Source organism: Dermochelys coriacea, chromosome 13 (assembly GCF_009764565.3).
Source record: "Dermochelys coriacea isolate rDerCor1 chromosome 13, rDerCor1.pri.v4, whole genome shotgun sequence".
Classification (NCBI taxonomy): Eukaryota; Metazoa; Chordata; order Testudines; family Dermochelyidae; genus Dermochelys; species Dermochelys coriacea.
Genome location: NC_050080.1, coordinates 2,729,963 through 2,787,081, shown reverse-complemented (window position 1 = coordinate 2,787,081; position 57,119 = coordinate 2,729,963). Strand labels below are relative to the sequence as shown.

At 52.5% G+C, this 57,119-nt stretch overlaps 2 protein-coding genes across 2 annotated transcripts; both read left to right on the top strand.

The window, feature by feature from the left end:
* Positions 1–17,185: 17,185 nt before the first annotated feature.
* C13H20orf96 (chromosome 13 C20orf96 homolog) lies at positions 17,186–32,551 on the top strand. The gene is made up of 12 exons (XM_038370282.2): positions 17,186–17,263; positions 20,689–21,028; positions 22,159–22,232; positions 22,628–22,769; positions 23,175–23,305; positions 23,929–24,087; positions 24,733–24,832; positions 26,102–26,259; positions 26,387–26,488; positions 27,634–27,720; positions 28,068–28,186; positions 31,499–32,551. Exons 1-12 carry the CDS (start codon positions 17,186–17,188, stop codon positions 31,557–31,559), a joined length of 1,551 nt encoding a protein of 516 aa, XP_038226210.2. The 3' UTR covers positions 31,560–32,551.
* A 4,823-nt stretch (positions 32,552–37,374) lies between these two features.
* Positions 37,375–53,375, top strand: REM1 (RRAD and GEM like GTPase 1). The gene is made up of 5 exons (XM_038370283.2): positions 37,375–37,530; positions 38,687–39,029; positions 39,928–40,010; positions 51,310–51,520; positions 52,033–53,375. The coding sequence occupies exons 2-5, from the start codon at positions 38,690–38,692 to the stop codon at positions 52,308–52,310; spliced, it is 912 nt and encodes a 303-aa protein (XP_038226211.1). The 5' UTR covers positions 37,375–37,530; positions 38,687–38,689; the 3' UTR covers positions 52,311–53,375.
* The last annotated feature ends 3,744 nt before the right edge of the window (positions 53,376–57,119 follow it).

Sequence of the window (57,119 nt, the reverse complement as noted above, 5' to 3'; positions counted from 1 at the left end):
GGGAGAAGGGTGAAAGGGGAACGTTGAGAGGGCAGGGCTGGGGTCGGGCTTCCTGAGCACAATGTCTGCCACTGCCGATGGCGGCAGACGCAGCAACAGACGCCAACCAGCATCCAGAGCTCCTGGGAGCTGCTGAGCCATTTCAATGAGGAGGCAAGCGATGCATGGGTGGGGGATGGGTAGGGGGGCAGAGAGGGGAGTGTGGCTCTTAAAGGCACAGGAGTCTGCTTCTGGTGGTTACTGCAGGGGGGAACTAGACAGAGGACAGGAGGGAGGCTGTGACCTTGACCTTGTCCCAGCCTGGCCAGTGCCTGCCTGGGAGGGTCCTCAGCACTAACTGTCCAGCCGTGGGAATTCACTGCGTGAAGGGAAGGAAATGCGGTGGATGGAGGGTGCATGAATGTTAGTCATGTAATCCAGACTATGATACCCCAACCGGACCCCAATCTCTGCTGTATTTGGGATAGTCTGGCGTCGCTCCACTGATTTCCAAAGCAACTCCAGATTTAAACCCAGGAAACTAGAGTGGAATCTGTTTGGTACGGACACATTTCTATGGTGTGTTCTCAAGCCAATGTGTCTCCATCACTTTGCATGTTCACTAGGCATTGGCAGAAGCAGGCATTTACACACATACACATACACCCATTTGCACATGCAGGATTATAGGCCTCGTTTTACAGGCTACATTTGGAAGCTTAGCCTGTGGTGCTCAAAGGGATGCTGGAAACGTAATCAGTTTTTAAAAATGCCCTGACTCTTCTTGCTAGTGTTTGGAACTTTACAATCACATGGCTGGCTTTTAATAAATACCCTGCACTCTGATGCTGTGTGAATTAAAAACCCCACACCACACAAACACCAGGAGAGCCTGCCTCCTGGAAGCAGTGAAAGTGTGCCCAAAGTGCTGTCAAATGCACAAAGTAAACACAGCGAGGGGAAAAACAGAGCAAAAAAGATATTTGTCACTACTCTCTTTCAGTTATAGCAATCTCAGGTGTCTCTTATAGCAATAGAAGGTAAACAATTTTCAGAAGGAAATGTGATTTATGAATTGACTGTGTCCCTTTAATATTTCATAAACTAACAATAGAGCTTCTGTGTGGGAAACGGAGAGCTTCTAGTGTATGGGCCTCATCCAAAGCTGACTGAAATCGATGGAAACCTTGTTGACTTTAGTCAGCCTTGGGATCAGGCCCTGAGGTTGGAAAACAGAGCAATCTGTTAAACACACACGATCAGGATGTGGTTCAGAGAATGCAGACCCAAAATAAAACTGTAATCCCAGCCTTTGAGGATCTTTTTATACTCTCTTGGTAACCTGGAATCCTTTTCCCTGTGCTTTGTAACCGCTCTGAGTACCAGAGCACTGGTGTTATATCAAAATCAAATAGAATTTTATAGTGTGACGTGTGACACTAACATTGGAACATGTAAACCCCAAAGCTCTTTGAAATGTACAAACACCTTCGAGGATGCCAGGAATATGGTAATAAGATTCCTCTAACTAGTTTAAAATTCTCATGAAAAGATACCATATATTGACAATTGCTTCTTTACCTGTAAAATTGATTTCCCAGGGCCAGTGATGGTAAAATGTTATTTTAACCATTTTTTTATTATGTATTTTATTAAACTTAGAACATATAGTGCTTTTCATCAAGGGATGTCAAACTCAAGCACTTTGGAGGAAGGATGGGCTAGGGGCTACACTCAAGACTCCTGGGCTCTATTCCCTGGCTCTGCCACGTAACACATGACCTTGAGCAAGTATGTGCCTCAGTTTCCCTATCTGAAAAATAGGGCTAACTGTACCAGCTGCCTCACGGGTGTGTTGTGAGGCTTAAATCAGCCATATCTGTAAAGCCTCTTGCAATTCTTGAACTGGAAGTGCCATAGAAGCGCTAAGCATTACTGCTCGCAAACCAAATCAAACACAGGCTACTGGAGACCGTTACGCCAGCCAGAGTGACCACAGTTGGTGGCATTGCACCAGGCATCGTGTAGTGAAGTTCCCAGATCTAGCTCAATCTTGCGAATCCACAAATCTTAGGGGCAACCGCCCAGGCGGGGTCAGGTTGTGCACCCCTTTGTCCATTGGTGGTGAGTTCGAGAGCATGGTGTTCTGGGGTCTTCAAAGGGAAGCCAATGGTGTGTTTGTTGCTGTCCCCTTTCACAAATGCAGAAACAGTCTCACAGGGAGAAACAGGTGACTCACTGATATGCAGAGCTGTGTGTAGAAGCCAGAGACCTGACTCCCAGTCCTCTGCTGTGACCGCTTGGTCCACATGACCCCCATGTAATGAGTGTACCTGTTCTCAAGCACTTAGCACCAAGCAAAAGGCCAAGGGGTCACTTCAGACAATGCTCAAGCTGGGGAATTGCCCACCCATCTGACTGACCTAACTTTACTCTTCCAATTTATTTTCAACAAATGAAGAGGGGTCAGGTAGCCTCTGTGTGCAGTGGATGCTGCGGGAGAGGGCACAGCACCCTCAGGAGGAGAGCTGGCAACCTTGCTGGGGGTGGCGAGATAATGGTGTGCTCCAGGGGAAAGGACATTGGCCTGTCATGTGGAAGATGGCAGTGTGGTTAAAGGGCATGGTGTGAACGGTCACAGAACCAGGGTATGCTGGATGTCTACCCCCACACAAAGACTGGGAAGGTTAAAAAGGGCCAATTAACCTTATAGGCTGCAACTGGAGGAGACCCAGGGCCTGTTAAAGTCTAACTGAAGATAAAGTCCAGCTGGGCAGGTACAGGTACAGGTACAGGTGGAGGTGGGGCTTATACAAAGCCAGGATGTTGAAAGCCAGAGGGGGTTGCAGGAGGAGCTCTGCAGCCATTCTCTAGAGAGAAAGGGAGGTGGCTAGGAACAAGGAGGAATTCTAGGTGGCAACCCCTGGGATCCTGCCCTGGGCTGTAGAGTCTGGCAAGAAGCTGAGAGAGGGGGAGTAGCCATTGGAGTGGGAGGAAGCTTGGGCTGGAGACCCAGAGGTGGGCCTGCAGATAGGGAAGTGAGGTAGGAGGGAGCCCAAGGAAACAGCAATAGGGTCTGAGACTGAGCCGAGTGTGGTTGCTGCACTCAGGGTCCCTGGGCTGGAAGCTGGGATAGCGGGCAGGCTGAGGTCCCCTACCAACCACTGGGAAAGTGAACCTGGACCTGGACCGGCTGAGTGCCTGGCGCAGCATACTGGCAGCTTGTCAGGGGGAACTTTGGCACCCCAGAAAGGGATGACTGAATAGTGACCTGGCCAGAGGGCTGAGTCCCAAGGAGGGAGCACCTGAGTCCCAGAAAGAGAGAGAGAGAGAGACACCATGGTGCCAGGAAGGGTTATGGCAGCCTGCGTGAGGAGGGCATGCCATGGAGGGGAAGGGAGTTGCCACCGGTATTGGGGCACGGGGAGCAGGAGGATGGATGTGTCTCCAAAGGTCTGTCACAAGGGGAGGTGCATTACAAAAATGTGACCCAACTCTTTTCTCAGTGACCCCTCTGAAACGGAGACCCTTTGCCTTCTCAGGCCTGCCCGGCCTGCCCTGCGCTGACCCCGTAGAGACCTGGGGTGAGGTGGAAATATTCAGGCATTTTTCAGGGAGAGAAAAAGTTCAGTATAAAGAATGAGGTGGACTTTGCCAAGAGACGTCGTGCTCCAAAGGAAGGGCACGGTCCTGCCCCCATTTCAGTACGGTCTGTGAAGGGGAAACTTCCCTGCGGTACGCTTCGCTCTTTGCCTGGCTCCTGGGGCAGTTGGGTTCAGTGCCCTGGCCTGGCGTTTGAGGGCATGCTGTCCTGGGGGCACAGGCACTACCGTTCTGCCTAGGGAGTATTTCTCTGTGGGTCCTGGGCCCTGCATCCCTCTAACAAGCGTCTTCCACGCTGGGGCCCAGGCTCTTAGCCCCAGGCCAGTCCCTACCCAGGATAGCTCAGCAGGCAGGGGGTGGGAAGGGTTAACGGAGCCCCAAGGCACGGAAACAGGGCAGCTTTTTTGAACCCAGTTCCTTCCCTGCGCGGCTTTGGGCACGCGTTTGGCAGGGAGACGCCAGCAGGGGCTTAGGGTGGCACGCAGACAGGGCCGCCAGATGTCCGCACTAATCACCCCCACATCCGAGAGCTCCCCTTTGGTGCCCTGGGTGCAGGACGTGCCCACGGGTTGCCTCAGTGACTGAGGGCTTCCCCGGGCAGGTGCCATGCCCATTGGCTGCCCGAGCGCCTGAGAGGATCTGGGAGCGCAGCCGATGCCCATTGGCTGCCACGGTGACTGACGGGTTATCAGAGCATCGAAGCCCAGGCTGCTAGTTGCCGTAGCAACAACAGTTGTAAAGGGAAACACGGGGCCTGGTGCCCTCCCTGCACGGGTGGCTGCAGACCTGCCAACAGTCCCGGGTTCCATGGGGTTGTCCCGCTCTGCCCCCCGAGTGCCCTGTCCTGGTTGAAGTGACCATTTCCCCCATTCAGGGCTGCCCGGGGGTAGGGGGTGGGGAGCAGTTTGCCCCATTTGAGAGGGCCCCCGAACTGGATGGCATGGTGCACAGGGTCGCAGCACCAGTCAGGTTAGACCAGGCCACCCTGTTGTCTCCATCCACGGAGGGGACGGGACAAAGCTGCGTGATGCTGTGTCCTTAGCCCGTGGGAATGCTGGGAGATCAGGGGGGTGGGGTGGGCTGCGAGTTCTTGGTGGCTTTGCCCTGCTCGGGGCTGGGGAGCCCCAGACGCCTGCTCTCGCAGGGCGTGGAGCGTACAGCAGCCCAGAGCAGCTGGTGCCATGGGCTCCCAAGCAGCATGTGGTGTGGTCTTGTCCCCCAGACTCAGAGGCAGAAAGACCCAGGTGCAGGTGACGGTTAGATAAGCCAGGTGGTGCGAGATGAGGGCATCACACGGTATGAGAGAGACACCGCCTGGAAGTGGGGGAAGGAGCAGAGCCAGAGGGGGGTACAGGCTGGGTCCTGGAAATCTGGGGTGTCTGCTGCTGTTCTCAGTGCCAGCTCTCTAAAGCTCATCCTGCACAGACAGATTAGGCCAGAGCGCGAGCCACCTCTACCCTGCTAGCACAGCCCTCTCCAAGGCCATGTGATAGGGCTAACTGATATGCAAATATATTCAGCATTACTTTAATTAACATGCTAATTCGCATTTTCTAAACCTTGCACACAGGACTGGGTGCAAAGTTGTCCCTTGTAACAGTAAATAACCCAGCACGTGGACAGCGCCAGGGAGCCCTGTGCCCCAGGTTTACAGCTGGGCTTTATGGAGTGATGGCTCCGAGCAGGTGCCTCACAGACTGCCCCCAGCTGGCATTCTGGAGTAAGCGGTGTAAACGCAAGCTCTCCCCTGGCACCTGCTTGATTCCCACCAGGGCAACGTCCAGTTTTAAAAATAAGAGGGCTTCTGATGGAGATGGCAGCAGGTCACTGCTACCTGGTTCCTCCTGCAGACTGCAGGCAACAAGAGAGTTACAGAGATGGAGCTGTCACCCAGAGCAAACTGGCAAGCCCTGCTCATGGGACTGCAGAACTGGAGCCATTATTCTGGGTTGTGTGGGAGTCCTGCTCGCTGGACTGGGGGGAACCGGAGCTGGTGCCGGCATGCTGGCGCACACTAGGGAAATGAACCTCATTCCTTGGGGAGCAGGAGCAATATCGAGATGGTGCTGTTTGGCCAGAGCTTTTGGGGGATCTTTCACTCAGTTGCATGGTGCTGCGTGCCAAGGACAATGCTGTCATGCTCTGGGATTCTTGCTCTCCAAACTTGCAACATGCAGGAGCATTTCAGTGAAGCTGAAGGGGCTCGGTCCTGCGATTTGGTTGTGTAGACGCCTACCTGCTAAGAACCAGATCAGGGACCTACAACTCAAACAGCCTTCAGGTAACTGTCAGCTGCTCCTGACCTACAGTGGAGTTGAACAGGTGGCCTGGTGATGAAATACCATCCCTCATTAACAGCCCCTGGGCCCTTCCGTTCATTTACAATCCCCTTTTACCTCCCCAGAAAGCCAGCCCGCAGAGAGCTGCTCTGCCACTGGACTAGCACCATTGCTGTTCAGAGCCAGCCCCTGCAAGCAAGCAGGCTCTCCGAGAAGGTGCATCCCCTCCGAGGTGGGAAAGGGAGCAGCCTCTAAACTAGAGATAAAGTGGCAGCGGGCTGGCATGAGCGTGCTTCGAGATGCCCATGGGCAGCTCTGAAACCCTCTCCTCTGCTTTCCTGTGCTTTTGGGATCTGCCTTCCACCAGCTGGGCTGAGGGCACCTTGAACCCAGCTTCTCTCTGATGCTGAGTTCAGCCCCTACTGGCACAGGGGGGACCCCCATGTCAAGCGTGGGTGCCAGTCATGCCAAGCAAAGCCGGTGCAGACACCACACCTAGTTGGACTGAACACTCAGCCATGTCCCTGGGAGCTGGTTGGGTTAGCTGGGAGGTTGCACCTGCTTGGGGTGTGAGGAAGGGTTTCTAGAAGCCATAAGCCAGATGGGAAGGATTCCCCTGGCGCCTGGGGAGGGTCCTGGCAGCTGGGAAGTGGATTGGGTGAGAACCCTAGTCCAGGAGAAAGGGAGGGGATTGGCATCATCAGGAGAGGGGGGCAGTGTTTTCCCTGAAGGAGGCTGGCACCTGGGAGGGGGAGACAGGTCACAGTGCTCCTTGGAGAGCTCAAGAGTGACCTGCAGCCGAGGAGTCTAGAACCCACTTTATTCAGGCTTTATTCAGACCAGTGGAGCTGCACCATGTCTGTGTGAATGCACCAGATCCTGCTGCTGCTGACATAACTGGGTGGGGACTGGATGTGACGCAGTCCTGCTGGGTGTCTGGTAATGGGATGCTGTGTGGTGGCCAGTCCCAAGATAAGCCTGTGCAGCGGAGGGTAACCCTGTGAGACACCTGCTCACCAGGCTTTCGAACCCAGGACACAATTACAATGCTCTGATTGGCTGCCAGTGGTGTCACCCAGCGGCCAGTGGGTACCCAGGCCCTGCCCTTGCGTCCCCTCCACCACGCCATTTCCACCCACGCTGTGCACCCTGCTCCTCAGGGAGGCACCTTAAAGGAACAGCTACACTCAGAAAAATGACTGCAAAAACAGCCCCCTCTTATTCCGGGCACTATATCAATAAGCCTAATAGAACGGACCACCCCCCAGGTAGCTGCTTCCTCCCTTTGCCCTGAGTCCTGATGGCTTAACCTACTGGCACAACCACAGTTTAACCCTTGGCATCACCACTGGGCTGATCCAGGCAGGAAGGAGCAGGCTGGGTTCTATTCTACCTCCTGCCACATCAAGAAAATGACCAGCTGAGACCTGCTCTCCTGGCCTGTAGTGGGGTGGTTGGTGCGTCTGTACAAAGAACCCGTGGTGCTAGTGAGGAGAGTTGGCTTTGGGGAAAATCTTGCTTTAAACTTCCTCTGGACCGCCCTGCTAGCAAGTGACCCTCCGGCAGCCCGCTGGCTTGTTTACAAAGCGCCGTAATCCTCGGGGCCTCTGCGGAACCTCCTCTCCCAGCATCTCACAACCAGTAATTGACCCTCTGGGAGCTGGGTCCATGCTATAGATGGAGACACCAACAGACAGAGCGACTCTCTTCAAGGATCATGCGGTGAACGCGGGGCAGACCTGGGAATGAAACCCAGGAGTCCTGCTTCCCACACCCTTTAAAGTCACTTGAGTATTAGCCTTGTTCCATAGAGCCCTGCGTGGCCCATTCACATGACCTGTCCTCATGCCTTGGACCCAAAGAAACCACTCAAGTTCTGTTTGGGTTGGATCCGCTCCTGAGTGGTGAGGTCAGGTTCCATTTGGGCCAGGCCCAGATGGCAGGCTCTGCCCTGGAGTCAGAAACCCTATAGCGATGGGCCTGTAACCTGGGGAGAGAGACTGGATAGCAGCACCTGACTGGTCTTTTTTATCTTTAATCCCACTCTCCTCTGAGCAGCAGACGCAGCAGGATGAGCTAAGCACAAGGCCACCCCAGCAGCTGAATCTCCTGCCTTGCCTGGCTGGCGGACTCATCCATAACATTAGCATCGTCTTCCATATTCCAGTTTCTCCCCCCCAAATCAGTGAGTGCCACGGTACCCCCAGAACGGGACAAGCAGGGGCTGCTGCCAGCCTAGTCAGGAGCTGCAATCCTGCCCCACCCCATTTCAGCAAGAGGTCTGTGGGCACTCGAGTGTGAAATGACAGAGTCAACAGGAACAAGGTGCTGCGGTTCCAGCCAGTTGTGTCTGCTGATCTCGCCTGCGATCGCACACGCACATGGGAAGGCTGGAGACGCAAGCAGGACTGTGCCCAGACTGGGACAGCTGGACTATGCAAGCCATGGGGTGGCGGGCACAGCAGGGCACCTGATCTTAGCGAGAGGAAGGGCAGGCATGAGAGACACCTGAGGATAGACATGACAAGGGCTCCGCTCAGCACCAATCCCAGAGGCCAGAGCACAGGATCCACACAGAGCCCATGCTGGCAGGAGTGTGGAGAGGCTGTGGCTCAGGGATGGGGCAGTGCCCAGGCCAGGCCCCTTGCCTGCTTGTTGGCTCTGAGCAGGTAGAGGGGACAGGTGCTGGGTTTCTCCATTCTGAACCAAGGAACGCCACCTCCTGCCTGGCCCTCTGCCTTCCACGTTGGCCACCTCGTTCATGGACGGCAGGGCCCATTCCCACCTGCTCTGACTCTGAAGCTGCCCCAGCCATGCACCCATAGCCTCCCCTGGCTGGGAAAGAGGGATGCGCTGCTCACCTTCCACCCACAAAGAGCCTGTGGTACTAGTGAGGAGCTTCAGGGGCCAACTTCTTCCGGGCAAACTCACCTATCTGACAACAGGTCACTAGCAGCGGGGGGTCTGGCACAACCATCCCCACCCTGGGCTGTACCTGTAGGAGCATCAGACAGCCTGGGGTGGGCTCTCCAGGTCCGAGGTGTGCGGTACCTGGCTCTCTGAAGAGCAGTTTTTCTAAACCTTGGCACCATCTGGTATTCCCTTGATCTGTCTCCTGGGGTTTGGGGTGGGCCATTAGTGCGACCCCAGCAGTTCAGAGGGAGCGTTGCGTGCATTGCATAGAAGGGGAAGCTGGAGGCACAGGCTGCAATTTTCAGTGACCCCTCGGGGGTTCAGGTGCCCAATTCCCGTGAAGGAGTGGGAACGGAGTATCCAACCTCCCTATGCAGCTCCGGAAAACCTCTGCTCCAGGGAAGCTGCGTCTACACCGTGGGTCAGTGGCAGGGTCAGGGACTCCAGCCACCCCAGCGCTCAGACCACAACGCGTCTCTCCCACCGAGGGCCAGCGGGAGGATCACAATCAGCCTTTCAGCTCATGGGGCCAGGGGCCCAGCACAAGCCATGTCTTCCTCACACCAAGCTGCAGGGTATCCTGTGGGCCCTCCCTCTGTCCCCCTGCACCCTCCTGAGCTATGCCCCAAATGCCAGGAGGGGGCCTGACCTTCCCTGAGAACCAAGAGCTCTTGAAAAGAAAAGGAGGACTTGTGGCACCTTAGAGACTAACAAATTTATTTGAGCATAAGCTTTCGTGAGCTACAGCTCACTTCATCGGATGCATGCTGTGGAAAATACAGTGGGGAGATTTGAAATACACAGAGAACATGAAACAATGGGTGTTACCGTACACACTGTAACCAGAGTGATCACTTAAGGTGAGCTATTACCAGCAGGGAGGGAGGGGAACCTTTTGTAGCGGTTCAAGGTGGGCCATTTCCAACAGTTGACAAGAACATCTGAGGAACACATGGGGGGTGGGGGTGGGGGATAAACATGGGGAAATAGTTTTACTTTGTGTAATGACCCATCTACTCCCAGTCTCTATTCAAGCCTATGTTAATTGTATCCAGTTTGCAAATTAATTTGTAATTGCAACGGGCTTTGTTGCAAGGATAGGTTCCTGGGATGACTCCTGAAGGTCCAAACAACAGACTGGACTTCTACATAGAGTGCTTCCGCCACACTATCAGAGGCTTGCAACAAAGCCCGTTGCCAACTCTGTCCACATATCTATTCAGGGGACACCATCATAGGGCCTAATCACATCAGCCACACTATAGGAGGCTCGTTCACCTGCACATCTACCAATGTGATATATGCCATCATGTGCCAGCAATGCCCCGCTGCCATGTACATTGGTCAAACCGGACAGTCTCTACATAAAAGAATAAATGGACACAAATCAGACGTCAAGAATTATAACATTCAAAAACCAGTTGGAGAACACTTCAATCTCTCCGGTCACTCGAATACAGACCTAAAAGTGGTAATACTTCAACAAAAAAACTTCAAAAACAGACTCCAACGAGAGACTGCTGAATTGGAATTAATTTGCAAACTGGATACAATTAACTTAGGCTTGAATAGAGACTGGGAATGGATGAGTCATTACACAAAGTAAAACTATTTCCCCATGTTTATCCCCCACCCCCACCCCCCACGTGTTCCTCAGATGTTCTTGTCAACTGCTGGAAATGGCCCACCTTGATTATCACCACAAAAGGTTTTCCCCCTCCCCCCCCCCCCCCCCGCTCTCCTGCTGGTAATAGCTCACCTTAAGTGATCACTCTGGTTACAGTGTGTACGGTAACACCCATTGTTTCATGTTCTCTGTGTATTTCAAATCTCCCCACTGTATTTTCCACTGAATGCATCTGATGAAGTGAGCTGTAGCTCACGAAAGCTTGTGCTCAAATAAATTTGTTAGTCTCTAAGGTGCCACAGGTCCTCCTGTTCTTTTTGAGGATACAGACTAAGACGGCTGCTACTCTGAAACCTGTCAAGAGCTCTTGAGCCACTCTGGGGCAGGGCAGAGCTGGGTTGCTACCAGGCAGAAACTGTTATGGGCAGGGCGGGGGGACCCTAAACGAGGGCCCAAGGGCACAGAGAGACCCATCTTCCAAGGCCCAGCGGAGGGGAAGCTTGCAGGCTGGCCACTGAGGGGTTAAACGTGATTGGAAGCTGATGAGCAGCCAGCTGCAGTCTCCCCTCACTAGGGCTAGGCAGCAACCATCTTGCTGCGCTGGGAGGCTGGCAACAGGAAGCCCCTCCCTGCTGGGAGATTCGAGCAGCCTGACCCCAATTGCAGGCCGGCTGCGCGGCGGGGGTCCCTCCTGCATTGCGGGCGTGGGAACCTCAAGCAGCCGTGCTGTAATGCAGCCTGGCAGCAGCAAGCTCATTCCTTGCGTTTTGCTGCGAAGGCCCCGCGACAAAACTTTCCGAGGCAGCGGCCGAGAACCTCAATCTGTCACTGCACCTTACGCGCCCACTGCCACGAATTGACTGGCCTTCCAAAGAGAGCGGGGGCCTGGCCCCAGCCCCACCCACAGACAAGCCTCTTGGCCAGGGGACCGAGGGAAGAACTGGTGGGGTTTCCTCCCTGGTTCGTTCGATGCCAGTGAAAAGGGGGTGACCAAACGCCAGTGCTGAGCATCCAAACGCTGCCCTCCCTCCTCCTTCCCCCCCCCCCCCCGCACACCCTGGCAGGCGAGGGCCATCAGTTGGCAGGGTCTCTCGGCTCGCCCCTGAGGTCCCTGGCTGTGTCCCCAGCCAGCAGCAGTGTGTGCATGGTGCCTTCCTGAAATGTCACCCACAGCCCTGGAACCAGCTGGCTCCTTCTACTAATGTGGTCAGCAAGGAAACAGCCAGTGGTATCGTTAAGCATCCCAGTTAACATCCTGGGAGCGGCTCACTCTTCTCCTGCCCCTAACAGTCTGAGCCTGTCCCCAGCGTAAGTCCAGCCGTGTGTTTCCACCTGCCTGCAGACTTGGGCATGCAGCGCCACCCCAGGTCCTGCTCACAGCATTTGCATTGCTACCATCAGGGCCTTGATTCCGAGTCAGGGAAGTGTTGGCATGGCTCAGCCGGGCGTGCCAGCTCCTCCCAGCCCTGGAGGGGTCATTCTGCAGTCTCCTTGGATCCTGGCTGCCTTACCCTGCTCCCCAGCATGCCCCCAACTACACCAAGGAGGGGAGACATGACCTGGGCCTCTCAAGCATCTCCAGACACCCTGTTCTTGGGCAGCTCTTGGGTGTTTGTGCCTCCCCCATCCCACATTTGCTCCCCTCGATTGAGACACTTTATCCTGACCTTTCTGTGCATCCCAGCTGTGTCTCCCCTGCCCCCATTCCTCCCTGGAAACAGGCTCCTCCAGCTGCTGTGCCCCCCTCACCCCGTCCTTCAGTCTCTCATCTCCAACTGCTATCCCCATCCCCGGGACCTGACCCCAAGCTCCCTTTCACTGCCCCCTGCATCCACTTCTGCTGGGTTCTCCTGCCTTCTCCCTGGGGTTGATCCTGCTCCATGCTCCCACCACTGCTGGGGAAGGGGAGTGACTGGAGTGAGAGGGGGTGGGCTGGGGACAAGGGAGGGGGCAGTGAGTTGGGAGAAAGCAGGGCAGACTGGGGCAGTGGGGAAGAGCAGTGCTGGGAGAATAGTGTTTCATTTCATGGGGCATTTGCAGGCCGCATGGGGAACTGCAGGTTCCCTGGAGGCTGGGTTTCTCCTGTCCACCCCCACAGACCCTGAGATCCCCACTCTGGAGGGACAATCTTCTCCTGGAAGGGAATTCCATCTCCAGGTCATTAGCTCCTGGATTCCTTCCTGGGATCCGAGTCCCACCTGCTCCTGGGCTATCTCTTCCCAGACTCAGGATCCTAGTTCCAGCTGCTGGTCCTGGCAGTGTCTATGCAGCAGCAGCAGGGTCATCTCCTCCCTGTCCTGTGGGGTCATGAGAGGAAAGCGAATATAGCTGTAGAGCCCTATCGGCTAGGGCTGGCTAGGATCTTTCTGTGATCCCTTGCAAAGTGCTTGGAGAGCCTCAGCCGAGAAGCGCCCTGTAAGCACAAAGAATCTAATGCGTCGTCATTCCTAGTGTGGGTGAATCCGGACAGCGGAAGGGAGAGCTACTCAGCTCAGCTCTCAGAGTAGCAGCCGTGTTAGTCTGTATTCGCAAAAAGAAAAGGAGTACTTGTGGCACCTTAGAGACTAACAAATTTATTAGAGCATAAGCTTTCGATGCTTTCAATGCATCCGATGAAGTGAGCTGTAGCTCACGAAAGCTTATGCTCTAATAAATTTGTTAGTCTCTAAGGTGCCACAAGTACTCCTTTTCTTTCAGGTCAGCTCTGCGTCCCAGCCCAGCCTCATCCCTCCTGTAAGGACCTCGCCACGCTTGCCATTGCAACATCACAAACAGGAGATGTGGGCCAAGCTTTAAAGCTCACGGCCGGATCTGAATGTAACCAGGAACTCCCAGCTGTCTGGACCTGGGGGTTGGCTTTGAGGCTGTGGCCAGCTGCGAGGTTCAGCCCTGGGTCCAAACTTCCTCTGTGTTTGGGGGCTGTGGGGCTTGGCTGGTGCCATCTCCAGGATGAGCCCTACCCAGCAGCAGGAGGGAGCCGGCAGAGATGCTGCGCTGTCAGTGGAATACAGCCAGGTAGAGAAGCCCTGGTCTCACTCTCCCATCGCTGTGTGAACTCCCCCGCGCCGAGGGGAATGAGGAAAGGCAGTGCACACATTGAGTCAGGAGGGGCTGGCTTGACACAGTGGCTTTGCTGCCCTTATGCATCTTACTAGGGCCAGAGGTGGGTAACAGGAGCCCTCTGCTGACTTGCTCCCATTTCACACCCGTCACCAGGAGCCGAGCTGGTTGCATGGTGCCCTCTACTGGCTTGTCCTTGTTTTACACCTCGAGAGAAAGAGGGCGGCGGTCCTGTCCCAATGGGGGGGCCGGGGCTGTGAGCGGAGTGAGGGGGCTGCGGAGAGGTCACTGCCCTGAAGGTTGTGCCAGGGGCTCTGAGATGAAGCCGTGCTCTTCTCCCAGCCTCAGATCTGGCCGTCCCACTCCACCCTTGCTCCAAGCTCATGGAGTTTTTACCCTGCCTGAGGCTGGTGCAAGGACTTGCAGGGTTTGGCCCAGAGAGAAGTGTGAGCAGTCACAGGCCTAGAAACTGCAAACGCCTGTGTTCTTCCCTGGGCTGTGGTGCTAGCTTGGGGCCAGGTGCCCAGGGCTGCCTTTTCCAAAGTGGCTCCCAGTTCTGGCAGCCCTGGATTTTGGAGGCCTGTCTGCAGCCCCCTTCAGCTGTTTTGCAGAGGGGCCGAGCTCCTGCTGCTCCTCTTTCCTACACTGACTGTTGTGGGGGCTCAGCAGTTGGCCACACAGACCCTGGGTGCAGATTCTTCACCCAGCTGAGCCCCGCCGCAGCAGTGGTGAGGTGTCACGGCAGGGACCCAGGGGCAGCTTGTTCACCCTCTGTGGCTCTAACTTCCCCAGTGCATTATGCCTGTGGAGAATATGGGGTAACAAAGCTCTCTGCCATGCCCGCTTCCATTCCCATCTTGCCCAGGCTCTGCCCCCCAGAGCACCCCCAGCACACCCCTCCCTCCCCTTACCCCAGAGGTGGGGGCATGGCTGGTGCAGCTTCTGAGAGCCCCTCTGCACAAGGAGAGTCTCTGGTTGCTTGCAGGTCCTTTTGCAGACTGGAGAATCTGGCCCTAGCAGCCTGTAATAGAGACCACTTTGGAGGGTCTGACCCTTTGTCTGCCATCTGCACAATGGGGCAGCGGCATTTCTCTCTGTACCACCTGTGCGGAGGTGGCAAGGGTTCATTTGCTGAAGCTTGTAAAGGCTTTGATCAGAAGTTGCAAGGGTGCTGATGATCACTGGCTATATTGAGGAGGGGTAGCAGACACCCTGAGAGGCCCCTCTGGACCCTTTCACACTTTGCCCCAGGGTGTCGTCTTACCCTGCTCTGAGCAGGGTTAGGCAGGATGGTGGTGAGAGCGCCAGCACCCTGTCTGTGCTCACACTGGCAGAATAGCGACAGCTGTCCCGGACAACACTTGTGCAGACGCAGCCAGTGAGTTGCGTTGGGGGCACAGACCATCCACGCTCTGCCGCAAAGTCTGGGTAAATAGCACACTAAGAGAGGACCGAGCAATGAGCGGAGAGGGCTATGAAAGCGTCGTAAGAGCCCTTAACCAAATTCAACCCTGGGTGTGAGCCTCCGTTGGAGTTTCCCCTAATTTGCTTTTCAGAGGAAAAACCCATGATGAAAAACTACCCCAGCGCATTCAGGTCTGCAAAGGGCCCAGCAGCGAGCCCTGAGGGAAAGACAATCTCCTTTGAGTTTAGTCCCCATAGGGCACAGGACAAGAAGTGATACAGTGGGTGGCAGAAGACATCATCTCAGAACAGCTGGCCTCAAACAGAGAATGTGTGTGTGCGTGTGAGTGTGAGAGAGAAAGTCTCAAGATCCCCAGAGACAGAGGGACTCTTGGGACAGAGAAATTCTCCCAATCTGGAGGGAGAGCGAGTAAGAACACACACCTAGATCTCAGGATGGGAGACCCCAGATTCTCTGCTAATGAATTCAGCCCCCTCAATAGTCTTCTTCAGTCCCTGGCTCGGGGGGTTATTAACTGGTCCCAGGACTGTGTCAGGGACACTGACATCCCCCACCTGCAGCCCTGAATGAGCTGAAGTGACATGGAAAAAGTGAACCTTCTTTTCAAGGTTTTTCTGACCAAGCTCTCGTGCCCCGACTCATGTAGCCGTCAGGGCTAGGCCAGCCCTTTGCAGGCTTCTGCAGGAAGGGAACTGATGGTGGTAAATTTGACCAGAGCTGGATGGGTGGAAAATATGTGAAACTGGTGCATTGTTTGCCACTTGCCTTTGGAGTGCATGTCCCTCTGCAGTGACCTGAAAGGTAACTCCGTGCTCTGGCTAGCACTGCGAGGAGAGTCCGACACATCCAGTGCAAGAAGCGAGGATCCTCACAGAGGGCATGTCGCCATCGTTAGGACCGAGGATGGTCACCGAAAATTTTCCCTGCAGTCTCTGGACAAGGTGGAGCCCAAAGAACATCTCTGCCACAGCACTGAGACCAAGACTGGCCACCCAGATTGGACATATGCTGTCTCATCAGGACATGGTTGAAAGAAGCAGTTTCCCGTCCCCTGAAACGATTGCTCCTGGGCACACCCTCCCCTGAAACCATGTGTTCCATTCTGGGCCCCCTCTCCCCAGGGGGACGCAGCAGGATCAGAGCTGGGCAGAGGAATGGAAAGACTCCTGTGTGAAGAGAGACTGAAAGCAACAGGAGTGAGATTTCATGCTGAGCTTTGACGAGATGCAGCACAGAAATCACAGGCAGGGATAGAGGGAGGGAGAGGGAGCAGGGCGGCATTTTTGCCTGGGTGTCAGCGAGGGAGAACTGCACCATTCACTCTGCATCATTGTGAACAAGGGCAGGTTCAAACCATTTTCTTCTAACCTGTGTAGCTCAAGTGTTGAAAGCAGGGCGCTCTTATGCCCAGATACTCCTTGGGCCCATTCTCCTCCACAGTGAGAACTTGGGCTGCTCCTTTCTGGTTTCTTATCTGATTACATGTAAAACCTTGGGCTGGATTCTGCTCCGAGTGAAACTGACTAACCTGGAACGTCTCTGCAATGCCAGGAGATCAGAATCCAGCTCGTTCTATCTCCGGGAATGAGGAAGGCCCAGTTAATGGCATGTTCTTTCTCCCACTGCTGCGCAGTTCAGAGCTGCAGGGTCACAGCCTCCTCCATAGCAGGGTGAGATCTTTGCGGACATCTGCGGGCCTGCAGTCTCACTGATCACTGGTCACCGCATGCGGTCTCAGCCCACCCTCGTGTCCTTTCCATATCCCTGTGTGTGTTGCAGCCCTGCTTGTTGGGGATTGGTGCCTGATTTAGTAATTGCTACATTAAATCAGAGTCTGACCTTGGAAACATGCCACTGTTAGCAAGGATTCTGGTTGCATCCAGTCCTCTCTTTGTGTCTTTGTGTCAATCTGCAGGTTGTTACAGCAACAGATGCCCCACACTGATGAACTAAGGAAAGGGGGAGTGCCCCCCTTCCCCTTCACCTGATGACTGAACCTGATCATCATCATCTTTACTTTGAAGTCAGGGGAAGGACCAGACTTGGTTACCATCCTGCTGAGTGTGGCATAAATACCTGCACAGGAAGACTGTAGCAATCTGCCATTTACCGCCCCGGGAGAGAGAGAGACTCATCACAAAGGGGCCAAAGAATCAGCAGGCACATTGCAAATGAGAGGAGAGAAAAAAAGAACCAAATCCAATCCCGGCAGGCAAAGGAGTGGGGTGAAAATCCCATTCCTAGCCTCAGCCCCCGGCACTCCCCCTCCCACCACACAATAATAAAGTCCCTGTTAACATGAAGAAGGAAATGTCAGCACACCCAAACAGCTGGTTTAAGGGCTCGCCCGCTCTCTTGTTCTGGACTAACCTGACAGTAAGTGACAGGCCAGGGAACAAAGGAGCCATTCAGCTCATCTTTGCAATCCCCTCCCCCACCCTATCCTACAAGGGATTTTTTTTTATGTGTAAAAAAACCAAGGAACAAAGGCAGCACTGAACGGATGGGGGAGGACCCTCACCCCCCGTCTGCAGTACCCAGGGCTGTCTCAGATTAAGAGGCTTCCCAGATCCCAGGCCATGTCATGCCCCAAAAAGTCATTCATCAACTTCTGAGAAGAAACACGCTCTTGCTAAGGGGCATCTGGGGCTGCTGGGGGATGAGGTGGGGCCAGCTGCCCTGCTTTGATAAAGCAGAACCTGGAGCTCAGCTCATCACCAGCTTGGCCCAGGGCATCTGGGCCTGAGAGTGTGAAAGCTCCTCCTACCTGCTAGACAAAGGCCAAGAGAGGATTAATGATCTCTCCTGTCCCTGCCCTGGGCTGGGAGGGTGAGGCGCATGTCACCTGAAGATCCCCGTCCTGCTGTAAACAGGCACTAACAGTATCCCAGGGGGCCCTGGGCATTGGCCTGAAGGGACAGGGCTTTGCAGAGCCTGACCTGGGCAGAAAGGCTCCCTTGCAAATCTGCCTGGAGGGCAGCACTGTGTACTCTGCACCAATCTTTGTACCATGTCTGCGTGGGAGGGGGTGAGCATGGGGCAAGCCTTGCTACTTGAGACCCTGAGAATTGTAGGAAGCGCTAGGAAATGGGTTACAGTTCACACCGTTAATAATTTCAGTGGAAGGCTGTGTGTGGACGCGCTGATTTCAGAGTAAGAGCACCAGTCCTATTTCAATATTAGTAAAATGTAGATTTGCACTGAAATAACTCAGGTGTGAATTACAACCCATTTTGTTAAAAGAAAAGGAGTACTTGTGGCACCTTAGAGACTAACAAATTTATTAGAGCATAAGCTTTCGTGAGCTACAGCTCACTTCATCGGATGCATTTGGTGGAAAAAACAGAGGAGAGATTTATATACACACACACAGAGAACATGAAACAATGGGTTTATCATACACACTGTAAGGAGAGTGATCACTTAAGATAAGCCATCACCAACAGCAGGGGGGGGAAGGAGGAAAACCTTTCATGGTGACAAGCAGGTAGGCTAATTCCAGCAGTTAACAAGAATATCAGAGGAACAGTGGGGGGTGGGGTGGGAGGGAGAAATACCATGGGGAAATAGTTTTACTTTGTGTAATGACTCATCCATTCCCAGTCTCTATTCAAGCCTAAGTTAATTGTATCCAATTTCCATCCCACCATCAACCTCAGCCTGGACCAGTCCACACAAGAGATCCACTTCCTGGACACTACGGTGCTAATAAGCGATGGTCACATAAACACCACCCTATATCGGAAACCTACTGACCGCTATTCCTACCTACATGCCTCTAGCTTTCATCCAGATCATACCACTCGATCCATTGTCTACAGCCAAGCGCTACGATATAACCGCATTTGCTCCAACCCCTCAGACAGAGACAAACACCTACAAGATCTCTATCATGCATTCCTACAACTACAGTACCCACCTGCTGAAGTGAAGAAACAGATTGACAGAGCCAGAAGAGTACCCAGAAGTCACCTACTACAGGACAGGCCCAACAAAGAAAACAACAGAACGCCACTAGCCATCACCTTCAGCCCCCAACTAAAACCCCTCCAACGCATCATCAAGGATCTACAACCTATCCTGAAGGACGAGCCATCGCTCTCTCAGATCTTGGGAGACAGACCAGTCCTTGCTTACAGACAGCCCCCCAATCTGAAGCAAATACTCACCAGCAACCACACACCACACAACAGAACCACTAACCCAGGAACCTATCCTTGCAACAAAGCCCGTTGCCAACTCTGTCCACATATCTATTCAGGGGATACCATCATAGGGCCTAATCACATCAGCCACACTATCAGAGGCTCGTTCACCTGCGCATCTACCAATGTGATATATGCCATCATGTGCCAGCAATGCCCCTCTGCCATGTACATTGGCCAAACTGGACAGTCTCTACGTAAAAGAATGAATGGACACAAATCAGACGTCAAGAATTATAACATTCAAAAACCAGTTGGAGAACACTTCAATCTCTCTGGTCACTCGATCACAGACCTAAGAGTGGCTATACTTCAACAAAAAAGCTTCAAAAACAGACTCCAACGAGAGACTGCTGAATTGGAATTAATTTGCAAACTGGATACAATTAACTTAGGCTTGAATAGAGACTGGGAATGGATGAGTCATTACACAAAGTAAAACTATTTCCCCATGGTATTTCTCCCTCCCACCCCACCCCCCACTGTTCCTCTGATATTCTTGTTAACTGCTGGAATTAGCCTACCTGCTTGTCACCATGAAAGGTTTTCCTCCTTCCCCCCCCTGCTGTTGGTGATGGCTTATCTTAAGTGATCACTCTCCTTACAGTGTGTATGATAAACCCATTGTTTCATGTTCTCTGTGTGTGTGTATATAAATCTCTCCTCTGTTTTTTCCACCAAATGCATCCGATGAAGTGAGCTGTAGCTCACGAAAGCTTATGCTCTAATAAATTTGTTAGTCTCTAAGGTGCCACAAGTACTCCTTTTCTTTTTGCGAATACAGACTAACACGGCTGCTACTCTGAAACCCATTTTGTTATTTCAGTGCCATTTATCACATAGATAAGCCTTTATAGGGGCCGATGAAGTGAGCTGTAGCTCACGAAAGCTTATGCTCTAATAAATTTGTTAGTCTCTAAGGTGCCACAAGTACGCCTTTTCTTTTTGCGAATACAGACTAACACAGCTGCTACTCTGAAACCTATAGGGGCAAGCTAATCCATTATAATCTGTTTAAATCTGATGTAAAGGTGTCCACACTGGGATATGTACTGGTTTAACTAAACTGGTGCAAGTTTGTATGTAGAAAGCTCCCAGGTAAATGAAGTATTGGGCAAAGTTCCCTGGCCTGTCTTATGTAAGAGGGAAGACCAGATAATCGTAATCCTTTCTGGCCTTCAAAATCTATGAATCCTCCAGTGGTACACAAACCAGACGCTCAGGAAAGGTTTGGGATTCTAACAATGCTCCAACTTTAATTTTTTTTTCAATTACCCATAAATCCAACTGCGTAGAAATAAATGGCTTTGTAACTAAAGTTATTCACAGGATCCAATAAATAGGGTCACCGGGACACGCCATCTATGGCTTTGGGGGCCTTGGACACACCCTGTGCCCGAGGCCCGCAAATCACACAGCACACGTGCTCTGCGGTTCTCCAAAGCACGTTCCCATTAACCTTTCCCGCGGGGGCAGGAGGCCTGGCCTCTGAAGACGCTGCACCCTGCCCAGGGCTGCAGCGGGCTGGGGCAGAAGGTTCCCTGCAACGGCGGCTTCCCTGGGTCTTTTCCGAACTTTGGCGCTTGACCCTGCAAGCTCCAGGTCCCTGTGACCGGCCCAGGGCCACGTCTACACCAGGACAGAGCCCCCCGCGCGCCTTCGCGCGGCTCAGTCGAACCGCCCCGTGCGGGGCACACGCGGCAGCAGCGACCGGGCGCGCGGGACGGGGGTGGCTCCGCCGGCTGGGGATCGCCAGGGGGCGCTGCAGAGCCGTGGCCCACCCGGCGCCGCCCCACGTGCGCCCGCCGAGCGCAGCGCCGGGGGGCGGGGCTAGAGAGCCAGGCCCCACCCCTAGCCGGCTTCCGTACGCCGCCTCCGTCCCGTCCCCATGGAGACCCGCCGGCTGCCAGACGCAGAAGCCCCGGGGCGAGGACAGGCACGGAGGGGGCGGGGCTGGGAGACGCGGGGTGGTCTCTGGCTCCCGGGAGGTGCTGGGGGGGCCCCAGGATGGTCCCCGAGATGGGCTCTGGCTCCCGGGGGGGACCCGAGGATGGCCTCTGGCTCCCCCCATGGCAGGGTGTTGGGGGGACCGCAGGATCGTCCCCAAGATGGGCTCTGGCTCCCTGGGGAGGCTCTGGGGGGGACCCCAAGATGGGCTCTGGCTCCCGGGAGGTGCTGGGGGGGCCCCAGGATGGTCCCCGAGATGGGCTCTGGCTCCCGGGGGGGACCCCAGGATGGCCTTTGGCTCCCCCCATGGCAGGGTGTTGGGGGGACCCCAGGGTGGTCTCTGGCTCCCGGGAGGTGCTGGGGGGGCCCCAGGATGGTCCCCGAGATGGGCTCTGGCTCCCGGGGGGGACCCCAGGATGGCCTTTGGCTCCCCCCATGGCAGGGTGTTGGGGGGACCGCAGGATTGTCCCCAAGATGGGCTCTGGCTCCCTGGGGAGGCTCTGGGGGGGACCCCAAGATGGGCTCTGGCTCCCGGGAGGTGCTGGGGGGGCCCCAGGATGGTCCCCGAGATGGGCTCTGGCTCCCTGGGGAGGGCTCTGGGGGGACCCTAGGATGGGCTCTGGCTCCCCCTGGGGGGACCCCGGGATGGTCCCCAAGATGGGCTCTGGCTCCCTGGGGAGGCTCTGGGGGGACCCCAGGATGGTCTCTGTTTCCCCCGGGGGTGCTTTGGGGGGACCCCAGGATGGTCCCCAGGATGGGCTCTGGCTCCCGGGGAGGGGTGCTGGGGGGACCCCAGGATGGTGTCTAGCTCACTTTGTCTGCATGGCCATATGGCATGTCACTGCCCACCCACCAGTGTCCCCTCTTGCAGTCCCAACAGTGCTTCCTGCTGGGAGGGCTTGAGCCCAGAGGGGCTGAGAGTTTCCCCAAAGCCAGTACAGCGTCACCATTCTCTGCAGCGACTCCTGCTGGGAAAGGCTGAGAATAAAAATGTCGGGACTGGAGGCTTGTGAGCCGCTTACATTCAGTGCTCCTATACCGTTTCTTGAAGTTACTTGCCCAGGGTCTGCAGTACTTATAAAGTCACCACGTGGCTAACGTCTCCCACTTTCCTTCCAGAGCTGCCCCCAGAGATGGCTGCAAAGGTCCTGAACACCCTAGCCCAAAACATAACTAATAAATACGGGACAACAGTAAGTTATCCTAATGGCACTTTAACTGGACTCCTCTGAGGGCCTGGAGCCAGAACACCCTGGTGATGGGGGCTTTCGAAGTACATAGATAGACCCTATACAATGCCTCTCCCCATGCTGCTTGTGGTGAAGGAAGGGATGGGAGGTGGATGGCTGCCATTTGAATGTAAGCACATGTTCGACTGGCCCCATCAGATATGCTAGCAAACTGTCACTGATAGAAGGTCTGAAGGGAGTGTTGCCCAAATGTGTTTAGCCTTTTGGCACAGTGGAGAGGTTCCCAGAGTCCCTTGAGGAATAGGATGGGGAAGTTCGAATTGTAGTGAAGACCTCCTGTAAATCTCCCATGACACCTTAAGCAGTAACGTCTTGTTTGTGCCTTCTGCTGAGTTTAGGATTACAGCAAGTGGCAGAGGGTAGAAGCAAAAAAGAATAAACCTGTGTCACACAAACCAGCTTTGCCAGCTATCACATCACCGAGTGAGGACAAGAAAAGCGAAGGGTGCTCCGCTGGCTGCCAGAAAGACAAGTGGTCAGGTTGGCAGAGATTCTATTTCTGTACCATATGGCATGTCACTCCCCACCAGTGCCCCTTCTTGAAGTCCCAACAGTGCTTCCTGCTGGGAGGGTTTGGCCATATAGGAGCTGAGAATTTCCCCAAAGCCAGTACAGCTTCACCATTTTCTGCAGTGACTCCTGCTGGGAAAGGCTGAGAATAAAAATGCCAGGACTGGAGACTTGTGAGCTGCTTACATTCAGTGCTCCTATACCATTTCTTGGTTACTTCCCCTTGGTCTACAGGAATTATAAACTTCCTGTGGCTGTCATTCCTAAATGTCCCTCAGCTTCACTCAATACTACGATACTACAAGTATATTCAATTCTTGCCATATGTTAAAACTGGACAGTATAATAAGTGCAGAGCATTTTCTGTTTTACCAGTTCTATTCAGTACCAATTCATCCTTGCCTTCGAAGATCACACCCTCTCTGAATCCCAGATTTGCTCAGCAGAAAACCTCAGCAAAAGAGACTGATCTAACTAAAAGCTTGGAGAACATCAAAATTATTAAGGTACATGAAGCAAATGTCCAGTGCTGTGATTTATTTATAGGGAGGCTGGCGCAGACCATATGACAGGTTTCAGAGTAGCAGCCGTGTTAGTCTGTATTCGCAAAAAGAAAAGGAGGACTTGTGGCACCTTAGAGACTAACAAATTTATTAGAGCATAAGCTTTCGTGAGCTACAGCTCACTTCATCGGATGCATTTCCCATATGGTTATTCAGGGTTGTCCCAAGAGAGGAAAAAAAACTAGTGGCCTGATTATCTCATTTACACTCGTGCAAAGTGGATGTCAAAGGCTGCTATTCTGATTTGGAGGCATGCACCAATGTGATACTCCCATTGTGCTCATGCAGATGACTCCACAAGGTGCTGAGCACTGGAGAATCAGGCCCCAGGTGCTGGGAGGAGCTAGAGAAAGAATGTAGTGCTAGAGCAGCTGGCCCATGAAGAAGGTGGGTGCAGGGATGAGTTGGGGAAATTGGTGTGATTTAGCAAAAAGATTGAATGATTAGGTGGGTTTATGGTGCCAAAGTAAATCAAGGGTGATATCGTTATTTATTAATGAACAGGAATGTCATTGGGATGGCAGGTGGAACACATTTGTAAATCTTTCATTCATAAATTCTTTCAGAAACTGACCAAGTCAAAGAGAAAGTCCCTACATGAGCTGAAGAATCACAGCGCCACCCTTGTAGAGACCAACAGGAGACTGGCCCAGGACATTCAGCAGACAGATGCCAGTACTGCCAAGCATGCCAGAGATCTGCTGCAGCAGTATGAGATGTTTGGGGTGAGGCTTAGATGTGGCCAGTGAAGTCAGATCATCAGAATCCCAACATAATCCCAGCTCCTTCTAATCCCACCCGAGCAGATTCAAACTCTTGTGTGGTGATTACACAGCCCATCACTAGTGGTAAGGGGGAACAGTCTTGTGCCCTGAAGCTCCGCTGCAGCATTCTGTTTTACACAGTTTATATACCACTGGGCTCTGCCACACAGCAGCCAAAGATGCTCCAGCTACCTGCATCACACTTCCTCTTCTTAAGCATCCCTTCTAGTGCAGATACAGCCCTGGCATGTGTGGAGCAGCCACCTTGCCAATCCCAAAGGCAATGCTGCTGCAAGATTTTCTGATGAGGAAGCAAGAGTGTAGCAAGTGACAACTGTCACCCTCTCCTAGTAGCTTGAACATGTTTCCTCCATGAAGTGCATGACCTCGATTGGCTCATGAGGTGGGAAGCACAAAGTCACTCCCAAGAGCAGCTCTCCTGTGCTTGCAGCTGTGCTGCCATAGCACCATGCAGTTCACTTCATCATGCTATTAGTGGGATCAATAAATACCATGGTGAGAGGTGCATTAGGAAGCCTGCAGCTAGACACTTCATAGTCTGTCAGTAGTGTACAGCAATCAGTGACTAGATTTCTCTCTCTGTAGACAGTCATTTCGACCCTTCAGGACTCCAGTCAGAACCAAGTTGGTGTAGCAAGAGCAGAACTCCAAGAAACAGAAAAAATGGTAGAAAAGAACCTGAAGAGTAAGAATGGATAGTTTACATTAAGCTAATAGGCAATACAGTACATGCAACCCCATTGTCCTCTACTCCTCATTTCATTAATTATAAATGCCAGATTGTTGTTGTGAACGTCAAATAATTAGGTTTCCTAAAGCTAATTGATTCGTTTTGGTATATAGGGACTGTCACAGTTTCAGGGTAACTGCATCTGTATCCTCCCTCTGTGGTCTACTCAAGGAGTTCCCAGCCAGGTCTCAGGACTCCAGCTGTTACCCGTCTCTGGGTAGGGACCTTTGTCCCACTACCTTCTAACTGGGGTTTTAAAGCTGCACAGCTCCCTGCCTTACTCGGTGATATCCCCAGCAAGCTAGTCTGCCTGATGGCCAGCACCTGGGTGTTGCTTTCTCTCTGTGGGCTATGAACAGTATATTGCCAGCAGTTACAAGTTACTACACAGCTCCTCATAAGCAAGCACATTTATTCTTAAAGTAAAAGCATTTATAGAGTAAACATCATTAAAACAATCAATAGAGTTGATCTCACCTTAAACATTCCAGGAGTCACCCATTAGACTTACGGTGCCCTTGTAGGCCATAGTCTTTCCCTGAGTCAGTTTAAACAGTCTTTTCATGCCAAAAGCCCTTTCTTTGTCTATTGGTCTCTGGAAAACCCAGTTTGACCAAGTATGGATAAGCCTCCCCAATTGGTACCTCTCTGGAGGTGTTAACAACCTGAGTGATTCACCTTAATCATTCTCCCCCCCCCCCTTCTTAGTTCCTGGTGGAGCTAAAAGTAATCTTTCTCTACTACTGGAGTTGCACACGATTCCTGGCCCACAGTGATACACAAACTAATCATACACTTAATACAACATGGGATACTGCATGCAGTTGCAATATCTGTCACAGGGACATTCCCTCTCAGTCAACTTCTGTAAAAAATGTTTGGAAGGGATATAAACCCTACAACAGCAGAACTAACCACTAACTGATGGGGGTTAAAAGAGACTTCCTCTGTGGGCAAGTTATTCCATATTCTTGCACCTTCTTTGAAAACATCTGGTACTGGCCACTGTCAGAGACAGGATAGTGGATTAGATGGGCCTCTGGTCTGATTCAGTCTGGCAGTTCCTGTGTTTCTAATCATGGCTACTAGACTAACATAATATTTAACTATTGTAAAGAAAAGACTCTATTTCAGAAGAACAAAAGTTTCCTTGGCTCCACTGAACAGGAGACTTGGGTTTGGGAGTCTCTGTGGCTTAACTTTCTATCTTGGCCTTTTAATCAGAACTAAAACATCAGGTGGATCACATGAACACGAATGTTCAAATGCTCCAGGAAGAACTCAATGTTTTACGAACATACATGGACAAGGAGTACCCGGTGAAAGCCGTCCAGATAGCCTTTATGCTTCGCAACATCCAAAACCTGAAGGAAGAACAGCAAGTAAAGAGACCTCTCCTAACCTATGTTATCCCTGTGTGTAAAGAGAAGAGATGGGACCACAGCAATCAGATGTTCACTTGCTTAATAATCCTGTTGTTTCCCTGCAACCCTTCTCTGTAATTCTCAGGACGAAATGGAAGATGTAGAAGATCTGGCAAAAACAGTAATGCAGCAACTGGAAAAGAAGGTTCAAGATGAGAAGGAGCAAATATTACAGGCTGTTGCAACGGTTAGTGGATTGCATCCGTCTTTGCATGCTTGAAGGTCAGTGAGAAAGATAATGGAGTACCCTGCCAACTAGACTGCTACTGGGAGCTGCCATATAGGGCTGGGCGTTTCCAGATTTGGTCCACCAGTGACACTGTAGTACAGAGGACATGCAAAGGTGTAAGAGTGTACTACTGCCTCCAGCTTAGCTGATACCTGGAGCTTTTCTTCAGAGTAGCAGGGAGCTGTAGGTACAGAGCTAGACTTCGCATTGGTGGTACAATTGTAGCCTTGAATGTTACAATATTTTCAGAATCATGCATGGGTATTTGCACACACAGTTAGAGGGAATGAATTAAATTGAACTGATATTTAAATAGATGTCTAACTAGGCACTTATGTGCACACTTACTGAGATTGCACACACATTTGTAGTAATTACACAAGCACATTAAGCACACAAATACACACAATACTGAAAATATGAGATTTTATTGTCCCTTCAGAAGATATAGGAAACTTCTATTGTATAATTGCTTTTTATGTGGTAATACTTAAGACTTCTGTGCAAACATTAAGGAACCCTCACCACAGCCTGGTGAGATGGAAAAATATCAGTATTTGATGATGAATCTGTAAGCAAGGGTGATGTGACGTGCTCAAGGCCATATAGCTAGTCTGTGTTGGCAGCTGGAATTAGAACACCAATATTTCTGACTTCTAGACCTATATTCAGCACAATGTGATCTCATTGGGTATTGAGGAGATGATGGCCCCCAGAATGCATTCCTTAAAGGAGGAGTTCACCTGTTATTCTAGACCTGGCAAATACTACTGGAGGCAAATACCCTAGGGTCTGCAAGTGGCAGGGTTTCATACCTGTCATTGTGAGTTGCATTGTAGAAATAAATTATACCTAGTCAGCTCTAAAGTACAGTTTTTTGAACAACCAAAACCCTGAGAGACAGCATCCCTTTTTCCTCCCATTGAAGCTGTGAAGCCGTTCTTCTGAGCCTGTTAGCGCAAAGAGAGCCGTGGACAGCAATCATGTTTGGGATTGCTGCAGCTCTCCCCAGCTATTTTCTGCTTCTCTTCTGGTCCAGATGCATACTGGGATTTACCATCTGGTCTCTTACTTCAGCTGGTTTATTTTTTCTATCTGTGCAGGACAAGTGGTTTCTCTATCAGGAGGGTCTGAAGCAGATGGCTGTCAACAATCGGATACTCAGGAATGAAGTTCAAATGCAAAAGAAGGTGAGCAGGTTTGGGAGGAAGTAGCATGGAGCAGCAGGGGTGTTGGCCTAGTGAGTATTAACCCCTTTGTTGCTGGTCCTCCAGTACAGTGGCTGTGCCCGTCTGCTTCCTGTGGAACTTGTGGACTGTTAGGGCACACATAGGATGTTGAGGAGCACCGCAGGGATTCCTCTGGCACACTGCAGAGTGTACTGCGGGGAACGCTCCAGCCCTGGCTTTGTGAGGATGGACCAGATGCCCTGGCAAGTCTTCTCTAGCTCCTCTGCTGTTCCTAGTTCTCTGGTACCTTTGTGCTCACTTCGTCTCTGTGTTTTTAAAGAGAAGTCTCACAGGTTTAATTCTTTCAGATCATTCATGAGCTAATGGAAGAAATCACAGAGCTACGAAAGAGCATCATAACACTTCGCTGGAGCGTGAGAGACCCTCGAGAGGTGATCTTCGCCGACGTCCTGCTGCGCAGGCCCAAGTAGGTCCCTGTGTTTATCTCCTAAGCAGTAGAGTTTATTGAATAACACGCCACAGGCCCTTCTGGCACCAGTTTCACCGTGAATATTCATAGGTCACCCTCTGCTCGGTGCACTGGGAGTTAATCTCCACTCAGAATGCCTTTGCATCCTATATTAAGAAACTCAAGCCAGCTATTTGCACAATCATCAAAGGTAAACGATGCACCTCACCATAAAATGTAAACCTAATTGTAATATTGGATCCAACTGGGGAAGGCAAGTGCATGGCCTAATGGCCTGAGCGCAGGAGTAGGAAGGGCTAGCTCTGGCACTGATACTGATTTATTGTCAACCTTGAGTAAATCACTTCCCTTCTCTGTGCCTCAGTTTCCCCACTAGGGGGTTGTGAGGATTAATAAAGCTTTACACACTTCCTGTGATGCACAATAAGGAAGTACTCTGTTCTCATTTTACAGTTGGGAAAACTAAGGCTCTGAGGGGCCAACGGGCCTTCCCAAAAGGCTCATTGTATGTAGGGTATTCATAGCCATATTGGTCCCAAAAGACTCATTGTCAGAGCATGCACTGGTCATCTAAAGTCACTTTTCGAACAGCCACAGTAAATTCCCCCCCCCCCCCCCAATACTGGGTGAAAAAAGATAAGTCGGCCATTTTCTTACTATGTTAAAGAGGTTTCAAAGGCAGATGAGAGCTGCAAATAAACAAATCTCATTTCTCCTCTTTGCTCCCTCCCCAGCCCCAGTTCCCTGGTGGCTGATTGCTTTCAGCATTGAGTGTCTGTGTATCAATGTGCAGGATGCCCTGCCAGCTCATTCACAGAAATCCTGGCTTCTAATGTCCAGGAACAATCGAAAAGGTTCAGCTAAGATTGTGGGCTCAAAACATAAAACTGAGAGAGATGCTCTAACCCGCCCTGAAACTACTCCCACAAATACTACTGGGGTGCAGTTGATGCAAAGAGCAATTCTGATAACACCTCAGATTGTGATTGACTGCACACCAAATACACAAAGATCCACAATATCTAAAGGAAACTTAATGCAGTTTAAAATAGAAATTTGATTCACAAGTGCCAAGTGAGGTTACAACTGGATGTTGGTCTTGATCAGTTATTGACTTCAGTTAGGGTGTAAGCCAGGGCCACATTTGGCCCAAAGAGGTTAAGGTCTTGAATGTCAGCCAGTCTAAACTTGTAGGTGTGTGTGCAAAATGCATGTGAAATTGTTTGCTGTTTGCCTATGCATTTATTGCAAGTGAGTGTGTGGACAAACTGTGAATCACACTGATTTTTCACCTCTAGCTTCCCCAGTTTTGCACACAAAGTAATTTTATAGACAGATTAGTCCTGCAGGTTCCCCCATTTTGCATATGCATAATATTCAGATGAATGGTATAAAAACCAGGGTCCTCCATGATTTCCATAAACCCAGGCCATAAGTCTGTAACAGAGCTAATGATGGAGCTGGGAGTCAGGGAATCGGCCCTATGTTTTAGCCAGAAGACTCCCTTGGCCTTGTCTACCTGCAGAAGTTGGCAGGCTTGACGGGAAGCGGAAGGAAAGCCTGCAACATGTCCGAAAATAGGGGAGAGTTGAACAGCCTTGTGATATATTAGTGTAACTTAATTTTTTCAGATAAAAGAAGGGTAAAATGGAGCATTAATTAGTCCTGACAGATTGCAGAGCTGGGGTGACTGCGTGTGACTGGGAAAAGGTTTAAAAATAGAAGAAAGGCCAAGTGGGAAAGTTTCTGCAGCATCATAAATCAGGCATTTGGTGATTACACAGCCCTGCTAGGCTGGGCCCCTTTGCCAGAGCCATCACCACGGTTTCCTCCACAGAAATTTCCCACTGACCTCCCTTACGCTTTTCGCATGACTTCACAACGTGCTTGTTTTCTTAGATTAGCCCATTGGTTTCTCTGAGACACTGGAGGAACAAAGTTGTGTTCAGCCCACAAACAGCTGGGAGAGTTGCGGAAAGTGCGGTACAGAGGCTCAGTCTCTCCCCCCACTAGCAGCAGCAGAGCAGAAACTGATCGTAGGCCTGTTACTAAAAATCCAACACTGCCTATAATGTCACAGAATGCGAGATCTGGGATGCCAGGAGGCTGGAGGGGTCCCTCCCTTTCCATACTCATTTTTGTTTCTAATTGCTGCATGGCCAAAGCAGCAAAACCAGGGTACTTCTTTCCTCTCCCATTCCGTTCCCTGCTTTGCTGAATTACAGCTGAACAAGTCCACCTTTTGTGCAAAATCAGTATTGCACCCTGGTCAGCAAGGAAGGTGAGAGATGGCTGGGAGTCAGAAGATTTGGGGAACTATTCCTGGCTCTGCCACGGACTCATTATGTGACATCTGGCAAGTCATGTGAGGCCTGATTTCTCAGTGTGGGAAGTCCATGGGCATTGTGGGTGTTCAGGCCATCTGGAAATCAGATGATTTGCCCCTCTAGGCTTCAGTCTCCCAATCTTTAAAAATGTACCTTCTCTGAGTGCCATGGGGTGTAATTCACTGAACTTTGTCCAGCTGTTTCAGAAGCCTGGATTGAAGGTGGTGTGGAACGGAAGCAGAATTAATGAGGATGTTGGTACACAAACTAGTGGTCACATTTCATCTTACTGCATTTCTCCCACTGTGTGCTGGAGAGTGGATATAACTAACAAGGCCCTGCTGCTGTGAAGTTTTTTTCCTCTGCGTTTGTCTGTTGGTGTTGAAGGAGAGTCGCAGCTAAATACATTGTTTTGATTTCATAAACTCACTGCCAACGTCTGATTAGGGCTCGGTTATCCTGTGAATGCTGTTTAGGAAACAGCCATGCAACAGGGCTCAGGCTTTGATTTACAATGTGTGATCTTCCCATAGGAAGAGAGGAGATGTCCACTCTGGTTAATGCCAGAATGAGCTCTTCGGGGTGAGTCAGAGCTAACATATAATACCGCTTGGGCCCTGCTGCTGTGGGCTGGGTCGCCTGTCTGGGCTCTGGCTCATGCTGAACTTGTGCCAGGCACAAGAACCCAATATGGCTTTAAAGGGCTGCTGTTCTCTGAGCAAGTCTGGGGTTCAGGTCCTACCCCTTCTCCCTCCCTCTAATAGCGAAGGGTTATGAGTGGTGGACAAAGGATGTCCAGGCCTTGAGTTACTGTTTTGGCTGTACAGTGTGTCTGAGAAGTGTCATGTGTTTCTGGCCTTGATTTTACCAGGATTTCTCTTCCCCACCACTTCACTCCCACAGACTCACTTGATCTGAACTGAGGCAGAGTTCTTGTTTCCTTGGGTATGGCTTGATTTTCTCCTTATTGCTCTCTCTTCAGATGCCTGCCAGATACAGAGATTGTTCTCAATATCCCCGTAGAGGAGAAGTTTTTCATTTAGTCTCAGAAGCTTTGGACCTGAAGTGGAAAGGTGGGTGGATGGGCCAGGCCTTGCCCAGAAAGCTATGTCATCACAGAACACAGCTAGGCCAGGAACAGGATGGGGAGCTGTACAACAAATTGCCCCCACTTCGTGCACAAGTTCTCCAAACCCTCCCAGCTCTCAGGAAGTTCTGCTCTCTACTTCTTCTGTTTCATCAGGACAAACTAATTCCATCACAGAACAATCTGCAGGAATCGTGTCATCATCATGCCAGATCCAAACTGGGGTTTTTCTGGGTAAAAGCCAGAAAACTGCCATCTTGCTAGAAGGAATATGGTGCAAAATTCTATTAAAGCAGCCAGATGTGGTCCAAGACAGTGGATCGTTGCTAAAGTGTCACTGTCGTCAACAGCCCTTCCCCAGTCTCACATTCATACAACGCTACCACGTGTCATTGGTCAGCCAACTACCGATAAAACATCAAAAGTTCCACTTGGTCCGATTAATTCTTGGTGTAATTCTGAAGCCCAGGAGAGTTCTATCAAAACGAATTTGGCCTTTTTATCCTTCCCAGTGAAACTACTTTTGTAAAAGAGATTTTTATCAATATTTTGATTTCTGATGAGCTGAAGCCCAGACCCCCAGGATAGGGTCTTTAGTAATGGAACAATGAGGAGCTGTCACTAAGTGCCCTCCAGCAGCTGCCTGTCAGAACAATTGTATCCCCATCAGCCATAGTAGATGTCAATTCAGGGGGACAGAATGATGATACAGGATCAGGATCTTCCACTTACAGTGTTCTGTACCAATGCTTGCAGTTCCTAGCAGCAGGCATCGCTTGCCCTATGACAGTAGTTCATCCCATCCCAGCTGTGTCTTGCTTACGGTTGAATGGTTCTGACATTATTCAGGCTGGGAAGTCTACCAGTTGATGGATAATCGTGTAGCATGTTTAACCTGCAACTTTCAATCTACATTTTGAAATAAAAATTAAGTGGGTCTTTAATTTGTAACTGAAGTTTCATCCTGTCAGAATAAATCTCCAGACACCTTTTATTATTTGTCAAAAATAAGAGCACTTGTCATTTCAGTCGTATGTATCAAGCAGGGATCTCAAAGTGCTTTACAGCCACTAGTAAATGTAACATCACAGCCTTGATGACACAGAGCCAAACTAGCTGGCTAGGTGCTCCTCAAGCCCCATTCCTGTAGATAGAACAGGAGTACTTGTGCCACTTTAGAGACTAACAAATTTATTTGAGCATAAGCTTTCATGGGCTACAGCCCACTTCATCAGATGCATAGAATGGAACATAAAGTAAGAAGTTATAGATATACATACAGAGAACATGAAAAGGTAGAAGTTGCCACACCAACTCTAAGAGGCTAATTAATTAAGATGAGCTGTTATCAGCAGGAGAAAAAAAAACTTTTGTAGTGATAATCAAGATGGCCCATTTCAGACAATTGACAAGAAGGACAATTTACATGGGGAAATAGAATCCTACAAAAAGAGGGATTCTGCGTGGACTCCTCTTGAAGGTTGAAACAACAGACTGGACTTCTACATAGATTGTTTCCGTTGACGTGCATGGGCTGAAATTTTGGAAAAGCAGCATCACTTGACCCGTAACCTCAGCCGTGCTGAACATAATGCCATCAACAGCCTCAGGAACAACTCTGACATCATCATCAAAAATGCTGACAAAGGAGGGGCTGTCATCATCATGAATAAGTTGGAATATGAACAAGAGGCTGTTAGGCAGCTCTCTAACTCCACATTCTACAAGCCATTATCCTCTGATCCCACTGAGGATTACCAAAAGAAACTACACCATCTGCTCAAGAAACTCCCTGAAAAAGCACAGGAACAGATCTGTGCAGACACATGCCTAGAACCCCGACCAGGGGTATTCTATATGCCACCCAAGATCCATAAACCTGATAATCCTGGATACCCCATCATCTCAGGCATTGGCACCCTAACAGCAGGTTTGCCTGGCTATGTGGACTCTCTCCTCAGGCCCTACGCTACCAGCATTCCCAGCTATCTTCGAGACACCACTGACTTCCTGAGGAAACTACAATCCATCGGTGATCTTCCATCCTGGCCACTATGGATGTAGAAGCCCTCTACACCAACATCCCACACAAAGATGGACTACAAGCCATCAGGAACAGTATTCCCGATAATGTTACGGGAAACCTGGTGGCTGAACTTTGTGACTTTGTCCTCACCCATAACTATTTCACATTTGGGGACAATGTATACCTTCAGCGGCACTGCTGTGGGTACCCGCATGGCCCCACAGTATGCCAACATTTTTATGGTTGACTTAGAACAACACTTCCTTAGCTCTCATCCCCTTACACCCCTACTCTACTTGTGCTACGTTGATGACATCTTCATCACCTGGACCCATGGAAAAGAAGCCCTTGAGGAATTCCACCATGATTTCAACAATTTCCATCCCACCATCAATCTCAGCCTGGACCAATCCACACAAGCGGTCCTTTTCCTGGACACTACTGTGCTAATAAGCTATGGTCACATAAACACCACCCTATACCGGAAACCTACTGACCGCTATTCCTACCTACATGCCTCCAGCTTCCATCCAGGACACACCACATGATCCATTGTCTACAGCCAAGAACTAAGATGCAACTGAATTTGCTCCAATCCCTCAGACAAACACCTACAAGGTTTCTATCAAGCATTCTTAAAACTACAATACCCACCTGCTGAAGTGAAGAAACAGATTGACAGAGCCAGAAGAGTACCCAAAAGTCACCCACTATAGGACAGGCCCAACAAAGAAAGTAACAGAACGCCACTAGCCATCACCTTCAGCCCCCAACTAAAACCTCTCCAGCACATCATCAAAGATCTACAACTTATCCTAAAAGACGATCCTCATTCTCACAGATCTTGGGAGACAGACCCGTCCTCGCTTACATACAGCCCTTCAACCTGAAGCAAATACTCACCAGCAACCACACAACAAAAACTCTAACCCAGGAACCTATCCTTGCAACAAAGCCCAATGCCAACTCTGTCCACGTATCTATTCAAGTGACTCCATCATAAGACCTAATCACATCAGCCACGCCATCAGGGGCTTGTTCACCTGCACATCTACCAATGTGATATATGCCATCATGTGCCAGCAATGCCCCTCTGCCATGTACATTGGCCAAATCGGACAGTCTCTACGCAAAAGAATAAATGGACACAAATCAGGCATCAAGAATTATAACATTCAAAAACCAGTCGGAGAACACTTCAATCTCTCTGGTCACTCAGTAACAGACTTAAAGGTGGCAATTTTGCAACAGAAAAGCTTCAAAAACAGACTCCAATGAGAAACTGCTGAACTGGAATTAATTTGCAAAGTAGATACCATTAACTTGGGCTTGAATAGAGACTGGGAGTGGCTCGGTCATTACACAAATTGAATCTATTTCCCCGTGTTAAGTATCCTTACACCTTCTTCTCAACTGTCTGAAATGGGCCATCTTGATTATCCCTACAAAAGTTTTTTTTTCTGCTGATAATAGCTCATCTTAATTAATTAGCCACTTAGAGTTGGTGTGGCAACTTCTACCTTTTCATGTTCTCTGTATGTGTATATATATCTTCTTACTAGATGTTCCATTCTGTGCATCCGCGGTAGCCCACGAAAGCTTATGCTCAAATAAATTGTTAGTCTCTAAGGTGCCACAAGTCCTCCTGTTCTTTTTGCAGATACAGACTAACACTGCTGCTACTCTGAAACCTATCCCTGTAGATGTGGAGCCTGCCTCGCTTCCCGTAATGATATTTCCCACACACCTCTAAAAAGCTTACTCCTGTAGGTGTGTGGGTGAGGCTATGGCAGTGATACTTACCCGTTCCTCTACAGTGCTCTGTGATTGGTGGAGGAAAAGTGCTATAAAAGTGCAGAGTATTATTCCCCTGAGACCCACTCCTTACTTGGTGACATAGCCTGTAGCTTCTGTAGTTATTCAGTCTGCCACGAGATGGAGCATGGCAGCAGCTCTGCAGCTAGATAAATCAAATATTAATATCTTGTAAGATTTTGGGGGAGGGGTGGTCAAGTGACTAATAGAAAACTCACAGAGCCAAAGTGCTGGGGAAGGGGTTTCCCTGCTGACTAACAGAAAAGGAGGAGCCCTGGAGAGCAGGGCTGCTCTGGGGTGCCTGGCACATGGGCTGTCCCACCCACGGAGGGTGTGAAGTGCCGTTTGATGGGGGATGGGATTTCACACCCCGGAGGAGAATTTCCTCCAGGGGTGCCTTAGGCTAAAGAAGGACCCTGCGGAGTTGCTGCTGCTCCATTTCCCCTGTGCCTGGAGAAAGCCCCCGTACTGAATCCGAAAGCCCACCAGCTTGGAGGGGGGCTGCAGCCTGAACCAGACACACAGGAAGAGTTGGCTACCCCACGCCAGCCCCTCGTGCACCCAAAGTGGAGCCTTTACACACAGATTCGTCCCTGCGGGCCTGATCCAGCTTTGCTGAAGTGAGAGTGCCCCTGGCTTGGGCCCCACTGTCACGGGGACCAGCCAGGAACCCATCCACGGTGTGTGTTGACAGTGCAGTGAGAATGTGAATTGACAACGACTGGAAATGAAAGAACGAAGGTGCTTAGAGGGGTAGCAGCCAAGGTGACGGGAGCGCTTCTGATGTGTCAAAGCAGCTGTTGGTGCAGTATTCTGTCAAATCTATAGCCCCCCGTTACCCAGCAGTACCATGGACATGACCAGCAGCCCTGGGGGTCAGAGTGCAAGGAGCATGGAGGGGCCTGGCACACGCTTTGCTGGGGAAGCAGCTCAGACAACCCTCCAAGGATCCTCCTCCTCCTCCTCTCTGGCTGCTTATCAACTGGCTCGCTCTTTGCCCTCCTCCTGGGATGGGAAGTTACCCCAGTCCTAGGGATGGTATTCATTGCTTGGGGCAACAGGTTCTAGAGGAGGGGGAGTCCAGGGCTACGGTGTGTGCGGGAGGTAGACTCTTAGATCGTGTCACGTGGTGGGGTGTCTACAATGATGCCCTGAGATTGTCCACTTGGCGATTTTGCAATGAGGATTAGGCATGAAGGGGCAGGTCCCGGAGGCAGGGGCTGTGGACGTTGGAGTGGAGGTGGATGCCCGTGACGAGATCCAGCCGCAGCTGGGGGTGTGGAGGTCAGGGGGCTCGGGCTGGGGGGGGGGCATATACCAGTGGGTGCTGGGTTAGGGAATGGGTGTTGGATTCAGCCTGGGATAGAAACAAGGAGGAGGCCAGTGGCACCTAAAAGACAAACAGATTTATTTGGGCATAAGCTTTCCTGGGTAAAAAACCCACTTCTTCAGATGCAAGAAGCAAGGTGCATCTGAAGAAGTGGATTTTTTACCCAGGAAACCTTATGCCCAAATAAATCAGCTTGTCTTTAAGGTGCCACCGGCCTCCTGCTTGGTTTTGTGGATACAGACGAACACAGCTCTGGAGCCTGGGCAGCGCGTTTAGTGCTGGAGAAGTTGATCCCCCAGTGTTGGCCTTTGGCTGAGGGGCGTGGGGCACAGTGCTCAGACCCCTGGCCCCCGGGCAATAGCCTTGGGCTGGGCCAATGACACCCTGGGCGTTCCGCGAAGCGGATTTCGGGGCGGACTCTGGGGGCCCTGGGTTTGGGCAGGGGTGGATCCCGCGGTGCTGGCCCGGGCTGGGGGAGTGGATTCCCGAGGGCTGGGCACCAACTCCGCCCGCTCTGAGCGGCCCCGGGCGGGCTGGGGAGGGTCCCCGCGAGGGGGTGGGTCCCGGGACCGGCCGAAGGGGGCTCCACCTCCCCGGGTTTAAAGCCCTGCGCTCGGCGGCCGCGGCTCTACGCGATGAGGCCGGGGAGCGCCAGCGGCCGGGCGTTGGGTTCCGCGGGCTGCGGGCGTCCGGGGGGCCCCGGACGGCGGCTCCGGTGAGCCGGGGAGCGCGGAGCAGGACGGGGCCGGCGCCGAGGTGAGCCGGGCTGAGTTCTGCGAAGAAACTTTCCGCTGCGGGGGCCGAGAGCTGGGGCGCAGGGGCTGGGGGGCTGCGAAGCCCCGGGAGCCCGCTGTCCTCGCCCCCTCCCGGCATTCAGCCTCGGCCGGAGACTCTCCACCCCGGGCGCGCAGTTCCCCGCTCCCCCGGCTGCCTCCGGCGCGCTGCCCTTTCCCCCGCAGGGCCGGGCTCTGGGGTGCCGGGCTGCGCCCTGGCCCGATGGGAGGACGCTGGGTGTGTCGGGATCGCCTCCCTGCCCCTCTGCAGCCCGCCCCTGCCCCAGGCTGGTACAATGCGGCCCCCTGCATTTTTTAAGCGTGTTGTGGAGGTTGGCACCGTTGTCCCCATGGCGTCGGGACTCTCGGGGTTTTGGTGCCAGGCTGAAATTCATAGGGTGGGGAAACCAGGCTGGGAGAGGGCATGGGACAGCGCTTCCTACCTGTCCTTACCCGACACGGAGGGGCGAGGGTCTTTAAATGGGCTAGCACCAAGCTGGCAGCTCTGGGTACCACCCTAAACCCAGCCCCTTCACAGCAGGTGAGATCGGAGAGGAGAACATGTCCAGCCCCTCTTCCCTCTCCTACGAGGATCAGTCCCCTTGGCCTTTGGCCTCCTTTATTTCTTTGCTCTGGCCCGAACACAACCATCCCCAGGCTGCCGGGACCCATCCTGTGCTGGGTGAAAGGGTGCTGGGTGGGGGCAGCAATCAGACCCCCTTCCCACACACACTTTTGCCCTTCTTGCTCTGGAGCTGAAGCAGAGACGGGCTAACACCCAGGATCCACCGGGCTTGGAAGAGTCTTTGGCTCCAGACTTTTTTTTCCAGTTTAAAAGTTGTTTGGCTGAGACAATGCAGGGCGGCTGGGGAGTGCATTAGGAGACCGGGATGATTTATGATTGTTTCTTCTGGGCTTGCCTCCAGCCGGGAGACAACCGAAGTGGAACTTAAAAAAATCCCCTCTGTAACTAAGGTGAAGTAATCGAACTGAGAGAGCACCCAGGGGTGGGGCGGGTCCCGGAGAATCCCAGCCAGAGCAGGGTGAGGAAAAGCAGACGGGCCTCCAGCTCCCCAGCCCAGCATTTGCCTCCAGACTTCCTTCCACAAGCCAGTTGCTCGGCCTTTTCTGTTTTGCAGAAGATGACTCTGAACACGCAGCAAGGGGGCAAGGGCCCTGTGCGCAGACGGGCCAGCACCCCGGTCCCCCTCTCCCACCAGTCCCAGCCAGGGGTGCGTGGGCCGAGGTCTAACCCCATTGAGTCCCATCACCATCCGCTGGGCTCCTCCTCCTCCTTCGAGCCTGGAGACAAAGCTCCAGCCGTGCCACACAGCAGCTGGTCATCGGACTCGGCCAACTCCGACAGCTCCTGGGAATCCTTGTATCGGGTGATGCTGCTGGGTGACCCTGGTGTGGGCAAGACCAGCTTGGTGAACCTCTTTGCCGGCATCCAAGAGCGGGACCTGCCAGAGCAGCCGGGAGGTAGGGGACCCTGCCCTGGGCTGTCAAACCAGCTGCCCCAGGCCTTCCTGGGCTCTGCAGAATGACATGCTGTCAAGGACCATGCGGTGTGCAGGTTGGGGTGTGGGCAGTGGGTCACAGCGTGAAGAAGCCCTTTGTAAACCCAGGCCAAGGGGCACAGTGGAGACGCTGCACTGACTGCTTGGGGGCAGGGCACAGCCCCTTCTTAGCAGTGAGGAGTGCGCTGCTGAATGTGGGGGACTTGCCTCCAGTGCCATTACCCATCTCTGTGGCTGGGCAGAGGGAAATTAGCAGGGTACAGTGCTTCCCAAAAGCCAGCTGAGAGCCACTGGTGGCTCAGTTCTGATGTAACACTGGGCGCCCCCTTGAAAACTGGGCTGTGGATTTCAGTGCGTTTCAGATGGAAACATCGGAGGGACATTGTACTGACACGCATCGGGGTCAGCCACCTGGCTACAGTTAATGCCAGTTGTCCGGCTGCCTGCTGGAGCCTCGGTGCCTTTTAGCCTTCCCACAAGCCAAAAAATAACCTGGCAAGGGGGGTGGCTGAGTCCTGAACCTGGGAAGAGCCGTGAGATACCCCAGCACCTTCCCCCTTCTTCCAAGCACTAAGGCAGGAGAGTAGCCAGGCTTCTGCCAGGGCATCCCCCTGGACCTCACTACTTTCCCACATCCTTTCATGGTGCTGGCTAGTTTGTAGCTTTAGTTCCTTGCCGAGAGGATCAGTTGTGTTTTCCATGGCCTGCATTTAACCCCACCACCTTGGGGTGCTGTCTCCTCCCATCCTGGGCAGCCAGCAAACACTCCCTCTGTGGAGCTCAGCAGCACTGGGCTTCAGCGGGAGGCATTGCTGGGCACACAGAGTCCGGCTGACCTGGATGCATCTGGCTTGTTTCAGAGGACACCTACGAACGCACCCTGTCGGTGGATGGGGAGGAGATGACGCTGCTGGTGATGGACACCTGGGAAACAGAGAGGCGGGTAGGGGAGCGTGCATGGGGCGTGTCAATCACAGGGGCTCGCCATGGGGGTGGGGGTCACCTTTTCAATGAAGTGGGTTCTATTGCCAGACTGGAGCTATTTATTATTGGATCTGTTGCTGTTGTAAATACACAATGAACTTGTATGAACATAAGAATGTCCCTACTGGGTCAGACCAGAAGTCTATCTAGCCCAGTATCCTCTCTTCCAACAGTGGCCAATGCTGGGTGCCCCAGAGGGAATGAACAGAACAGGGAATCATCAAGTGATCCATCCCCTGTTGCCCATTCCCAGCTTCTGGCAAACAGAGGCTAGGGACACCATCCCTGTCCATCCTGGCTAGTAGTCATTGATGGACCTTGCCTCCATGAATTTATCTAGTTCTTTTTTGAACCTTGTTATAGTCTTGGCCTTCACAACATCCTCTGGCAAGGAGTTCCACAGGTTGACTGTGCGTTGTGTGAAGAAATACTTCCTTTTATTTGTTTTAAACCTGCTGCCTATTAATTTCATTTGATGACCCCTAGTTCTTGTGTTATGAGAAGGACTAAATCATATGTCCTTATTTACTTTCTCCCCAACATTCATGATTTTATAGACCTCTAGCATATCCCCCCGTAGCCATCTCTTTTCCAAGCTGAAAAGTCCCAATCTTATTAATATCTCCTCATACGGAAGCTGTTTCATACACCTAATTTTTTGTTGCCTTTTTCTGAACCTTTTCCAATTCCAATATATCTTTTTTGAGATGGGGCAACCACATCTGCGCACAGTATTCAAGATGTGGGCGTACCATGGATTTATATAGAGGCAACCTGATATTTTCTGTCCTATTATCTATGGCTGGCTGTGTTTCCATGCCCACCTGCTCATGAGACAGGGCTGCAGGGACAGACCCTCCTGCTGGACCATACATCTACCAGACCCCTCTTTAGCTTTCTGGGGAGCTGCTCTTGCCATTGTGTGACATCCCCAGCAGACAGTGCTTGCTGCTCCCGTCGGTCTACGGCTGGAGATGGGAGGCTGCAGCTGGGTCAGGGTCAGCAGCTAGTAAGGGGTTGAGGGTGACTTCCCCAGTGAACAGCTGACTGGCTCATCAGGTGTCCAAGGGAGTATCTTAACACCCCCGGGAGCTGGAGGGGATTCCCCTTCCCCCCACCAGGGGGGTTAACTGCTGTGGGAGGAAGCAAGGGCTTGAGTCCACTTCTCTTTCCAAAATGTGGCAACTTTAAGCTCTGTTGGAGTGATTCCGGCCAGACACAACTCCCTGTCCCCACAGCTCCCCACAGAATGGATGGTCCAAGCTAGGCACTTGGGGGCTGATTCTCCCACCTTCCTTCTGGCGTAGCTGCTGATGCATCTGCAAAGGCTGCTGCCAGGTCAGAACGGCTATGCTGGCATAAGAGTGGACCCGAGGTGGGCCCGAGTTGTCACCAGGAAAGGTGGAGAGAAGGAGGGAAACATGCCAGATCCTTAGGGCTGAGTGTGCTGGGGGGTGCTCATGGTGCCGGGGTTCATTTGTCTCCTTGCCATGTAAGAGTTGGGAAATGTGCAGGAGCCGACTGGGCGAACTATGGGTGAGGAAATGCAGCCTTTAGGGGAATGCATTAGTAGGCAGCAGTCGTGGTGCCCGGCGGGCATCTCTGCCCCTCCGCCCCTGCTTGTGGGTGACTGGAGACTGACAGGAACAAGATTCCCCTCTTCCAGCCCCATCCTGGTCTTTGCTTTTGATGCACAGCTGGGAGCGACGCTCACTGGCAACAGCAAGAGGATCCTGAGCTTCACTGAAATGGCCTCTCCGCCTGCCGGTCTGGGACCCACCTGCACTCTTCCCTTTCACCAGCTGCATCTTCAAGAAAATTAGTGGGGGCCATCTAGCCCCCAGCATCTCATGCAGCCCCTGCTCCCTGTGGCCAAGGATGCTGATGGTATCTGGGAAGGGATGGACTTGCTGGGCTAATGGCCACGCTCCCCACCTGACATGGTATGAGCAGGGAACACCCTCTCCTCTTTTCCACTGTCCGCTCGGTCCAGAGCACTGGGCACAGATACCCCTTAGCGTCCTGCTCTTAAAATCCTGGAGGGGGTCGAGAGGAACAGAGGGGGTTCAGGGAATGGCTGCTAGGGGAAGCACAGCACCTAACTTAGTGGGGATGAGAGCATTGGCATGGAGTGTGCATCAGTGGTATCCACCGAGCCCTGAAGGAGCTGCAGGGAGTGGAGAGTAAGGGAGAGGGAGAATGAGAGCCTGACCCAGACAAGGATGTGAGAGGTGGGGGAGGGGAAGGGGCAGGGATTCTGGCGAGACCGCCACTAGCCTGGCCCAGCTGGGCCTACCTGCAGTGACTATGGCCAGGCTTTTTGTGGTGGGTCAGTGTTTTACTCGGGATACGATGAGAAATGCAATTCTTTATCACTTTGATTTTAGTGGACAAATAAAGGGTTAATTCCATGTCATTCCTGTGAACCCCACTTTGCACCTCTGGTCAGCTGTCTCCTGCAGTGCTAGACCATGAGTTAGCTCTCTCCGCATCCAAGCTGTGCCAGGCCTGGGAGGTGGGTCACGCGGGGGTTGGGCCAGCCCTTTTTGCTTCCGGTTCACACGGGCTTGGCCTCCTGCTGAATGAAGCTTCCTAAACTCAAAGGCAAACTCTCCCCAAGGTGCTAAATCTCGGGGTCCAAATCCTGCCAAAGCTTTCCAGGGCTCCCACCCAATCCCTACATCTGCCTTGCTTTGGTTGGGGTCTCTTGTTTGCTCCACCCCGGGAGTCGAAAGAATAGTAAATATGGCAGGCGACCAGCTTGGCTTAATGGTGAAATCCTAGCGGATCTTAAACATAAAAAAGAAGCTTACAAGAAGTGGAAGGTTGGACATATGACCAGGGAAGAGTATAAAAATATTGCTCGGGCATGTAGGAAAGATATCAGGAGGGCCAAATCGCACCTGGAGCTGCAGCTAGCAAGAGATGTCAAGAGTAACAAGAAGGGTTTCTTCAGGTATGTTGGCAACAAGAAGAAAGCCAAGGAAAGTGTGGGCCCCTTACTGAATGAGGGAGGCAAGCTAGTGACAGAGGATGTGGAAAAAGCTAATGTACTCAATGCTTTTTTTGCCTCTGTTTTCACTAACAAGGTCAGCTCCCAGACTGCTGTGCTGGGCATCACAAAATGGGGAAGAGATGGCCAGCCCTCTGTAGAGATAGAGGTGGTTAGGGACTATTTAGAAAAGCTGGACGTGCACAAGTCCATGGGGCCGGACGAATTGCATCCGAGAGTGCTGAAGGAATTGGCGGCTGTGATTGCAGAGCCCTTGGCCATTATCTTTGAAAACTCGTGGCGAACGGGGGAAGTCCCGGATGACTGGAAAAAGGCTAATGTAGTGCCCATCTTTAAAAAAGGGAAGAAGGAGGATCCTGGGAACTACAGGCCAGTCAGCCTCACCTCAGTCCCTGGAAAAATCATGGAGCAGGTCCTCAAAGAATCAATCCTGAAGCACTTAGAGGAGAGGAAAGTGATCAGGAACAGTCAGCATGGATTCACCAAGGGAAGGTCATGCCTGACTAATCTAATCGCCTTTTATGATGAGATTACTGGTTCTGTGGATGAAGGGAAAGCAGTGGATGTATTGTTTCTTGACTTTAGCAAAGCTTTTGACACGGTCTCCCACAGCATTCTTGTCAGCAAGTTAAGGAAGTATGGGCTGGATGAATGCACTATAAGGTGGGTAGAAAGCTGGCTAGATTGTCGGGCTCAACGGGTAGTGATCAATGGCTCCATGTCTAGTTGGCAGCCGGTGTCAAGTGGAGTGCCCCAGGGGTCGGTCCTGGGGCCCGTTTTGTTCAATATCTTCATAAATGATCTGGAGGATGGTGTGGATTGCACTCTCAGCAAATTTGCGGATGATACTAAACTGGGAGGAGTGGTAGATACGCTGGAGGGGAGGGATAGGATACAGAAGGACCTAGACAAATTGGAGGATTGGGCCAAAAGAAATCTAATGAGGTTCAATAAGGATAAGTGCAGGGTCCTGCACTTAGGATGGAAGAATCCAATGCACCGCTACAGACTAGGGACCGAATGGCTCGGCAGCAGTTCTGCGGAAAAGGACCTAGGGGTGACAGTGGACGAGAAGCTGGATATGAGTCAGCAGTGTGCCCTTGTTGCCAAGAAGGCCAATGGCATTTTGGGATGTATAAGTAGGGGCATAGCGAGCAGATCGAGGGACGTGATCGTTCCCCTCTATTCGACACTGGTGAGGCCTCATCTGGAGTACTGTGTCCAGTTTTGGGCCCCACACTACAGGAAGGATGTGGATAAATTGGAAAGAGTACAACGAAGGGCAACGAAAATGATAGGGGTCTAGAGCACATGACTTATGAGGAGAGGCTGAGGGAGCTGGGATTGTTTAGTCTGCAGAAGAGAAGAATGAGGGGGGATTTGATAGCTGCTTTCAACTACCTGAAAGGGGGTTTCAAAGAGGATGGCTCTAGACTGTTCTCAATGGTAGCAGATGACAGAACGAGGAGTAATGGTCTCAAGTTGCAATGGGGGAGGTTTAGATTGGATATTAGGAAAAACTTTTTCACTAAGAGGGTGGTGAAACACTGGAATGCGTTACCTAGGGAGGTGGTAGAATCTCCTTCCTTAGAGGTTTTTAAGGTCAGGCTTGACAAAGCCCTGGCTGGGATGATTTAACTGGGACTTGGTCCTGCTTTGAGCAGGGGGTTGGACTAGATGACCTTCTGGGGTCCCTTCCAACCCTGATATTCTATGATTCTATGATTCTATGAACCTGAGAAGCAAACCTGAGAAGAGTTGCCCAGTTTGGGGGGGTCTCTCTCGGCAGGGGTCTGGCACGTGCAGCTTGTCCAGAAGCGATGGCATGACCGCTCACTGGAAGAGCCGTAGTGCCCTGTCAGAAACACCTGCGCCTTCTGCACTGCCTCTAAAGCAGCAGATTAACTGTAAAGTGGCATTACTGGTTCTAAGGCCCCTAAGCCTGTTGGTCCTGGTGACATTTGCTGACCAAAAAGAAAAGGAGTACTTGTGGCACCTTAGAGACTAACAAATTTATTAGAGCATAAGCTTTCGTGAGCTACAGCTCACTTCATCGGATGCATTTGGTGGAAAAAACAGAGGAGAGATTTATATACACACACACACAGAGAACATGAAACAATGGGTTTATCATACACACTGTAAGGAGAGTGATCACTTAAGATAAGCCATCACCAGCAGCAGGGGGGGGAAAGGAGGAAAACCTTTCATGGTGACAAGCAGGTAGGCTAATTCCAGCAGTTAACAAGAATATCAGAGGAACAGTGGGGGGTGGGGTGGGAGGGAGAAATACCATGGGGAAATAATCACAGGTTTCAGAGTAGCAGCCCTGTTAGTCTGTATTCGCAAAAAGAAAAGGAGTACCGGTGGCACCTTAGAGACTAACAAATTTATTAGAGCAAAAGCTTTCGTGAGCTACAGCTCACTTCATCGGATGCATCCGATGAAGTGAGCTGTAGCTCACGAAAGCTTATGCTCTAATAAATTTGTTAGTCTCTAAGGTGCCACCGGTACTCCTTTTCTTCATGGGGAAATAGTTTTACTTTGTGTAATGACTCATCCATTCCCAGTCTCTATTCAAGCCTAAGTTAATTGTATCCAGTTTGCAAATTAATTTCAATTCAGCAGTCTCTCGTTGGAGTCTGTTTTTGAAACTTTTTTGTTGAAGTATAGCCACTCTTAGGTCTGTGATCGAGTGACCAGAGAGATTGAAGTGTTCTCCAACTGGTTTTTGAATGTTGTAATTCTTGACGTCTGATTTGTGTCCATTCATTCTTTTACGTAGAGACTGTCCAGTTTGGCCAATGTACATGGCAGAGGGGCATTGCTGGCACATGATGGCATATATCACATTGGTAGATGCGCAGGTGAACGAGCCTCTGATAGTGTGGCTGATGTGATTAGGCCCTATGATGGTATCCCCTGAATAGATATGTGGACAGAGTTGGCAACGGGCGTTGTTGCAAGGATACGTTCCTGGGTTAGTGGTTCTGTTGTGTGGTGTGTGGTTGCTGGTGAGTATTTGCTTCAGATTGGGGGGCTGTCTGTAAGCAAGGACTGGTCTGTCTCTCAAGATCTGTGAGAGTGATGGGTCGTCCTTCAGGATAGGTTGTAGATGATGTCCTTGATGATGCGTTGGAGAGGTTTTAGTTGGGGGCTGAAGGTGATGGCTAGTGGCGTTCTGTTGTTTTCTTTGTTGGGCCTGTCCCGTAGTAGGTGACTTCTGGTACTCTTCCAACAAAGCCCGTTGCCAACTCTGTCCACATATCTATTCAGGGGATACCATCATAGGGCCTAATCACATCAGCCACACTATCAGAGGCTCGTTCACCTGCGCATCTACCAATGTGATATATGCCATCATGTGCCAGCAATGCCCCTCTGCCATGTACATTGGCCAAACTGGACAGTCTCTACGTAAAAGAATGAATGGACACAAATCAGACGTCAAGAATTATAACATTCAAAAACCAGTTGGAGAACACTTCAATCTCTCTGGTCACTTGATCACAGACCTAAGAGTGGCTATCCTTCAACAAAAAAGTTTCAAAAACAGACCCCAAGGAGAGACTGCTGAATTGAAATTAATTTGCAAACTGGATACAATTAACTTAGGCTTGAATAGAGACTGGGAATGGATGAGTCATTACACAAAGTAAAACTATTTCCCCATGGTATTTCTCCCTCCCACCCCACCCCCCACTGTTCCTCTGATATTCTTGTTAACTGCTGGAATTAGCCTACCTTGCTTGTCACCATGAAAGGTTTTTCTCCTTTCCCCCCCCTGCTGATGGTGATGGCTTATCTTAAGTGATCACTCTCCTTACAGTGTGTATGATAAACCCATTGTTTCATGTTCTCTGTGTGTGTGTATATAAATCTCTCCTCTGTTTTTTCCACCAAATGCATCCGATGAAGTGAGCTGTAGCTCACGAAAGCTTATGCTCTAATAAATTTGTTAGTCTCTAAGGTGCCACAAGTACTCCTTTTCTTTTTGCGAATACAGACTAACACGGCTGCTACTCTGAAACCTGTCATTTGCTGACCAGTATCTCTTCAGTTTGAGGTTTGCTCCGTTGTGTGTGAAGCCGGCTTCTGTTCCCAGCACTAGAAATAGCAGGCTGGTTTGTCATAGAATTTAGGACCACAACTGCATGCAGAATGTGTGTGGATTAGCATGCCCAATCTGTGCATCCAGTAATGGGAATTGTGCATGCAAATTAGGTGCACCTTTTGCGCAAGCAGTTGTGCATCTAAACAGTCTGAAAATCTGGTCCTAAAGTTTAAAGACTTTAATTTATTTCCACTATACCTGAATTGCATTTTTCTACCAAGTGCTGTTTCCCCTTGTGAGAAGATACCTATTGTCAAGTTAATTTTTGTAGGGACATAGTGAACATCAACGTTTTGGCCATAATGGGGCCTAAGGCCTGGAACCCAATGCCCCTGAAATCTTCCCCCCCCCACCTCATCCTTCCCATTTAAAAAACCCGCATTAAAAGCTTGTGTTTTCCCCCAAGGGCTCTGGCCTAATGATAACATTATCTAACTTTTAGGTGGCATTTTTTATCAGTAGATCTCAAACCACATCACAATTGTTAATGTATTTATCCTCACAACCCCCCCAGTGAGGTGCTCTTAACCCCAGGGGACAGATAGGATGCCAAGGTGGTAAGTGACTTGCCCATGGTCACACAGGAAGTCTGTGGCACAGCAAGGAATTGAAGCCAGGTCTAACCACTGGACCATCCTTCAGTCCCTTCCCTTCCAGGCCCCATTCCCTCGTAAATGGGCTCCCCTGCTCTTGCTGGCTGTTTGCAATTGGAAAGGGGATCATATTTCAGCCTGAGGCCCAGACCCCTGAGCGCTGTGGCCAGGGTTTGGGGTTGTATGAATACCCTGCTGATGAATTATTGGCCGTGGGGTGGTTTACCAGGGTGTCTCTGGCTGGGTGTGTTCCCCAGAGGGTGCTGCAGCCAGTGGTTTTGTTGTGAACCCTTTAAAGACCTCTTCCTTCCCCAGCGTGGGATGGCGGGTTCCTCTGGGCCCCAAGAGCCCCGTTGGTGTTTGCAGGCACTGGGCTGCTAAGATGCATGGCTGGGCAGCCTGCGTGTTTGGGAGCGGAGCCCTAGGGCTGTAATTTGCAACTGACACAGATTGAGGAGGAGACTGTGTCAAACTCCCCCCAAAGCCAGAACCTTTTAATCTGCGCGTTATTGACTGAGCCACGTGTCTGCTGGGTGGCCAGAGGCTGCGGGAGCATGGGCTGCTGTCTGATGGGGGCAGGCTGACGGCCCCACCTGCACCGGGGCTGGGATGCTGAATGGCTTCCCCTTCCCCCTCCCTGCCCTGTCCACAGCCTGGAGATTTGCACCCTCTCTGGGGGCCCATTCCTTCCAAGCGCTCAGACTAGCCCTGACTGGCAGGGAGCAGCCTGGGGGAAGGCCTCATCCTTAAGTAAACCTTGAGCGTGCCACCCGTTCCTCACTGATTGATGGGGCTGTTCAGCTGAGCCGTTACCCTGCCTGCTGGTTTGTTTTCTCTCCCCCACTCTTGGCCCCAGCCCATGGACCAGTGGGTATGACAGGCAGCTGGCTCAGCCCCACCCCTGCAGGGAGCAGCGAAGACTTTTCTGTTTGTACTGGTAGAGAGCATTGCTGCTGAGAACAGGCCCTTATAGTGCAGACACTGGGGTGCCTTGTCTTGTACCCAACGACCCCAGTGGCTGGCATCCTTAGTAGCCATCAAGACCACCTGGAAGCTGGGGAGGATGCTTATCATACAAGTTCCTACCTACTTTCCCATGAAGGGCAAGATGGAAATGCTTATTTGCACCCAATGCTGCCAGCAGTGGCGAGGATACAGAGGAGTGGGGCATTCCCAGTTCTTCCCCTGCCAAGTCACTAGCCCACTGACTCCAGAGTCCCCGTCCTCAGATCTTTGCCAGAAGCCCCTAACCGCTAGCCGGCAGTGGCTATTTGAAAGTCTGCGGGATGGATGGGGAAATGTACTGGTTGGGTCCAGCGCAGGCAGGGGGGGAGGGCGGAGCGCAGCGAAGCTAAGGAACCATTGCAGAAAGCAGGACCCTGCACTTCCGCCAGCGAGATTTGCCCAGTGGTGAGCGATGAGCAGAAAGCCCGGCGCAGGGAAGGCCGGAATCTTGTTGCTGGCAAATCTCTCGTTGGTCAGACATTGGGTTGAGGTGGGAGGGACAGCTGGGGTCCGGCGGTGCTGGCTGGTACTAACTTACTCTCACCACCTGAATTAATGCTTGTAAAGAAATCCTAGGAGATGGCACCAGCCTTGGCCTCCTCCTGAATGTCAGACACCTGCAGAAATGGGTAATGATCAAATCCCCATAACTATCCCCCTGGGGCACATGGGGACACATGTTGTTCTAGGGCCAGATCCCCAGCTTGTGTAAATCACCCCAGTGCCCCTGTGGTCCCAGGATGTCTGTCTATATGTGCCCAGATCAGTGAAGATGGGAAGGTTTTCACAGGCTGAGAAAACCCCTGACTGTCAGGGCCGGTTATAAATTTACGGCTCACTGGTCCTGAGCAGGAGGGGAGCGTGGGGCTCAATGGGGTAAGATGCAGTGACCGCGAAGCAGGAGGTGTGCTGCCAGGCACAGGTGTGGAGGGCTCACCAAGGCGAACAAGAGAGTGAAGGGTGCCGTGTCAGGCTTGTGGGAACGGCAGGAGAGCCTTGCTGGTCTCCTGAGCCGGGACCGTGAGGGTGTGAATGAAAAACCAGCCCTGACACCATCCTGCCAGAGGCAGATGCATGAGGCAATGGGCTGGCAGCTCGCTCCCAGCAGCCTGTGGACAGGTGGGTCTCTAGAACCAAGGGGCTGTGGTTTGAGGAAACAAAACCAAAATCTTCCAGAGCTCTGGGGGGAAGGGAATGGTCCCACAGGATCCAGCCGAGGCTGACACACAGGCCTGGAGAGACACAAGCAAGGAGTGTTGTGTCTTTGCCATCCCAGTCGCATCTGAATACAAGTGAAGCGATTCCAAGTACAGCGAGGAAGGAAGCAGCTGGTACAACGGCCTGGAGGGGCAGAGTAAATGTCTGGCAGCAGTGCCTTGTGGGCGAGGGAAGGTGGGGCCTCCGGCATTGCTCTGTGGGTGCAGGCTCCTAGGGCCTGATTCTCACGGGCTGGCCCCGTGTCTAGTCACTACACCTGTGTAAGATGCTAGCAAAGGTGAGCGGCAGCATTTCCCATGCACTGGAGGAGGCGCCAGGCCGGGAAGCCTCGGTCTCAGGAGTTCACGTAGAATCGCTCTCGGAGCCCCCGCCAAGCTGGGTGTCTGGAAGAGCCAGTGGCTGGGAGGCCAGGTGCTCAGTTCCAGGGTTTCTTTACAGTTTCAGGTCACCAGGAATGAACTGATCCTGATCCTCCGATACCTGCCATTAATGCAGGAACCGGCATGACAGGACCTATATATAGCACCCATATTGCTGCGTGCAACAACCGCACAGTGAGCCACGCTCTCGTTCCCCACTCCCTGGGCCAAGAGCTGAGTCGAAGCTTTCGGGACATACCACCCCTTCCACCCCCTCACATGTCCCGCCAGCTTGGGCTCCGTCAGGCACGTGGGCTTGCCGCCCTCACAACCACCCAGACTTACTACCTCTGAATTTGGCTCCTGGAGTCTAGGGGGGTGTCCACACTGCAATCCGTAGAGTGAGGACAGCTCAGCCAGCTCTGCCTGAATTAGCATCACGCGTGCTAGTGTGATTAAAAATAGTAGCACAGCCTTAAATGCAGACTCGCAATCCTAGAAGGGTAGGACTGGAAGGGACCTTGAGAGGTCATAGCTTGGATCCCCAATGTGCATGTACGGCCCATGCTGAAGCTGGTGCCACTGTGTCTACATGGCTCTTTTCAGCAGTGCTGGCACAGGTCTGACCGCTCGGGCTGCAATCCCAGACATTGACCTGCATAATTTCCAGCCCAGGGCCGGGAGAGCAGAGTTTAGTAAGGAAGGCCGCCAGCCAGGCAGAAGGTGCAAGTTAAAGTAGCCCAGTCCTCGACTTCACTTGACGCTCCTCCCAGCTCCTCAGCGTGTACATTACCCCAGCTCTGGGAAGCACAGGGGGGTCTGAGTATGGGAAGTTTGGGAAGTGTGACTTAGCCTGCTGGCCACAGCTCTGCTGAGTCTGGCCCACCGTTGGAGAGTGTGTGTGGACAATGGCTCTGTGCCTCAATACCTCAGTAACGCCGTCTTTCCCTGTGCAGCCCCAGGATGAGGAGAACTGGTTCCACAATTACTGCATGCAGGTGGGGAATGCCTATGTCATTGTCTACTCCGTCACCGACAGGGTGAGTTTCGAGAGCGCCTCTGAGCTGAGAATCCAGCTGCGCCGGACCCGGCAAGCAGAGAACATCCCCATCATCCTGGTGGGGAACAAGACGGACCTGGTGCGGTGCCGGGAGGTCTCGGTGGAAGGTGAGTGAGCAGGGCCTATCGTCCCCACCCTGCGGGAGACCGTTCCCAGTCAGTTTTCGGGGGCTGGGAACTGGGGGAGAGGGGGAGGCTACTTGCCTGGCTTCTCCTGCTGCTGCTCCTCAGACCTAGGTGAGATGGCCAGCGAGAGATTGCTATGGTACCCGCTCGTCTGCTGAGCGTCCATCCAGGAGTGCCACTCTCTGTCCATCTGTCTAGTCCTCCGCCAGCCATCTGTCCAGCCATTAAACTGTCCGTCCTGCTTTCTTTTAGCAGGCCATCCTGTCACTTCCTTCTCTGCCCTCCCATGTACTCTGTCATCAATCCAGCCTTTCCAAGGCATCTCTCCCTGCAGCCATTAGCTCCTGCCCTGAACATCCATCTCCCCGGGTGTGATCCACTCTTCGCCACTTCCCCTGTCCTGTGCCCTGTGTGCGGAAAGTGCCGCCTGGCTCTGCCTGGAGAGTGCTCTTTGTCCTGGCGGCCGAATCAGGTGGGACCCATTCTCTTTCCAGAGGGCCGGGCCTGCGCCGTGGTCTTCGATTGCAAGTTCATCGAGACGTCTGCCACCCTACAGCACAACGTGACGGAGCTCTTTGAGGGGGTGGTGCGCCAGATCCGCCTGCGCCGGGACAGCAAGGAGGCCAACGAGAGGCGCATGTCCATCTACAAGCGCAAGGAGAGCTTCACCAAGAAGGCCCGGCGCTTCCTGGACAGACTGGTCGCCAGGAACAACAAGAAGGTGGCTCTGAAAGTTCGCTCCAAGTCTTGCCATGACCTGTCCGTGCTCTGAGACCTGTCACAAAACAGGACGTTTCTTTCTCATGCGTAAAAGGATGTGGCCTCTTGTACCTCCCAAGAGGCTTTCTGCCATGTACATAGGGGTTTGTAAACTTTCTTCTCTGTTCGTGGCGTGTGGACAGGACCTTTCAGGGGAGAGACAAGATTCGTCTGGAGCAATAACCCAGGAGACGGAGCCGACTTCCTAACCAGAGTCTCAGAACCAAGGTGACACCAGCAACCAGAGAACACCGATGGGGAAGGACTTCTTGCATGGACTGAATGTCCTGCCCCCCGATAGTGCCTCCTGCCAGCCCTGCCACTTGCCTGGAGCCCTGCAAGAGGAGGTGGATAGCTAGGGCAGAGAAGCTAGGGCAGGTCTCCAGGGTGCCAGCAGGCACCAGTGTTTGCCCATGGAAGGGAGAGGGGGAGGAAGCTGCCCCAGAGGGAGGGATGGGGACTCTGGGAGAGAAGGTGGGGGGTTCCCGGGTGCCTAAAGATAATGCAAGTCTGACTTCGCCAATGCCAGGGATGGGTTTGAGCAGGATACTCGGCTCATGCGGCAGGGGCAGTACGGCCACTGGCTCTACAGGAGTCCACGAAGCCATCACCAAGGTTGGAAGCTGCCTCTGAAGGCTGCTGGGAGCCAGGAACGTAGTTGGTCTGTGATACCGTGTGGACAGGCACTCTAGAAATCCCTGAGACAGGAAGGCCCTGAACTGGGGTGCAATGGTGTGTCGGGGTGGGGGCTGGCAGCATTTTGCTGCCACCTCTGGGCATATTAACATCAGCATGGGCAGGGGAGAAGAGGGCAATGGAGAAGCATCTTCCTTGGGTAGGAGTCTGGGGAGGCCAGACCCTGCCTGTCTCCTGGCCTGGGGGTGGGGACGGTGCAGGATAGAGTTCCTTAGTGCCGGACGGCGGGTGTGGTGGGGAACGGGCATGGCGGGCGGGGCTTTTGTACCACATCTCTCTCTTTTGTACAGTGTTTTTAGGATTGAGGTTTTTCTGTTGTCTCTGTATGACCGTGGTGACAACCCACCTAGACTTGCAGAATAAAACCCAATCTGGAAAGGCACCTGTCACCAGTGACTGCACTGCGCCTCTTGCTGCTTAACTCCCCCTGCAAGGTGCTCCTCTCTTGGATTTCCCTGTGCCCCCCGGAGAGGCGGGGAGCTGGGCCCACTGCTCATTTGTACCTGCTTCCAAATCAGAGATGGGCAACGCCCAAACCAGAACCCCAAGTCTGAATCCTGGGGGAGCTGGGCTTCAGATCCAGACTCTGAAATACACCTTTAATGGGGGCAAATGGGCTGGATCCATTGGGCTACTGCGGGAACTTCCTGTGATTCCACAAGCACCTGGTATGTTTTGATTTTTCTGTAGATGCCCTGATTTGCAGCACAGAAGCACATGGGGTGGGGAGGGGAGCGGTGTTGTTCCCACTAGAGGGACATGGTTCACACACAATGTTTCCAGGTGGCTAGGAAATCCCATGGAATATCCTTGAGGAATTTGGTCTGGATTCTCCAGTCTGCCAACTTCACTTTGTGCTAAAACTGGCTGGAAATTCCCCTGGGTGTAGGAGGAATCTGGGCAGTGCACAGCATAGCTGCCCGACTCCCAAGATCTGAATGGGAAGGGGGGGGTGTCGAGGGCAGGAGCAGGTGTGTGGGAGCAGAGCTCCCTCAAGTTACTCAGCTGTCACCAGCAGCAGGTGTTGGAGCAGCAGGGAGCTGACTATCTTCCAGCGCTGGAGCCAAGCGGTCAGGAATCAGCAAGATGCAGTCAGCTCCCTGCAGCGGCCACCGAGCACGGCGTGGCCATAGTTGGAGGAGCGGAGTCTTTGTCGCTCATGCACAGATGGGGTGGTTTCATTTCTGTTAATCACCCTACCTGCTTATTCTGTACCCTGCACCATGTGCACCCAGGGCCTTGTGAAGTGGGTATGAGTTCAGTTGATGCAGGGAGCCAGGTAGAGGCCAATCCAACCCTATATCCCTTACAACACGGTTTCCAGTGAAGAAGGGGTCAAACTTTGACATCGGAAGCCCAGTTTGATGTCCAGGGCAAAGGCGGTGGAGATGGAGTTTGTGATCAGTCTGCTACACAGACAGGGTGAGCTGGGATGTTTGGATCCAGGCTCCAAGTGGACATGTGATCAGAAGCCAGGACTGAGTGGAGGCCAGCAGTGACTTGGTCCCTTCTCCTCTAAGCAGGATTCTGAAACAACCAACGAAGAGAGCAGCTCAGTGTCAGGCTCTGTCCCAGTTTATGCTGAGCGCAGTGCATGCTGGGAGGGACCTGGGGAATTTGAGTGCTATGGTGATACCTCTGGACATCAGCAATGAAGCTTCAAGCTACGGACCACCCAGGGATGGTTCAGTGCCTTGACTTAGGGAGCCACAACGGAGCCCACTCCCAGCTCTAGTTCCTAGAAGAGATTGGAAAGAGAGAGGGAAAGACGCTTGGCCATCAGGGTCTGGGGGAGGTCCCAGGTCTATGGGGCAGCATTGGAGACAGCGGGAACCTGAGTGGGGGAGGTCCCATGAGAAGATGTGAGGTGCAGGGAGAGGGGGTAAGAACGGTGTATGGGGGGGAAGGTGTCTGACTGTCAGGGGGTCCTGCGAGAAGAAGTGAGGTTCAGGTTGGGGGTAAGAACGGTGTATGGAGGGAAGGTGTCTGACTGTCAGGGGGTCCCGTGAGAAGAGATGAGCTGCAGGGGGAGGGGGTAAGAACGGTGTATGGGGGTGAAGGTGTCTGACTGTCAGGGGGGTCCTGTGAGAAGATGTGAGCTGCAGGGGGAGGATGGTGTATGGGGGGGAAGGTGTCTGACTGTCAGGGGGTCCCGTGAGGGGGGCTGATGGTGGGCTTGCTGCAGCTCATTGCAGTTTGCTAACTACACAGCATGGCGGGTGGCTGGAGCATGCAGAAGAGTGAGAACGGGAGGTTTCTGGGGAGCCCAGGCAAGGAGGTGAGTTGGGGAGGCTGGGACCCAGCACTGGGGCTGGGCTAATGGGGCCAGCCTGTGGGTGACAATCCCTCAGATCTTGTACAAACTCACCTGACTCCACTTTGAAAGGTGAGCCCTGCCCAGAGAAGGGGGGGCCCTGCTGGGTCTGGAGCATTTGGCAAGGAGCGGGCCCTGTGATCAGGGAGCAAGAGCGGCTTGTGTGGGCAAGTGACTCCCAGCGTGAGAAACCTAACGGGGGCTCCCTGCCCGGCTTCCTGGGGAGTGAAATTCCAAGCTGGCCACTGTCACCGGCGGGCCAGGTGCTCGGCCTTGCTGGGCCACGGACTGCCCTGCTCAGCTGCCCGGGGAAGAGGAGGGTTTGTTTGCGGCCGTCCCAGCCAGCGAAGGGAGGTGGTTAGTCGGTGAGTCCCAGGGCTGTTGACCTGCCTTGTCTGGCTTGCATGGCCCGGAGGGACCAGCCCAGAGAGGAGGCTTGTGCTCCAAGCCACTTCCATCCATGCCAGTCCCGGAGCACGCTCAGCTGGGCTGCTGCCAACACTGACCCTGCTGCGCTCAGAGCTCTTCCCTGGCAGCCCTGCAAGGCAGCTAACCGGGGCCCTTTTCACGGAGAGGGAGAGGGAGGGGAAGGTTGCCCAAGTTGCCCAAGTCTGTCCAGCACCTGAGGTCACTTGCCTGGAGTCCTTTGACCCTGTCGGGGCCTTGGCTGCCCCTCAGCTCAGGTGGGGACAGAGACTTCCTGTCTTGGGGGGTGACCTGTGGGAGCGATGCTGTGGTTAATGTTTATGCTCTGGAGAACTCCTGCCCCCAGACCGCTGGAAACCTGCAGCTCTTTCCTTCCCCCCCGGCTAGCTCTGTCCGCCATGCCGTGTGAGGCTCTGCGTTTCGCCTCACTGCCACGGGCTGCATCACGCCACCGGCCTCCTGCTCGCAGCGTGGCTTTGTCTAAGGCCCACGCTGGTCTAGGGCACATTTCCCCTTCGCAGGGAAGGGAGGGCCTTCCTGAGGCTCCCTCTTGGCACCAGGTGCCTGCTGCAGCTCCCCTCCCAGGCCATGCGGCTGCTAGCCTGGCCCCGACTCCACCAGACCAGGACAAAGGACCGGTCGCTTCTGACCTTGTATCCCCTGGGTAGGAGCCCAGTGAGGAGGAGACAGTTAAAGCCCCGGGCTGTCGCCTGGAGCTTTCCGACCTGACTTGCTGCCGGTCCTGGGGAATCCATTAAGGGCCTGTCTATGCTACAGGTACACCAATGTTAGGGGACCTGCTTTGGGCACTTGGAGCTGTAGCCTTCTAACTTGCCCGCTTGCAGGGCTGCTGGGAGGTTTAATTCCCTGGTAGATGTACCGGGCAGCGAGAGCCTTGGGTGGGACAGCGCTGCAGGAGAACGGGGTTGGACTGCAGCAGCTAGGAGAGGTTTCATGGGCCCAGCTGGGTGAGAAAGGCTAGCACTGATGGGGTGCGGGTGAGGCCACAGAAATCCACCCTTCAAATGACCAGCGCTCCCTTTGTCCTCACTAGTCAGCTGGGAGCAGCATATCTCCCCCAGCTAGACTGCCAGGATCCCTAGGCTGACGGGACTGGTATGCCAGGGACAACAGTGAGTGATTCTCCACTGGGAGCGCAGCCCCCCACTTGCAGAGCCTGACTGGAGGATTCCGTGACTCCCCTAAGGAGCAAAATCCCCTCTCGGCTTGTCTTCTATTTAGCCGCGGCTGCTGGAAGAACCTTCAAGTGGTTCGTGGTGGTAGCTTGCTCAGAAGCCTTGGGCCCCAGGCCAGAGATGACTTGGCTAGCCGCCCCCGCCCTAGGTCAGGTCGGGAGTTTCCACTCGCCTTGCATCTTTAGCATCA

Excerpts from the sequence above, each read along its gene's own strand:
- C13H20orf96 (XM_038370282.2), top strand. The coding sequence starts at position 17,186 with ATGAAGAAGGAAATGTCAGCACACCCAAACAGCTGGTTTAAGGGCTCG. Across the intron at positions 17,264-20,688 it reads TGTTCTGGACTAACCTGACA|CTCCAGGTCCCTGTGACCGG; the intron begins GTAAGTGACAGG and ends TGACCCTGCAAG. Across the intron at positions 22,233-22,627 it reads CTAATAAATACGGGACAACA|GATTACAGCAAGTGGCAGAG; the intron begins GTAAGTTATCCT and ends TGCTGAGTTTAG.
- REM1 (XM_038370283.2), top strand. The coding sequence starts at position 38,690 with ATGACTCTGAACACGCAGCAAGGGGGCAAGGGCCCTGTGCGCAGACGG. Across the intron at positions 40,011-51,309 it reads CCTGGGAAACAGAGAGGCGG|CCCCAGGATGAGGAGAACTG; the intron begins GTAGGGGAGCGT and ends TTCCCTGTGCAG. Across the intron at positions 51,521-52,032 it reads CCGGGAGGTCTCGGTGGAAG|AGGGCCGGGCCTGCGCCGTG; the intron begins GTGAGTGAGCAG and ends TTCTCTTTCCAG.